Genomic DNA, 72,089 nt, shown 5'->3' with positions numbered 1-72,089 from the left:
CACATGCTGTCTCCGTTGTTTTAAAATTCAACGAACAGAAATGGAAAATTAACTTTAGGTTACTCCAAAACTTCTAAGAAGACTATATTGTTTGCCAAATTATTTTCATAATCAAGCAGCACTTTGACATTCCTTTAGTAATCTAATAAACAGAGTTGATTTTTTTACATGTAAACAAGGACATCTATAGCAATAGATAAATGTTTTTGCTATAGGTAAATCATCGTAATACAATAATCCAATCTGGTTGGTTATGGCATGCCATCCTCATGACAGAACAAACTATGGCAGGCCTGCATACGGCTCTGAGCGTTGCATCATGCAGAGTCAGTCACATCCATGAATAACTCAGGTTTTCCATACTAAATCAAAAACCTTAAAGAAAATTTAATGTATCTAATTCGTGCATACATTCACAACCCACTCAGTCAACTACATTCAGAAGAGAGTCGGGCAGGACGGACCTTGGTCTTAGAGACTTCCCTCTTTAAAGGAGAAACAGAAAGATCAGCATGAACTGAACACGCAAGTAGCAAGCAGTGACTTCATTCTCCGAAGGATGCAGGGATCAAACCCCCAGTTGGCCCAGAAGATGCCTTTGCTTTCCTTCATTGACATCTAACAATTAACTTCTCTGTGGGGAAGAGTGTGAAAATTCAGTACATATAAATGATACATAATGATGAAACCAAGATAATTAGTATTTCCACCTCCTGAAATATACATCACTTCTTCGTGTTAGGAACACTCAATCTCTTTTCTAATTTTTCATGAATTAATAGCTAATACATTTTTATAAATTGGAGTCACTTTAACCTGCTATGAACATGAGAATTTACTTCCTATCTTTCATTAAATTATCATCTATTCAATCTGCCAAATTCCTTCATCCCCATCAAAGCCTCTTAAAAACTGTTATTATTTATTTATTGAAAATACAGAGGGACTAAGAGGGAAATGAGAAATGTCTTGTCCACTGGTTCACTGCTCAAATAACTACAATAGCCATTATAAGGCCGAGTCAAAGCCAGCAGGAAGGGACCCACCCTGATCTCCCACGCCAGGGACAAAGACCCCCAAACTTGGGCTATTATTTGCAGCCCTCCAAAACAGCAGTCAACATTTGAGACAGTATTGATAGGGGATCCTGGAACCCATCGCAAGTGGTTGCTTCACATGTTTCACTACAGTGTACCAGCGCCATCCCATTCTTTCAATTCCGGGAGATTTACTTTTTATGAGTATATACATATAGTTTAAACTCTTAAAGACCATGTAATGATTTTGACAGAAAATTTTGAACACATTTAGCTCTTGCATACACATGGTTTATCCAAAGTTCATTGCTCATTTTGTCTACATTTGATTACTAGTAGCTGGCCACATAGGGAGACTGTTTTTAAGAATGTGACTTATCAAGTGCATAAGAAACACCTGCAGACATGGGTAAGTTAAATTTTAAGAGATCAGCAAAAACAGAAGCCAACTTCTTCCCAAATTGTCTACATATAATTTAAGATAAACAATTTATCTAGTTATTTACTACAACTATAAATTTTAGTTAAGAAATCAAAGCAGTGAAATATTTCAGAGTGTTTGTCCCTGACCGTGTTGGTTTCAGGGAGCTAGGCTGACTCTCTGAGACGGGTTTTCAAATTTCTTGCTTATGGTTACCCCGTGATTTAAAACTATTTCCGTTTAAATAAAGCTGAAGGTTCCAGGGAGATATTCCTGAGTGGGGTGCTTCAGTTTTAGGAACAGGTAACATTTTCTGCTGCTTTTGCTATTCAAGGTCAGCATGCCCTGATTTTAGAAGGAAAGACTTAGTTAATGAAAGATTACCAATGCAGATGAAGTAGCGGGTTTTCGCAACGTGTTAAACATAAGGCAAAGGATCTAGGTGAGCTTCCTTCTGACTACGTATACCTTAGAAAATTGTTTTAGCAATTTTGCAAAGAGGTGTTGGTGGCTTTTCAATGGGTGCTAAAGACAGAAGTGGGAGTGCACTCATTCCAGCAATGGACACCCTCCGTTAGGAAGACCTGGGCGGAAGGGATGCTGAAACCCGTAATGACAAACTGTCTCCTTGACCAGTGCTGCGCAGACACGTTCTGCTCTTCCTATATTTCTTTACTGAAATGCAGAGAGGCAAGACCTAGATATGCAAATTGGAATCGCAGTATAAACAAGGATCAATCTCAGGGCACAGTCTTCAGAGGGATGAAATCGCCAGGAAGAAAAAGAAGTTTATGAACTGCATGTTGGGCGGAAGCAAGCTACAAAAGAATTTAGCTGTCCTTCTAGAAAACAAAAATTAATTTGCTTTGGCCAAATTAAAATTAATTAAAATTATGCAATGTTGCCCTTGTGTTAATTTTAACGGTGAGGTTGTTGTGATTTAAGGCTACAATTAGTTCTAGTGTTTGAAAGAGAAGCTCTGTAATCGAGACAGGACATTTTAATAATCCTGGTTATAAACATTTAATACATCATCTTTAGGGACTCACAAACACATTGTAATTAACTTTTACAACTGAAATAAATCAGATTGCATTAGCATATTGCAAAGGAAAAATCATTTGCATGATTGAAAACAGCTTCAGAAAATTATGTATAACAGGATTCATGCAAACACCAGAATGATTTTTGCCAGGTCTCATCTATAGGAACTATTTTTAACGAGTGCAGATTAGAATCCTGCTAATAATTAGAACTTTCTTTTTCCCCCTAAAAGGAAATGTTGTGGTTCTGAAGGAGTAACACCAGTCCTTCTGTGGTCAGTGGCGCTGTGTTCAACGCCACTGTCAGCTGAGTGGGGAATATTCAAATACAAGTGTGATGTACTTGCTCTATCTCCAGGACCTTGCTATGCACAAGTCATTTGTCTATGTAGAAACGACTTTTACTTAGGAGTTGTGTATGTTTCTAGCACTAGCATCTAGCAAAAGGAGTGATGCGGAGATGGGGGTCATAAGAGGCCCTGTGGCCAGTGTCTGGTCTGCTTCAGACCAGAATGAGGACTCCTAGCCTCTTGTCTAGCATGAGGTTGTCGTTGAGAAAATGGCCATCTATATGTTCACTTCAAACTGAGCAAGAAGAGGATCTTACTGCTTCTGGTCTTATCAAAGCAATTTCAGGATGCATTGACCAGTTGGACACATTTTTAGTAGTCTGGTCAATCACAGAATCAATGAAGTCACTATCAGGGTTTGACAGATTCTAGCTTCACACCAGGAGAGTCTGGGTGCTTACCCCGTCCCCTGATGACTCTGCTGCATGATGCTCCCTACTCAGTTTCTCCATGTGTGGAATGCAAATTATTCAAGGTGTTTTTGAGAGGAACAAAGAAAAATGTATGCCATTTATTGTCGAATGGTATCTGGGATATAGCACCAAATAAATATTATTGACTGTCATGGCAGTTAATGTCTGAAAGAAGAAAAGAATAATAGTCTGGGAGATGGTGACTTTTCTTTACAGAATTTAACCAGAACTTTTCTTAAATGCACAATTTTATTCCCACCTTCCATGCATTACACATCTGCTATGTGAAAAAAAAAAGTACTTCAAGAAACGATGCTTGTGAGAAGTTGAAGTTGAAACTAGAAAATGTGCAACAAATTGAGTAAGTTTCTCACCGTTGCTAATGAGAGATACAGCCACGTTCAGATTCAAAAAAATCAACCTACAGCTGAGCTCTGTCCTTGTCCCTTCTTGTCTTCCTCCATCTTCTTCCTTGTGTCAAAAAAAGGAAACACACACAAGAAAAAATACTGCAGACAAAGCAAAGGCCTGTATTTCCGGATCCAGTTTTGGCCAGGAGCAGGCAGGCTGGTGGAGGGTTTCGAGGATGCTCTGACTTGATTTTTGGCTCAGTAGCCAGCACAGTCCTGGAAACAACCCCCTCTCCTCAGGAGGTAAAGCTAACACTTCCAACATTAAAGAAGATGATATCCTTGTGGAAGAAGTTGCATCCTGAGCTCAGACTGCTGAAAGAGCCCAAGTGCATCATTGTGAAGCCAAGGGAGAGCAGGGCAATTGGGTGATCCTTAGGCAGACTTGCGAATACTGACAGTATTTTCCTCAAAGAAGTATTGGCACACAGATTGCTGTTTATTCTAAATTCCAGAAATGCACAAGCTGGAGAGACAGTTCCCGCTCAGAGTTCTCCCATGGGAATCTTCATTCGGAAGAAGGGATTCACAGTACGCGCTTGGCTTGGTGGACACGCTGCGATTTCTTCCTTGGGAATCTTCTGTTTTCCCCTGAGTCTATAGCTTATTGACTAAAAGAGAAGTAGCTTAATTAACAGAAGGAATAAAACCTATTGTATAATTAACCAGACGTTTACCTAAAATCAATAATCTAATTGCCACACCTACATAGGGGGTAATGGTTATCCTATTGAAAACAATTCATTTATATCTGTGTGTTAACAAGGTGATTGGTAGTTTGTTTAAGAGACTAACTCGATTTGTAAAGTGATAATTTATTGATCAATCAATTAATCTTTTCAGTGATGCAAATATAAAGAAGCAATGAGGAACCACAAGGGGGTGTCTATTCATGAAGGGTCAAATTAGGCAGGATTTCATCATGAGTTCAAGATGTATAGACAATGAACAATAATTTACTTTGAAACTATCCATTTGGACGTGTTTCCTCCATGGGGGAATCGGCAGCATTCAATACCATTAGAAGCGCTCATTAGAGAGAATCCTGTCTGTACAATGGATTTCTAATCTAAACTCTTTCCCTATTTGTAGACACACATGTGCCTATCTGAGACAGTTTTGATACACCCAGTCATGGATAAATGCTCTGGTCATTTAATGCGACAATGTGGAGAACAATGTGAATTGTTTCATATCTGGATGAGTGAATTATTTTGGTTATCAGAGAATTTGACACACAGCTTTAAAGTGATGTTGAGTTAAGCATTTCACAGTTTGCCTTCTTGACTGAAGTTTATTTTAATCTTTTCACTATGCACAATTAGAAATGAGGTTTCCCAAGATGAAAGGCACTTCATGCATATGGTTTCTTTCAAAACATTTAGTATGTTAGAATATTGTCATGGCTTAACATGAATTATTTGTGTCCACCTTCAAATTTCCGTATCATTTAAGTGTAAATTTAAGTGTATTTTTTTTTTACGAAGATACTCCAATTCTGTGAGCTGGTGATTTCACTCTGTAATAAAGCAGAAACCAGCTCAGAGATTGGCACAGCCATCTTCAAAAATCTCTAGTCTTCTGAAATACCCCAACAAACAAATCTGTTGAAAGTACAAGGTCACATTATCTTCTGGACCTCTGCTGTACACAAAGTTGCCAGCCAGTCAATGTTCTGGTCTGGGGCACTTGGCTTTCGTATTCTGGGCGGATCTGTGCATTGCTATCCGGTGCTGTATCGCTGCCGCTCTGACTGGGCATGAAGCAAGTGGGAAAGCAGGACATCTGTCCACTTGTGTCCTTCCTGCCCAAAGACCACACAGGCATGTGTGGAGTCCCTCGCTTCAGACAAAGATTCTGTGCCACTTTACTAAAGGGTCAGAGAGGCCAACTTCTCAAAATACAAGTTTGTTGTCTTTGGCAAGACTGTAGTTGCTAGTTCTGCTACAAATCTTATGTAATATATAAAAAAACATTATAGTATCATGGGATTCTATTTTTATAATTTCAGTGTTAATGTTTTAACCTGTATTTTACATTATTCACTTAGAAGGGATGTTTTTCCCTGAAGCATACTCACAGACTTCATCAGACTACAAAGCAGTGGGAAGATGCTTCCAGGAGGGGTGGGGACAATTAGACACGGGTAGGCACAACTCCCAATCACTGCTCTCCGTTCAGTTCAAAAGCCGCATTGCCCATGGGTCAGGTCATTTTCCTGAGTGGGATTCTCATCCTGAATCTTTCTAAACCCAAAACCATCACAGTAAGGTGTCATTGACAACCTGTCGCCGTTCAACCTGGCCCATTTGTGACCAGCACACAATCTTGTACAGCTCATGATCTTAACAGTAGCGATTGACAAGAGCACCCAGTCCTTTGCATTTGCTCTCACAGGTTCACCACAAGCATCGCAGGCTGTCTCACTTTTCAAATGTGTGCAACAGCCAGTGCTGAAGCAAGCTGAAACCAGGACCAGTAACTCAGATGCCAGTCTCCACCTGGGTAATATGCACCCACGTACTTAAGAAATCATCTGTTGCCTTCCCAGGTGCATCCACAGGAAGCTTGGCTGCCAGCAGGTCAACTAGATCTCAAACAAGCACTGACACACGGGAAGTCAGCATCGTCATAGTGCCGTCTCTCAAGGGGCCTTTTACACTTTGCATAAATTTTACGATGTCCATGACTGTTTTTCTCTGAAACATGACTATGGTGCTGAAAGGAATTTTCTTTTTGAATAAGGAGAATATCACCCAGGAGCAAAAATCTCACTAAGTTCTAACTAAATTTACAAGAAAGTTGATGTTTGTCAGCACCCTCCCACACTCGTGCATGGCTTAACCAGGGGACATGTTCTGAGAAGTGTATCCTTAGGCGATTCTGTCATCATGTAAAGACCATGGGATGTATTTCCAAAAGCCAACATGGCTATAACATCACAGGGTTCTAATTGTTGGTGATGAAAACCTTATGTAGTACATGACTTCACATAAATTTTTAAGTATTAAAAAAATGCTTTAACATTCATTTAGAGGAGGGAATTGCATTGTTTATTTATTGTTTATACCTTTCAGATTTCTTACACAGTTTTTTGTGGTAAGAGAATGCTTCGATCTTTCTTTTTAAGGTTTATTTATTTTTATTGGAAAGGCAGATATACAGAGAGTAGGAGAGACAGAGAGGAAGATCTTCTGTCCGATGGTTCACTCCCCAAGCAGCTGCAATGGCTGGAGCTGAGCCGATCCGAAGCCAGGAGCCTCTTTCAGATCTCCCACACAGGTTCAGGGTCCCAAGGCTTTGGGCCATCCTCAACTGCTTTCCCAGGTCACAGACAGGGAGCTGGATGGGAAGCAGGGCTGGCAGGATTAGAACCAGCATCCATATGGGATCCCAGTCATGAAAGGCGAGGACTTTAACCACTGCACCATTGTGCTGGGCCCTGATGTTCATATTTCAGAGAATAATCCTGCCATGGGTTTTGGTATGTTGTGTTAAGCTACTCTTTGGAATCCCCATAACCTACACTGGAACTCATGTAGTAGCTGCTGTGCTTCTGATCCTGTTTCCTGCAAACGCGTATTGAGGCAGCAGGTGGTGGCTCAAGTGCATGGCCCTGGTACCCAGGTGGGAGCCTGCACTGAGCTGCACATTCCTGCTTCCACTCAGGCATAGCTGCAGGTCTTGCACATGTTTGGGAGTAGGAACCAGTAGGTGGTAGATTCTTTCTCTCCCTCTCTCTCTCTCTTGCTCTCTGCCTGTCTGTCTTAGTCTGTCTTTCAAGTAGATGAAACTTAAAGAAATGTTTAAAAAGAGGAAATGAGAATTTTTTTATGATTGAACATTTTGATGGGGGCAGGCGTTGTGGTGTATCATGTTAAGCTACCATCTGCATGGCCATCCTAACACATGGGCATCAGTTAGCATTCCAGCAGTTCTACCAATCCACGCCCTTGGTATTGCCTGGGAAAGCACTCCAATGTGGCCCAAGTGCTCAGGTTCCTTCCAGGCAGTTGGGTGATACAGATGGAGGTCAGACTTGGCCAGTGCTAATGCAGCCATTTGGAAGTGAGCTAGGAAATATCAGATCTCTCTCTCTTTCTCTCTTTCTCCCCTCTCGCTATTCCTTGCTCTCTCCCTCCTTGCTCTCTATTGCACACTCTCCCTTTCAAATAAAACATAAATCTTTAGACAAATTTGATTTAAAAAAAAGACAGACAGAACACTCAACATCATGCTCGACCAATGATAAAAGGCTAATTCCTACCTGCAATTTGGATGGTTGCTCAAATGGGCCACATCACAAAGTTGTAATTGCTTAGGATCTGTGTCAGGCTTAGAAGCATCACAGTAAATACCAAGTGTTGGGAGAAAATAGTGTTTCTTGGTGACTAGAGACCCAGGTCAGTTTCAGTGTGAAAGGCTGACAGGGAGATTCCAGCTTTCACAGTTACATTGAGTTACAAAGTCAGGTGCAGTCCAGACACTGGCAGGACAAGTCAAGACAGAAAAGAAGATCAGCAGCATATCTGAAACTCGACTTTGCAAAGACTGGGAATTTGAAAGGAGACAAAGCAAGCTATGATTTGTTTACCGAACCCCAGGACAAGTCGCCTAGACTGAATTCAATGAATGAAACCCCTTTCAAAGTGCATAGAGCAGCCCATGATATTCCCCCTCCCTTCTGACAGGTACTACAACATCTGTGCTCAAAACTACTCCCAGGCCAACTCTTCTTTTACATCAAATTCTGTTTACCATTCTCTGGGCCAGAAATAGATCCTGTAACATCCTTGAAGTCCAGGAAAACTAGACAAAACGTAGGCTCCTGCGAGGAGGCTGGCTGCCACCTAGGCCAAGCAACACTGCTTGCTGCTGCTGTGGAGTTCAGGATTAGAGACAGAATAGTCATGCCCATGTTGCCTTCCCCAGCTGTCCTTGGTTGTCTCTTTCCCTGCAGTGTGCCCAGGATCAGTTGTGCCCTGCCTCACCATTGGCAGGAGGGGGTCCTTCTGCATTTAACCCTTGCTGGGTCCTGCTTCCCCTTCCCACACATCTCACTTGTGTTTCACTGGACTTTGACCACCACACACAAACACCCCAGCTAATCTTTCCAAATTACCATAGCTCCAGCTCTGGAGGGTCTCATTAGATGTGCAGCTGAGATTGATCAGATCTCATTTGCCTAATATGGAGCCTACCTTTGGGCACCTGGCCCTTGCAGTAGGGGGTAAGGGAGAACAGGAACGGGTCTTTTGTCACTGCTATGCAGACTCACTAATTTGCTCTGCCTAATAAAATTACAAATGGATACAGCTTTATTCACATTGCCTTCATAGGTTATAATAACCTTGGTACCCCATAACCTCCTGCTAGCTGAATTAATCAGATCATATTAATATCTCTTCTTACTTTCTTTTAACTGGTTCTTCTCTTAATTAAAGGGGCCAAAGACGTAAACAGGGTAGGTGACTGGAAACATGGCGTCGGGTTATAAACAAGGCTCATTAAAAAGATGGATGTGCGGGCCGACTGCAAAAATTGCTTACCTCGCGAGTGTACATTTTGTAATTTCCTGACGACTAAAAGAACTAATACCGGCCCCCTCCCTCTTTCACATGCATAAAAGATGATAATTTTTGAATGCTGAGGTGGGAATGGCAAAACTGAGCAACCTATTCATCCACTAGACCACAGACTTTGGCATGAGGAGGCCGCCTTGCTCTCCCACAAGCCGTCTGACTTGAAAAGCATCTGAAAGTGGAGCAAAAGGAATGAGCAAACCAGGAAAGGAGCTCTAAAGGGAAAAAAAGGGTGAGAAACTTTTAAGAGACAACATTAAAAAAACTACAGTCAAATTTGAAAGAGAACATGACGAGCTTCTGAAGTGACCAACACATCCGGAGAATGCGGACATGTGTTCAACTCCCAGAGGGCGAAGGGGAACGGGACGCACACACAGGTCTCCTGGCCCCCAGAGGGCACGCTGCATTTGTAAGAATAGGAACAATCCGTCTTAAAGCGGACAGGCTACAGAACCTTACGTATGTTCAGTATCACAGTAGCAGGACAGACTGGAAAAGATGTTGATTTAGGAAACTCAGTTCAGGTATATCTTACAGTGTTACAGCATTTGCTATTTGTTTCTGTGTTGAATGGCTGGTGCTCTCACACAATATGAATAACTCGCTCAGGAAAATGGAACATGTGTTTGTGTGATACATCAATGCAGCTATCTATCTATTATCTATCTATTTATCTTCCATAAAACCTTATAGGTAATCTATCCATAATGATTATATATTTGTAATACACATTTTTATGCATACACTTGAAACCACATGTAAACGCTAATTTAGTTCTTACCCTCCTTTTTGAAACTTTGGCTCACATTCACTTAGCCACACAAGAAGGTGCTGGCATTTTTACTCTCACTGCAATTACTGGAGTGCCAGAGCTCACAGGGTCCTGTCTTTCCGTCTCCCTTCTCAAGGCGAGAGAAAGCCATGCTGACAGCATGATGCACTGCCCAGCCAGGCAAGCCCTGGCTCCTTCATGAATAAATTAGAGATGAAAGTTTCACTGATCCCCTTGCATTTGATGGAGGGACCTCCTCATTTACCTAAATGCCTTGAGTAGAAGCAAAGAAAATGCAAGAGGCTAAGGTGAAAAGGTTAAAATCCGTGTTTCAACGGAGTTTTTTTTTTCCCCAACATTCCACAAAACATGGGTGCCTACAGTGGAATTGCTTATTTCTTATTTTAGCATTGAAGAAGGCAGTCAGCAACAGGAAGGTCTATTCTTTCTCTGCTTCTGTTTCTTTTTATACGAATCTCTGCAACTGTGGCTAGTAATTCCGAATCTAAGAAATTCATGCTGATACAGAGAGAGGATACAGGAATGGAGAATGTGAGCAATCTCTGTCTACAAAATTATTTTTCTCAATGGGACTCAAATTTTGTTCCAATGACATTTTTCTTAAAGCTTCCGGGACGTGCTTCAGCGAGCGACCCATTGCATGTTCCTCTCCAGTGCATTTTTATCGCCAGGCAAGCGTGCCGTAAGATGTGCTGTGTGCTCACAGCGTTAGGCCTTTCCAGAGCAGTGGATGGTTTTGGCACCCTGCCTCTGTCTGTGGCCATCACCTGATGCCTCAGAAGTCAGGAATAAATCTGCATGACTCCAACCCTTCAGATTTCCCTCCTCCCTCCGCACCGCGGAGAAACAGAACATTGGCAAGTAGGATCATTTCAGCGCTGTTGAGGCTGCCAGCCCTAGAGACTGGTAGCTTCCGTTCTATGCCTGAAAGCTCACCTCTAAGAACGCCTGTGCTTCACCACCCTGGCCCTGTCTCAGTCTTCCTTGCTTTGGCTCTGGAATGCTGCGAAACACCACATTTGGATAATAGTGGGTTTGAATGTGCAAACTCCTGAGGCATGATGGCAGTGCTGGGTGTAGCCAATGCACCCGCAGAGGGAACTCACTCATTCCAGTCCAGCATTTATTTTGCTACATTTTATTTTTTTTTCAAGATAATTTGCTCCTGTCAACCCACAGAGGAGAAAACTATGGGAAACGCAGAAACAAGTTTGCTCAATTTGTGATTTCACTTTCTTTAAAACTCCAGCAAAGCATCCTGGCTGGGGCAACTGTGTCTTCCAGCCTGAACTCACGCTGACATCTTAGCCTACTTAGATCTAGCTAACCAGGCTCACTCACAAGTCTCAGCCAGAGCCCACCGCATCAATGTTCTCACAGGAAGCCTTCGAATTGCATGAAACTTTTTTGCTTTCTCTTATTATTTTTTGTTTGTTTTGTTTTCCATAAGAGACATGGTCCTATCAAACACAAGTCAGTTTAAGGATGACATATACTTTTCATCCTGGACAATCTCGATTTTAATAATCATTCTAACCGGACATTAACTGGAGGATCCCGTGTGACAGATTACTTTTGATTAACATTGTGCTTTGTACATTTTTGGCAAAATTAAAATTTCTGAGATACCACATTCCCCCACTTAAAAATGTTGGTGTCTTAGTTAGCAATTGAGTGTGTCCTGGTGATTTTTTTCTAAGAAGAAGCACACATTTTTCCAGGGCTATAAACTAGCTATTTCTATTTTTTGAATGTTAAAATTCTTCTTCCTCTGTGTTCATTTGTTTTTCCTGAAATGGATGATCTCTCCCTCCCACCGGTTGTCACTGGAGGAGTGTCATTTCATGACCCTTTTCTTCTGCTTGCAACTTCCTCTAAACAAAAGGACACCATAAATAAACGCTGTAGATAAGCCTGTCTCTCCTGTCCACCGCCTTCCTCGGGCTGTCTGAAGCCGCCAGAGCCACTTGCCGTCGTCAAAGCTTGCCGGGAATGAGTGTCCACACGGACACACCAGGGCTACCAGGCATGGTCATAATAAATACCAAAAGGGCCCAACTGAATCACCTCGATTGATATGTGTGTGTGTGTGAGAATTTGTACTTTTGGCAAACCTATCTTGCTGACTACATTAATGAAGGTTGCAAGTAATTGTGTCCGTGTTTCTGTGAAAGATAAATGACTTTCCTTCCCGAGGACACTTGGCCAGGCCTTACTCGCGCGCGTGTGTGTGTGTGTGTGTGTGTGTGTGTGTGTGGGTAATGGTTTTCTGAAGGCCTGACAAGGCACCTTGATCATTTCCCCCTTTGGAGGCCTACCCTCAGCCTTGCACACGGCCCCCCTCTGCCGTTATTATTCTGTCGTGAGGCCTCCTTCGGCCAGGATGTTACTTCATTTCCACCTTTTGTCTCAGCCTGAATGTGAATGATGCTCTTTCAGCAATATACAGCCGCCAAATCTCCCTGCTGCTGCCTTACATAAATACACAACACCCGTCTCGCCCTGTAACTCACTTCAGGCCTGGAAAAATAGTGACTTCCTTTATTGGTCCAGTTCTCTGGCAATTCCCAACAGCTGCATGTTCTCACCTGAGAGGGTCCTTATCTTCAAGTTTCCATTTGTCTCAGCACTATTCAGGGGATTGCCAATAAAAATGATTCCCGTTTTTATAACCCCTGAGAACACAGGAGCTAGCTTTCCAGAGAGAAGGCTGTGTTCCTTCCCACAAGTAAACAAACAAACAAAACCTCTGGACAACTTAACAAAAAGGAGTATTTTGTCATCAGGACAGGGCACCTCTGAGTGCAGTGCACAGGGGATGCTTTAAGCCACAAGTGTGGTTTCTAAACACATTAATTACATTCAAGAAAACCTATGTTTACTTTCTTCCGTAAGAAAATCAATTGGGAGATACAGCGTACACTCTGTGGACAGCCACATGCTGGTACATCTAGTTAATTGGAAAGAGATGCCACATGCTCACTGCTCTAACAGCCTCCGTTAATACATTTGTCCAGGTTTCACTTAATGATGGAACTGGTAAAGCAGTAGCCTACAGCACTGGGACTCTGTAGGGCTGCTGCTTCAAGCCAATGGACTGGGAAAAGCAAAGGAAGATGGCCTAAGTGTCTGGGCCCCTGACACCCAAGGAAGAGAGTCGGAAGAAGCTCCTTGTTCTCTGCTTTTGCCTGCCCAATCCTGGGCATTGTAGCCATCTGGGGAGTGAACCAGTCAATGAGACCTCTCTCCCTCTCTCTCTCTTTCTCGTGCGCACACTCTCTCTCACTATGTATGTGTTTCCCTCTCTTTACAACTCTGATTTCCAAACAAACACTTCCTTAAAAATAAATTTAATCATTTAACCATGCCTTTGAATTCAGAGTGAAGTAGAGGGCTTGTTTGGCTGCACATACACTACAATTGGTGTGATACAGAGAGTAAAGTAGAAATTTGGGGGATGCTACTAAATGCAGTTCCTAAGGGAAAGCATATAGGAAAGAAAGAAAAATGCTTTTGATAGTTGAAGTGCCATGTCAGGCACTTCATAAATAAATATAAATCAGTACAATGCATATTTTGCCTCAGATGACCAACTCTGTGGTCTTTGGGTCACACTGCACCACAGTGGCAATGGAAAGCTGTGTCTTGGTATCCCAACCTGCCAAACAGGATAATATCCTTTCCTTTCTCAATCTTTTGAAGATGGAGAAAGAAAATCTTCAGTAAGCTCAGGCATACTCTGTGTGGGATGTCTCATAGTAGAGTCTCTCTTCCACAGTAAAGTTATAGGTGCTCAACGCAACATTTAAAGAAGGTTTCAGGAGACAATGAATATGGCAGGCATTTGGGTAGACAAGAGCAGCCCGATGAAAACAAAGGAGGCTGATGTTGGGGCTGTTGAAAGCCATACTTTCAAGAAGATGCAGACTTGAAGAAGAAGGGACACCCAAGGCCAGTGTGCTTTATATCCTGTGACTCTCCAGTGAGGAGGAAGGATTGCTGCTGCAGAGACACGCGGTTAGCAGAAGGGCTGGCTTGGGGAGCTGGTTTGCCAGTGGAAACTGACTCCTGCATGCTTCCTTGGCAACACCTCCTTTCCAAGTGGTTCCCCCTTCTGCTCCCTCTGCCCAGCGCCCCCACCCATAACAGATCACTGGGCTGTGCCCAGCACATTGCTCCTGCCCCAAACACTCCAGCTTTTCTTGCAGCCCAAGTTGGACAAGTCCTTGAGAACATGTGACCTCCTCATTTCTTGTCTTCTTTCTGATGTCTATATGCACCCCACCCTCAAGTGTGAGCAGAAACCCCAAACTGAACATCTGAACTCTACAATCACAATGAGGCTCACAGACTAGACTCTCTTACTGCCCATTTCCTCCAACAGCAATGGGTAGGACTTAGCATGTTCTGAGGGTCAAGTGATGCCTGGTCGGTGAGGAAATTTTTCAGCTCTGAATGAAACATTACAATGTACGTTTTCCCCCTATCAAGCTCTGGACTCAGAGCTGTTTTATTTATCGCCTGCTCTGAGTATTGTAAAACAGGCTGTTTCACATGGTAACATTCGGTCTTTTTTAAAGTGTGCCCTGAGTATTTGCAATTGTTATCAGACCCAGATGTATCTGAGTGTCAGCACGGTGCTCTGAGAGTTGGCTCAGACACACAGAATGTAATTAGCTCAAAGGCTTCCCGGCAAAACCTGCGGTAGAAGCCTTGGCTGACAACAACCATTTGCTCTTCTTCCTCCTTTCTCCGCAACCTACCCATCTAAACAATTGGTTGTAATGGTAGAAAATGCAATCCTCCACGCTGCTGATGCTGTTGCCGAATGGAGCAGGAGCATGTTTTGGTTGAAGTTTTTGAATAAGTGGCAGCCGGTGGCAAGTTAGCCAAGAATGGGAGACAAGATTAGTAAGCATGGAAACCAGAGGTGGAGAGCTTCACAAGAACTTGGACAACGTGCTCTCCAATGAAGTTAAAAATGGCATCCGTGAATGTCAAACGTATGCCATTTAGCTCTCTTCTCCCTTCTAGATAAATTTTAGAAGTGAATCCAAGAAGAAACATGTGCAGAAAGGTCACTCTTCCCACTCCTCCTGCAGTGGGCTAGAGAAGGAAGTTCTTGGATGTAAAGAAGAAAACAAACCAGGTACCATGCAGCCAGGAGGGGGCAGGGACCAAATCCATCTGCATTCTTCACATTCAGTACTTTGGGTTCAGGAAAGAGGGCAAAGCCGAACAAAAACAGAAATAGGTGGGTCTTTGCCCAGTGCAGGGCACATTGGAGAAAGCAGTGTAATTCCTTCCTGACCCTTGCAGGAAATCAGTTTATGCCCTGAAGCATGAAATTTGATTGTAATTATTTTAGCTTGCTCGGCTACATGTGTTATTGATGATCTTTCCTAAAAATCACCAGCCTTTTAGAAATCCTGCCACAGTACTTGACTCAACGACCTGTAAGGTATATATAATAGAAAATAAGCCATGCAGGCTTTCTCTATCGATTGTTCTCTAGAAATCCACTCTTCCTAAACAGCGCAACACCAATGTTACACATCAGCAGCACGGAAAACAAAACTGTAGTCACGAGTGTCTAAACAGCTGCAAACAGGGTCGAGTCCCTGTGAGTTCACACGCACTCGGGGACATTAAAAACTCCAAGCTCAAGCAGACATCTTGCTCCCCGTTGATCAACTCCTGCAAGCTGAGGAGTGGCATGCTGGGACCCTGCTCCAGGTCATCCTGGTTCCTAAGGACATTATCGAGAATACAATTCGTGGGCAGGTGAAGACTCCAAGTGGGCATTTGCAAAAATGAAAGTTTTTCAGAAATCTTTCCAATCTCTGACTTTGCCTTCCTGATGGGTATGTGACAGTAACGTTGCTGGATAGGCACACAGATCAGTTAAACAGATGGAATAATACAAGGTAAAAAAGGGGGCGGTGTTTGTAGTATGTTACCTTAAGAAAATCAGACATTCACCTCACAGGCAGAGAGTGCTCTTATCACAGCGCAGGGAGCACACAGCACCCATTTCTCCGGCGTCGCCTTGCTCTGTGAAGATCTTCCCTTCCACCGTAAAGCAAATGCAACTGAAATGTAACTCACTCTGAACTATACCTTTGATCTCCGCCAAAACATCTTGCTGGAGCAAGATTTACTTGGAAGTTCACACGACTTTGGGTGTATTTTGCATTTACTCTGTCTGCAGATCCTTAATGCAAACCCGCCTCCAGTCGTGTTCACGTACAGGAACACCTTTCTTGCAGAACTCTCGTCTCTCTGAAGTTCACCAATGCTTTACGCACTTCTGACAAAGCTAGTCCTGACCACCCTTGGAACAGGTGTTGGAAGTGAGCAATGAACACTATGTCTTCAGGAAACCCCACACAGGCCAGGCCCCAGGGGCCAGACCGAGAGGAGACTTCTCTAAGGGAGAATCTTTCAAAGAGCACCCGCAGCTTCCGTCAGATCCCAGCAGTCAAGTGTAGGTGGGGGCAAGGGGAGGGGTCAGTCTCCGTTTACCCAGAGGACTCCCTCAGCAAGATGTCAGTGTCCGGAGGCCCACAGTCATCATGAAGAAAATAGAAACCAAAACAATGTTACCAGTCAGAATGGATACACTGGGGGGAAAGAGCGTGCAAGAATTCTCTTCCGCGTGTTGCATCCCTGTGGCCCTCCGCTGCGCCTTGTCTCTAGAGTGTGCTGCACGGCTCTGGAGCAGGTTCCAGTGAGGCATCGGGAAGCTCCCTTGACGTGAGCGATGGCCCTCCCAGGCTACAACTCAAGCCAGGCTAATTTCGGGGGAAGAGGTCAGGCTGTAAAAGAGGTAGAAGAAAGACAGCACACACTCCTCTAAGAGCAAGAATAGGCAGGGGCAGATAAAAGAGGAAGACAGTAGTCTCTTCTCTTTTTGAAGATGCTTCCTATGTTGCTGATAAAAGAGACATCCAAGGTTGAAAAGAATTGCATTCAGCAGCCAAATAAAGGAGAGACAGCCAGAGAACACACACGTGTGTTTAAACCAAGGCGACTGTTTGGTTCCCCAACTTTCTGTTACACACACACACACACACACCTGGGGATGCAGAGCAAGCTCTCCCCACCCCCTTGGGGGATGGTTCTCCCCACCCACCCCCAAGTCTTTGTTCTGCAAAGTCAACCTGGCTTATGAAAATCAAGTTGTGGCCCATATATTTAATACATCATCTCTAAGTATAATCATCCTGGAATCTGAACTTGTTTCTGTTATCTAGCTCTGTTGACAATGATTTATGAACCAGAAAACAAGACAGCTTCATTTTCATAAAGCAAACGGAACCTTCTGGACCAGGAGGAGCTGTGGAACTTGTTGTGACTAGTAAACTGAAGCAAACATGACATAAAAGTCAATACAATTGCACCACTGGGCACTTGTTTTACAAAATCACTTTTTCCCCACCTGAGAAAGATGACAGCTGAAGTGTTGCATTAACCAATAGTAATTTTTATCTTCACTAATTACCAGCCTTGTGCAATGAGGAAGGACTCTGGAAAATGGAAACAGCACATGACAATCATCTCCTGCAAATGTCAGTCTCATCCTGAAATCAGGAGCTTAAAAAAGGATTTAAAGGAAATGGTTTATAGTTTCTTTTAAAATCCCTTTGGCGTTTTCACTTAAAGAGACAGTGATACTATTTGCTGGGTGTCAGTATGATTTATCTCTAAGAAATGCTATTCATACAGAGCAATTGCACAACAAAGCAATAGTGTACATGAACCACACTAAACTGCATGTGAACATCTTCTGTCCATGAGCATGCATGCAACACGCATGTTTGTGAGAATCAGCCCTCCGCCCACCCCATGGCAAAAGCATGGGTGTACTCTCACTCAAGGAGCCAAGCAGAAAAGTTGTCCACGCTTGTGCCTAGCTTCCTCACTTATTTGGGGAGAACCTCTTTATTTTTTCTTTCTGTCAATTCTCTCTACAAAAAGGAAGATGTAATGGTTAAGTGAGTCTTCCAGGGCTGTTGAGAGAGGATTCGAGATGGTGTGGTCCTTTGGATTGCTTTTGTGTTCTCATAGGCTTATTGAGTACAGGGAAGAAAAGGCCATGGAATACTGAGTGTCTCCTTCCACTTCCTTCTGTCAATTCAAAAATAAGGTTTATATAAATGTCCTAAGATCATACAAGTACGATGACCTTGCAGTTATCACTTGATCTCATCTGGAGAAATGGAAGGATGGTGCTCCAAGTGTCTGAATGTTCTCTCGTAGCAAGACAGGGACATCAAGTAGCGAATGTCTTCACGGGCTGCATGTAGCCAACTCATGTCTGAGTAATTGATTGGAAATCAGAATCACATACTACTAACTATCAAGCATATTGGAAATCATAGAGAATGCGTAAACTTAATTCTTTACATTTATTAAGTGATCTCTACCATAGCATTAATGACATGCTCAAGAAATACATATTTACTTGTGAAATGACCAATTTAGAGGGCTGTTTGTTTTGGCTGAAAGCAACGAATATTAGATGGTCATTGAGAAAGTTTCAGAAGTTTTTAAGTGAAAACATGAAAAAGTGAGTTGCAGCTTCTGAGTGGCCTTCATCCCCTGAGTATCTACCTACCAAATGTTAATTTTTGGAAACTTTTGAAATTCTCCTTAAAAAGATGTGTATATGACCCATGTATACTTTAAATAATTCATTTTTAAGCAGCCTCATACTAACACCTCAAGATTAAGAAACATTTCATTGTTGGGGGATGAAGCTGTGGCCTACAGGTTAAGCCTCTGTCTGTGATGCTGCCATCCCATGTCGACAAACATCCAAATCCCACGTGCTCCACTTTCTGGTAACTGCCTCTGTGATATTCTTAGGAAAGCAGTGAATGATAATCTGGGTCCCTGGGCCCTTCTCCCCACACAGGAGAGAAAGAAGGATCGCCAGTCTCTTGGCTGCAGACTGGCCCAGCTGCTGCCATTGGACACATTTGCTGAGTGACCCAAGGAATGGTAGACCCCTTATCTCTCTTTGTCTGTGCCTCTTCTTGTCACTCTGTAAATCTGACTTTTAAATAAACAGAAAAAAAATTCTTAAAACACCACACACGCAAATATTTTATTGTCAATATCTTAAGGAATCTATTAAATTATCATCTATTACATTGCCATTCCTCACACAGCCCACTCAAGGAACTGCCATTCTGTACTTTGTGCTAACATATCCTTCCTTCTGTTATTTTTTTCTTTAATGTGTATCTTTTATCAGTTTGAGATTTAGACTTGCTATCTTGTAAATTTCATATAAGTTTATCATGAATGTATATCTTCCTGCTTTTAACAGTATTTTTAAAGATATTTATTTATTTATTTGTTTTTGTTGGAAAGGCAGATCAGATTTACAGTGAGAAGAAGAGAAAGAAAGATCTTCTATCTGATAGTTCATTCCCCAAATGGGCACAGTGACCAGAACAGAGTCCATCAGAAGCCAGGAGCCAGGAGCTTTCTGCGTATCTCCCAAGCAGGTGCAGGATCCCAAGTCTGAGACATCCTCTACTGTTTTCCCAGGCTGCAAGCCAGGTGCTGCATGTCCCAAAGTGAAGCATCAGGGAAGCAAATCAGAGCCCACATGGGACGCTAGCATTTACAAGGTAAGGATTTAGCTACTGAGCCATAAAGCCAGGCAAGCTTAAGAGTAAATTTTGGAGACTCATTGATATCCTTTATGTAGATACTAATCCCCTTTTTCTAACATACAGTATCTATTGAAAAATATGAACTTTTTTTTTCCTTCCTACTGTTGCTGAAAATGTGGGTTTGTCCAATTGTAAGTGATTTTGAACAGTTCTGGAGTCTTGTGTAAGAGTCTCTTCAGGTATACATTTTACATGTGGAAGTTAAATGATCATGTTGAAAAGCACACATATTTTCAAGTGATAACATCTTAACTGTCAAACAAGATGGCCATATCAACACAGTCTCCATTTGGCAGAATACTGAACTCCCATCATACTGTTTCTTCATCAGGTAACAATGATGAGAATGTTTGCTGAATAAACAACACAAGCTAGGGTGCCAAATCATCAGGGTGACATTTTGACTACAAAATCAGTTGTCTCAGAACCCTAAAAATACAGTTAACCAGAATGCCTTTAGTTAAGTAACTTTAGAGCTTTTGGTAGACTATTGTTAACAAAGCCATGCTAGTTGGCCAGGAATTCTCTCAGAATAATCACAACCATTGAGAATAGCCTGCCAATGCAGAAACTTTAGAGGTGAGGGAGGGAAGATGAATTAGAACATGAGACACACAGAAGACCCACCCCTGCTGTGAACCTCATCTTCTGTCATGGAATGGGATCCTGATAGCTCTGCTCCAGAAGGTATGACAAGGGGATAGCTGCCTGCAGGGAAGCTCTAACTTGCTCTTTGCAGTTGTGATGGTTCAGTAAGACCAGTGAGGGGATGTTGGAATTTTCTTCTATCTCTAAATAACATCTCTAAGAGCATTGCATTATTTTATATGCTATTCAGAGTCAGGTGTGGTCACAAGAGAAATCTGAGGGGAAGCTTAAGAAAACAGATTACTATACACTCCTGACATAGTGACAGGGAATTGAACACCTGCCATATGGGGTCACCTGGGAAAGGAGCAAGGTAAAGACAGACCAAAGCCTTCATCAGGAGTCCTGTGGAGAGGGCGTGGTCAAACAATATGAGTCATTGGAGTCCTCTATGGGAGCCATTTGACAAGCTGGGTTTAGAGCCGATTCCACGTGTCTGGGGGCTGGCCCTGGGATGGTTATTTCATAGAATCACGTCTCTCAGGGTGTGAGCGTAGGCCAGAGAGAGGAGCCATGGCTGTGGATCATTGAGCTGTCTCAAAGGAGTGCTGCCGACTGAGTCCTTTGTGATCTCCAAGAATTGTTCAGTTAAGGTGTTGATCAGCACCAGCCAGTGACAGCCTGGGATTCTCCAATGCAGGTTTTCTCAGTGTTGGCATAACTGACCTAAAAATGGAAGTTTTAGTTAAGTTTCCATGTTCATGCGGCACTGTGCAGGCTTTTGATCCATCTTGCACTTATTTGTGTTGGGGATGTTTTAACCTTTTTACCCATTGATCTGCTGAGGGACATGTTGATTGATCCTGCATCCTGGCTCTTGTGAATATCGCTGCTGCTCACATAAGAGTACAGGTTTCTTGTTACTATGCTGTTTTATTTCATGTGGATACTCAGTGTGAGCAGGCTGTGTCAGAGTACAGGTTATTTTTAGTTTTTTAAGGAACCTCTTTCCTGGATTCCATCCTGGCTGTACCAATTTACATTGTCACAAAGCACCGTATGAGTTATCCTTTCCATCTTCACAAACATTTGTTGGTACTTTCCTTCTTTCATAGTTTTGATGGTAGCTGTTTTGAGGTGAGATGATAGCTCATTATGGTTTTGATATCTATCCTCCTACTTTTTAGCAATCATGAGTAGTTGTGCATGTGCATACTAATCATCTGTGTTCTTTTCAAAGGGAAAATGAAAATGCAAACGCACAGGGAAATCCTAGTTTCTAGGACACCTGATTTCTAGAAATCTTCAAAGACGTTGAGGTGTTACTATAGCCTAATGTGTTTTCCATGTAGACTCAAATGTTAAATAATTAGTAAACTTACAGATTTAAATGAGTGTATTGCATAATGATTTCCACAGATAAATTAAGTTAAATAATTTTATGAGTAGCTATGTGACTGATGGGAAACAGTCAAGTATCAACACATATTAAAAACCTGTTTATGTTTACCAGGCTGTGTGAATAGGAGCACTTTCACAGGACAACTTCTCAGCCATCAAATGAATGGTTTTCCTTCAGATCAAGAGACATAAAACAGTTCAAAAAGGGTTAGGTTAGATCCTTACGGAGAGATCAGACTCAACTGAAAATTGCATGATTTAATAATTCCCATTGTATGAAAAGTCAGCTTAGTTACTATATAATTAATCCATCATTGGCAATTTTTGTACTGACTACAAAAATAGATACAACTATGGGTTGGACCCCTCCCTGTCTGGTTGTTCAGGTGTGTGGACAAATGAGCCCAAATCCGGATCAACTTTCTCCGACCTAATTTAGGCACATAAATCAGGAATTTAAAATATTTGGAGAATATTTCCACACTGAAATACTGAAAAACACTGAAATTGAGTTGAAAACTCTAACCTAATAATGCCGCTTTTTGAAACAAACCTTTGAGTATTTGAATAATCTCAGAAATTTCAAAATTACGTACATGGAGACAAATTACCATTCTTTTCATGTTGTTTTTGACTTCCTAACCCCCAAAATGCTAACTTGAAGTTTCTAATAACAACAAGGATAGGTTCCATAATATAGTTTAGTGACACTCATTATGGATTTCTTTGTGCTAACCTCTGGCCTGTCTGTAGCCTCTCTAGGATGTCTTGTTATACATGTGTATGCACAGGTGAGCGTTAAGGAGGAAAATCACGGACTGGATTAATGTGAGATGAAGACACCATCGCTCCCTACCACTGGGTGCGGCTTGGTTTCTCAGAGAGCGAACACCATTTTTGACGCTCATGTAGCAATAGGAGCAAAAGTCCACAAGTAAGATGGGCAAAGAGATAGAATCATTTACTCTACTTTCTAAATTTTGTATTGGATTCTATATTTCAAGTTATTAAAGTGCTCGAATCAGGCATTTTCATAATAATAATATCCTCATTGTGTATATGGGTTCCTTTGTCCATTTTATTTCTGATTTAGATGTGTGTAATTATAGATAGTGACTGAATAGTTACCATCAAAATCAGATTTTGGAATGTCTACAATGTTGCAATATGTGTGCTCTGTTTAATGATGACATAAAAGTCAAGCTCATGATTTTATTGCATCTACAAAGCAACAAATGTGGTTTGTTTTTGAAGTTTAAAATACTTACACATAAGTCTTGTATTGTTGAGTGAACTTGAAAAACTTTTGGTCTCTGAACTTACATTAATGGTGCAAAGAGTCATTTTTAAGTCAATATATTCATCACTGAGTGCAGGAAGGAGTCCCGCAGGATTTAGCTAGATGTGAGGCCGTTAGAAATGCATCCTGAACTGTAGAATAGGCTATCAATATGCTAGTTTACAAAGCAGGAGACACGGATATGCAGAAATTTTAAAGTCATCTGACTTAGCACCTATCGGCCTGAAACACTCTTACTTTAGTTGTAGCTGGTTCTTCTTCGCCCTGCAAGTGGAATCCCCAGGTCTTTATGGCAAGAAGGGTCCACTGGAAAACCTTCTAGCATAGAACAGACAGCCTGAAATGAGCAGGCCACAAAATGACTCCAGAAAGCCATTCATTACGTGTTTTCAATATCCTCTAAAAGGTCTGCCCGCCCTTAACTACGTATTTATACATATTTATTTGATAATCAATAATGGAAAATGGCTGCATTATTTTGATTAAAATATCAACCTTACACATTACCATAAGATTACATTTAAGAAGCCAGAAAAAAGGAGATAGCGGCTTATGCTCCCCTCTGGCCTATGATATATGATATTTTCAGGCTGAGAAGAGAGCAGACACATTAAGAAAATAGTGCTAATGATATTAGAGTACTTTACAAGGCTTGTTACTAAGAGCTGACAAACCTGTCAAGTGTATAATGTAGGAGGCTATAGTAGCGTTCTCAGAAAACCATACCTCTACCCCATTTCACTGCAATCTCCTAATAATGGAGATGCTATAAATTCTAGCCAGCAATGGGACAGAGCCATGGCTTCTCACCCCAATGTGAGGACATGATAAATATAAAAGAAAATGGCTGTCAGTTTTGGCGCCCGAACCTTATTACAAAGTCTTAATCTTACTGGCCTCAGCACCTTTTATCACCGCCTTGTTATGAGCTGATGGCTTTTTTATTTGCTGGGAGATGGAGGATGTGTCATTTGATGTCCTTTTATGTAGCCACTGCTCTGTCCTCTCATGAAAAAAAAAAACATTTTATATGTTTATTACAGTAACCGATTAAAGGCAAGACTCATGCTGTTGGCCGAGGTACTGCAAGCTTGGGATTTAACTGAGCCTGGGCTTAAACACATCATTACGAGTATTTATGAGTTGGGCCTCAAATAGGAAATTAATTTTTCTCAGAGCTGGGGATAGTGCATTTGCAATACTCCTGCTTGTTTATTCTTACTGTTACTGTTGTTGGAATTGACCATACATGGTTCCAAGGTCAGCCGGAAATCCGAACTGCTAGGCTTGTTTTTGGAAGCCCAGCTCTGAGGAAAGACTCTCATCAACACAGTATAGTTCCAACTCGGCTTAGGGTCAATCAACTTGATCCTTCAGATGAGGCAATATGTAATTATTGGACTATTAGCAGGATATTTTCACGGCTCACTTCTTGTCTTCTTCCTTGATGGCAAATGAGGGTCTGAACTCCCCTTGAAAAGCTGACCCTGCTAGAACTCTCATCCACCAGAAATAGCCTGGTGGCATCAGGAACTTAACAGAACCTGACATTGATGGTCAGGCTTCAAGCTGTGACTGGAGACTCCGTCACAAGATCTTATCTTCAACATGTGTCCATAAAACACTAGGGCCTTGAGTATTGGTGCATGGTGTTGTGGCTGCCAGCTAAGAAGTCAGGGAGTCACTGGCTGCGCTCAGAGTGGAACTTGCTTAGCTGTTTGCTTTGCACACGCAGCTTCTACATCTCAAAGCTGAAGGTCAAGGGGGCCCAGCGATTTATTTCTCTGAATGCTACAGGAAATTGCTAGGTCCGTCGCTCCAGCTATTGGTCCTGCAAATTGCCCATCTCGCAGACAGTGTGCGTGTGACGCAGTTTAGAAAGGAAAATTCAGTTACATGGCTGAAACATCCTACCAAATAACTGATTTGCCTGTATTTCTTATGCAATGTGGTTTTTTTTTTTTTTTTTTTTTTTTTTTTTTTTTTTTGCTAATGGGTAACTAGTAAGTTGTGGAGGCACACGTCACATTTTCTGCTGGGTTATTCCATGGACGGTGAGTACCTGGGTTACACAGGAGCCCACTTCGTTGTGAAATCTGATGGTTGCAGAGAAGATACAGGAATATCTCATGCATTCTTCACTGAAAGCGACAGGACTGGGCTGTCTTCTTTCTTTAATGTTCTTGACCTGTGACAGCATAGATCTCATTGTGGTTGGCACTTGGGCTAACAGTTAAGGCACCATGTTCTACAAAGGGGTGTCCTGTTCCTGACTCCCAGCTCCAGCCAGGGCAGACCCTGGAAAGAAGGCATGATGAATCCAGCAATAAGCTTCCTGGCCCTTATGTGGGTTGAGTTCCTGACTGCTGAAACTGGCCTTGGCCCAATTGGAGATGGCATTTGAGGGGTCAACCAGTGGGTGAGAATCCTTTTAGTTTGTCTCTCTCTCTTTTTCTGTTAGACTCTTAAATAAACAATTAGAGAGAGGGAGAGAGAGAGGAAGAGAGAGAGAGGGAGATAGAGAAAAGGAAAACAAGTAATCTCAAAAATGTTCCTTGAGTCTTAGCAGCAACTCAACTTTTTACTTGTAGTTCCCTGTTGAAGGAGAATTTGTACTTAAAATGGAGCTTTGGCTAAGTGGGCACCAAAAGGACTCCTGGGATTGTTCCTGAAATAAGCTATTTGTGATTTGCCACTATATGAGGAAAAAGCTGATGAAAATCCTCATATATCAGAAAAGGCAAATTGCATGTCCAGCAATTTAATTAAAGGGAAATGACCCTGGCTGACAAGCCCCCCACCCTCCTCCTCTTTCTAGGTACAAAAAGGGCCACCCAGAGGGACCCACAGCTGCTTGCTAATGAGAACAGATGGGCAGTTATGGATAACCCAGATATGGCTGTTCTTCCAAAAAGGGAGACAGTGTCACTGCTCTGCAACCTGTAGTATCTTCTCTCTCCAAGTTTGGTTGTACATTCTTCAGCTTAGCTCTGGGTTGGTGATGGCTTTGACGTCCATGCTAATGTGAGGGCATTTCCTAAGGTCGGACTACAGATTTCCCTTTACCAAACTCTGGCATGTGCCTTTGTCAATGTCTTCATCAACACCCTAAAGTAGCTGGAATTATTCATCATTCAAGATCACCATATACAACATAGGATGCCCAGTTAAATTTGAATCTCAAATGAAGAAAGAACATATTTGCTGTGTGAGTACATAACAAGTACGATATAGACATTTGCCACACCAAAAACCAATTGTCTCACTGACCTACAAGCATATTCAGAGATTCTAGGTTTTTATCCAGAAATCCAGAAACATTAAGTAGTTTAAGTAATAAATGCAATAGTTCCTACTGGGCATTATAAATATTTCCACTGCAAGATTAGATCTATACATGTGTGCATATGTGTGTATAAAGTCTTGCAATGTAAACATTTTTACAACTTACATGTATGTATATGTCTGTATATATTTATGCATATATACATATATCACATGTCATTTAATTTAATTCTAACACTGTAAGGTTATTCCTTCTACTTTCTGGATTAGAAAATCAAGGTGTCCAGTGAGTAACTTGTTTGAGGTCATGGAGCTGGCACATGGCAGGCTACTAAGTGCATGGTTAACAACCCCTAGCATGTTCTCTACTCTATTTAGGTCCTGATATTTTTGGTTTGCTCTGCAACACCCCCATTCGATTGCTTATTCAAGGGCCTCGCTTCTCAGCTGTCAGACTGTACTGCAGCATTCATAGTCACAAATGCCCTGGGCACACTGGGGCATCAACATCTCTTAGCAGAATTAGTCATATGAGGTATTTCTGTTAAGTAAATCATCATAAAACTAGCATTAGCCTTTTCCAACAAAGCCTCCACTACATGGAGAAGTAGTCTGACTTTCCCTGGATGAGAACTCAGGTGTGAACTAAGGGCTTCCTGTCAAGTGGAGTCAGGGAGACAGAAAGTAAGAGCCTCTGAAAGAGATTCACTTTCAGGGGAATTCTAAAAGCTAAAAAGTCTACAATAAAGTGCTTTCCGATGAAGACAAAGAAAACAAACCAGTGCCATACCCTCAGAATTCAACACCATTGAAATGTCAGGAATAAAACTGCTGCTATATATATTATCCCAACTGCACAGAAGAAAATGAGAAGAACATTGAACTTGAAAGACAAAATCGTGTTACAATTTTAGAACTATTGAACATCTGCATTCAGAGCATTCAGAGGCAACTATTAATATTTGTGTTTTTTTTTTGTTTTTTTTTATGTTTTGTTTTTTTGCCTTCTAAGTCACAGAACCTATATCCTGCAAGTTGTCCATGGCACAGGTACAGGCTGTCTAGACACCCATGTGACCCCGTCTATTAGTTTATATGTCACTGTGCTGTTGAGCCCTTGACGTATCTGCCTCTGATATCCAGTTTTATAGGCCCTGGAAACACCTCCAATTCCCTGTTGAAACCACCAGTGCTGGCTCCCACATTCTGTCCTTTGTAGCCTCCTTCTAGCAATCTCACCATTCCTGATAAGTTGTCAATTCCCCTTCATGTTCCTATGCCAGCTGGGAAGCACTTCACCTGAGTCAACTTACATTCCTGAGCACTTCCTGACACAGTAAGTCCAGGTGGAGATTCATATCTCCCTTAGCATCGCCACACTACTACAGTACAGCATGATTTAATGACCCTGCTGTCACCACCTTGTAATCGCATGACTTGCACCATGACCATGCATGAGCCCATTGAGCACTTGGACGACCATACTAAGTACTGTGCAGCAAGGTTATTCCTAAAGAAAGATTCCAGTCTCCCCCAGCCTTGTGTTAAGTGTAACTGAATAGCTTTCCTCCACAGGTGTCAACAGAGGTCCACCATGAACATGCATTTTAAAGCTGATGAAATATTAAGAGATTTTTAAATATTTATTTGAAAAAGAGAGAGTTTGAGAAAGAGAGCACATACTTCCATCCACTGGTTCATTTCTCCAAATGTCTGGAACCAAAAGCCCAGAACATCTTCCGGATCTCCCACATGGGTGTCAGGGGCCAATACGCTGGGGACATCTTTTGTTGCTTTACTCATTCTATTTCCAAGCAGCTGGATCAGAAATGCAACAGCCATATGGCACCTCTACAGGATGTTAGTATTGAAAAAGGTGGATTGCCCCCTAGCAACAACACTCATCCCCAGTAAAAACATTTTAAACAATCTATCGGCTTTCAGGAGTCAGCAGAGATGACACACATCCCTGACACCAGTATACCAGTGTCAAGGAGCAAGAGGAAGTGGCAGGAAGAGGAAGTGGCAGGAAGCAACGGAGGGAAGTTCTGGTTCTCTCTTGCGAGAGGGAAAAGACATGTGCAAGATCAGAGGGAATGGCGATCACAAGAACTCTAATCTCCCCTTTTCCAAGTTAGCCAGATGAGAAAAGTATTTGATACAACTGAAGTGAATGCCAAGCAGACAGTGACTCTGATCTGATTCAGTATTTGGGAGTGTCAGCTGAACACCTTACATTCCACACAGGCACCAACACAGGGTCTTGGGGATTTTTTGTTCTGTTTTAGTTTTTTAATTTTTTGGACAGTGATTTCAGAGTTTATTAAGACATTAAAAAAGTAATTTCACTGGTGAGTTAATATTCCCCCTTAAATAGAAAAGTTCCTATTCTTTGTTCTTTCTAATTTTCCTTTCCTCTCTCACACCCGTCATTGATCCTTCCTTCTTCCCCTGCCCCCTTCTCTCCCTCCCTCTGCTCTTCCTTTCCTTCCCCCATTCCTTTATTCCCTTCTTGTTTCCTAGTCCCTTCCCATTCTCATTGGCTGTTTTCTTACATGCATATCTCTTTACTAAAGTTGACATATTCATCAAAATATAGGTTAGTAGAAGGTTGAGATTTTTCTCTCTCTTTTGGGGAAAATTTCAGATTTACTGTTAGTGGACATGCAATTAATGTTTATATTTTTTCATTGTTTCTAGATTTATTTATTTTTATTGGAAACTCAGATTTACAGAAAAAAAAAAGGTCCTCTATCTGCCTATTCACTCCACAGTGGCCACAAAAGCCAGAGCTGAGCCTATCGAAAGCCAGGAGCCAGGAGCTTCTTCTGGGTCTTCCATGAGAATGCAATGTCCCAAGGCTTTGAATGGTCCTCCACTGCCTTCCCAGGCCATCAGCAGTTGTCTAGATGGGAAGTGCAGCAGCTGGGATACGAACTGGCCCCCATATAGGATCCGAACTTTTGCAAGATATCGAGTCATCCTGTGGGGTCCCTAATTAATGCTTACTTATCATTGGTCCTTCACTCAGAGGTGAGTCAGAGAAATGATGAAATACGAGGAACATCATTGCATCCCTTTCAGAGTGTTAACTTCACCTTGCTAGAACGGGAGAAAGAAACAACACATCTTCCATTTGCTGGTTCACTCCCCCAAACTCCCCCAGTGACTCTGGCTAGCCATGCTGAAGCCGGGAGCCAGACCCTGTGCTGGTCTCCTGTGTGAATGACAGGGATTCAGTTCCCTGAGCTGCCACCTGCTGCCTTCCAGAAGGCTCGCTGGGACTGAACATTCATAATATAAGCAACTTTAAATACACAATATCTAAATAGCCCATGCATCACTACAGCACAATAATCTCAGTTCCACTTTTGAACTGAATGATGATCAATAATGATAGAAGCACACATTTGGTGGGCTTTTAAAGTGAAGCATGTAGCATATACTTTCTGTTCAGAAGAGACAATGAAAATAAACAAATACGTTGCATGCTCAAGCAAGAGATAATAGAAAAGAAATTCAGGGCTTGGTGCGATTGCAAGACTCTTAAATCGAAATTCAAAATACATTCTCTGAATCAGTTCATTATATTACCTATCTAGAAATATCTCCAATGGTTTAAATGGAAAACAACAAAACAACACAAACAAAAAGAAAACAAAAGTGCTTCTATCCAAAATTCTCAAGTTTTATAATGCTTAACTATGCAATGTTAGAATAATTTCAATTAAGACACTAAATAAAGAAATAAATACAAGCTAACTATACTTGTTGCTACTTGTCCTGGTGTTACAGATTTAATTTTGTGCAATGCATGAGAAAAACATGAAGGAAAACAATACTAAAATGGAAAAGCAAATGACTATTATGTAGAAAGGGTCTTATTATTGATCAAGAATTTTTAAGAAAAAAATTAAATCAGCTAAGACAATAACATATTTTACAAGCTGATGACCAGCCACAACATAGAAGCAGTGTACCTTTTGAAGACAAGAATGATCAACTAGAAAATAGAATGAACCTACAAAGACCATTCACAACAGGAATAAAATCATAATAGGCCTAAAAATATGCCTAAGAGTAACAATAACTGAAAAAAAAAGACTGTATAAGGAAAACAACGAAAGAACAGTTTTACCAGATAACTAGAAGGATCTCAGTAATGGAAAAGGATGTCCAGCTGATTAGTTCATCATAAGGGTAGCAATTTTTAAGGATACATCTATAAGTGCAATTAAAATTAAGCTGCAATAAAGTATTTAATAGCGAATTAACTCTGTAAAATTTGTACAGCCCAGAAAGCTTGGAAAACCAGGACAATATGACACCTTATTTTATTCAGTTGTGCATGTGGGATTTTCAACAAGACCACAGAAGATGTGCATTATCTTTTAATTCCATTTTCCCCCAAAATATCTAAAATGCACCCATTCTTCAAACTGATCATTAAAATACTGTAATACTCACAAAGTAACAGAAGATGATATAATATTGAGGGATAAAATACAGAAATGGATGTATGTGTACATGACAAATTCTTTGTGGACAAAAATACATTTCATATAATAGGAAAAGGAAAAACAAGCAATAGTTTAAAAGATTTATCTATTTTTATTGGAAAGGTGGATTTACAGAGAGAAGGAGAGACAGAAAAAGACCTTCTGTCCCCTGGCTCACTCCCCAGGTAGTCACAAAGACTGTGGCTGAGCCAATCTGAAGCCAGAAGTCAAGAGCTTCTTCTTGGTCTACCACGTGGGTGCGGGATCCCAACGCTTTGGGCCATCCTCTACTGTTTCTGCTGGCCACAAGCAAGGAGTTGGATAGGCAGTGGAACAGCCAGGACATGAACCGGTGCCCGTATGGGGTGCTGGCACATGGAAAATGAGGATTTAGCTGCTAAGCCACTGTGCTGCCCTGACACAATTCTGAATTGAAAGATTGATTAACCCCTTTGGGGAAAAATTGTTAAACTTCAGTTTCACAGAAAACTGTGTTTCTTTCTATATCTATAGAAAGAAACCTTAAGAATAGTAGAATAACTGTTAAACAACTTTTTTTATACTTTAAAGGTTTTACAGACACATGAACTGTGCATAATTCGAGATAATAGAAGACATAAAACAGAAAATAAGAACTTTGGAAGAATATAACATATTGACCAAGTATCACCACATGCCTGAAAATATGAGGAAACACTAGGAAATCTCAAAGAAAACATGAAATCTATGCATCATTATGAATCAGATTTATGATACAACCACAGATCTGACAAGACTGAATTCAGAGCTTTGTTTTGATGCAAAACAATTTTGCGATTCATGCATGGATTCTTCTTGTACTGTGCATATAGAGGGAGTGTTTGAGGATATCACCTCTAGCATCTGTTAAGAAGGAAAAACTCTTCAAAAAAACAGCATCACGTATGCATTTTGGAGATAACAGTACATTTTACTTCAACAATTCATAAAGAAGCATGAAATTTAACAAAATGTAACCCAAATTTCCCTCCCCTTGAAATCTTAGAAAAACAGGCCTAGCCTGAATATGTGTGGCTAAAACAGGCAGTTCCAAGGCTTAGAATCAGCCCACGCATCTCCTCTGACACGCCAGGACATGGCACATAAGGAGACCCCTGACAGTGCCAGGGGCTGCCAGAGGAAGCCATGAGTGCCAGAGGGGATGCTGCACCGAATTCAGCCTCTGCTCAGTGAGTGATGCTGCAGAGGGCAAAACACAAGAGCTCAACTCCAGATCAGCTGCATTCTCAGAAAGCTCAGAGAAGATGGATGTGCCTGTTTTGGAAGTCCCCATTAGTCAATGAGGCGCCACCGAATCATGCTTCAAGAACTAATCTGATGCTCACAAAATATGTCATTTGGGATCTGTATCTCCAATGCCTTTAATATATAAAACCCACAGCACCAAAATTAAAGGAGGGCACTTAAAAATACTTTCAGGGAAATGGAAATAAAAGATAATGTTGTTTTTGTTGCAAAAATACTTTGAAATATATGCAAACTTTTTTCATGATTTATGTTTTCCATGAGCCTTATTATTATTATTTTTTAATTATATCTACTTGAAAGGCAAAAAGACAGTGAGAGAGAGAGAGGGAGAAAGATCCGTCATCTACTAGTTTATTCCCCAAATGTTCACAGCACAGAGTCTGAGACAAGCATGACTCTGTCTGACTCCATTAGTTGATGACAGAGACGCGAGCACTTGAGCTATAACCCGCTGGCTCCCAGGCTGTACGTTAGCAGAAGGCTGGAGTCAACAAACGGCCCAAGAACTCAAACCCAGGTGCTCTGCTGTGGCATGTGGGGTCTTCACTGCTTTGCCACATGTCACTTGCCAGAAAAGTTAACAGGCTGGTGATGGCGCCATCCACGGTGCAGGCTCTCCCTGTGCTCAGGACAGTGTCATGTGTCTCGATGTGCCAGAGTCCTTCTCTGAAAGCAAGTGCCTGACGGTTCTGACGGGCTGACCAGTGGCCGAAAGCAGCACGCACGCGAGTTGAACACAGCTGTATCTATCGCAGATTTCAGATTGCTAAACACCAGGGCACACCCCTTAAACTACCACCTCTGGACCGAGTTTCAAACTATGAGAAGAAATCCTTGGCATTTAATTCCCAACGATAAGAAAAAATCATTTCTTCAAATAATAGGGCTAGCATATAATCAGTATTTACTGCGTGCCACCTGGCTCATGCTCTTGATGGTAATATCTGCTTGACAACCAGGGATAGAAGTGGCATTCCTTTGAAAACGAGGCCACAATCCAGCTTTAAAAAAATGTCTGATGCAAGGTAGACTTTAATTTAATTTACGTCTTGGGAAACAGCTTGCCCAAAAATGACTTTTGCAAGTCACGTGCAGTATTTCAATCTGTCATTTTGTATTGACCTTCACAGGCTTAAAATATATTGCACTGGACTTGCGAAGCTTGTGAGAATGATATTAAAGTTGGTAATATTTTCAAAATCTTATTTTATATCCACTTCAATTTTTACTCCACTGTGCACAATTCTTGAAAGCAATGATATTAGGGAAAATTCTTAGATATCTATCAGTTTTCTTATTAATTAGAATTTAGTGAGGTTACTTCAATAAATCATCCTGAAGTTAGAAGGTCTACTCACATGGAATGTAAAAGATCATATGGAGAAGAACAATTGCTTCAATATTTTGATGCTCTTTTGTGACTTTATTTTAATGGTTTTGCAAGCTATTCAAGGTCTAGCTTTTAGTTTATTAGCATTTGTATATGCAAGTTGAATTTTGAATAATTCCCTTAATTAAGTCTTACATCATTGAATATAACTCTTCTACATTCTATTTTTCGGGTTTTAATTTTTACCCTTCAATAATCTCATAATAGAAATTAATCTTCTTTAATGTATAATATTTTTGCTTTGTTGGCCAGGGCAGAACTGAATTCTGAGTTACTCATGCTGGCTATTTTCCTTTATTTTCAATTATACTCTGCCCCTGTTAGGGATAATCAGTTGCTGAAATAATTCGTCACATGTTGCTTCAAAAATAAGCTCTTAAAATATAAATATTAAGATAATTTTGGAAGAACACCAGGGCATGTAATATGCAAATTCAGACTCCCTGAAAAAAGGTAGAAAGTTATAAATCACAGAACTGTAGTGTTATTATTTGAAAAATGCAAAGTTTATCATTTCAAGCAATCATTATGTTTTGGAAAAATATCTTTCTTTCCATTTGAAATGATTAAGCTAACTCTGTTACCACCTGTTTGTCAGAAGAAGAGATAGAACTGGCCCAAGAATGAAGCTGGCCTGACTTAGACACACATATCTAAAATAGTTGCCGTTTACAATCTTCTAAAATTCCATCTAAAGATTTTGCTGTTTTGTTCTGTTTTGATCTGGGCATTCCTAGAGAGCATAGAAAGCAGAGAAAAGACAGTAACACTCCCAAACAAAAAGCTTAGGCCACTGTTGAAGGCCTAGAAGAAGCTGAGGACACCGCACCCAGGTCAGAACCACAGCAAGGGGAGCTGCTGGCCCCAGAACCCCGGACACAAGGCAGGGGCGGGTGTTGCAAGGCAGAGGCGCGATCTGAAGCCTGGAAGGAACAGTGAGCCCTCCAGACCCTCTGACTCAGACGGTACAGAAACCCAGCTGTGCTGAAAACTCTTCGCTAGAGAGGACGAGTCAGAGGGCATCTGCTAATCTGAGCTGGACCAAGCTGAATGAAGGGGAGGAGTCACATGACCACCGCCAGGATGGAGGGGAGGAGTCACATGACCACCACTAGGATGGCGGGGAGGTGTCACATGACCACCACCAGGATGGCTGTGAAACACGTGAGCGCCTTCCTCCATTGGACAGTAGGGCCCTGGGGACTTGGCTTTTATTCTCCAGAATCTTTTCTCTGGAAGACCAATACCCAGAGGAGTAATAGTAGGCTCATCAATGAAATGTTGTAGTTCTATCCGGGCCTGAGTTTAGGCATAAACTCTACACAAATACCTAGAGCCCTTAGTCACTTTTTCTTTCTTTTTTATTAATTGTTTTTTGATACAATGTAGTCAGCGCTGGGCTCTCCCTTCCTCCTCCGCTCCACTCAGGTCTCCCCTCCAGGTTCACAATGTATGTCTTTCATGAATTGTCCCAACTCCATCACGCTGCCATTTCAGTGTCTCCCTACCATGCAGGAACTCACACACTTTGTTAATGCTCTTCTTTTGTACATGAACAAATGGCCGATAATCACCTGACACGTCACATGAGACTAAAACAAACTCAAGAGAGCAGAACAAACACAGGCAAAAATATGGATATAGAAAGAAAGCAGAAGAAATGTGTCATATCAGCCAATAGCAGCTTTGGGGACACACAAGAAGATGTTGTTGCATCTTCTTCAATGGTAATGTTAGTGTCATGGATATTTTTTTATGAGCCAAACCCGAAGAAAGGATTTTGAATGTTTTTTTCACAAACAATGTAATAAATTTGAGGACATAAGTATGTTTACCCCAGCAGGACATTATACAAGATAAATAAGCATAGAAATATCTCATGAAACTCCTGAAATATATGCAGCTTTTATGCACCAGTTAAAGATTAAATATATTCTTTTAAAAGGGAGAAGGGGAAAAAAGAATTTTTTAGAAGCTTACAAATTATGAGATAATTATTTCAAGTTAACATACATGAGCATGTGAAAGAGGCCTCCTACTCCCTAGAAAAAGTGGATAAAACTGATTCTGACCAGAGTACATCTTCCTACTCAGTATGGATTTCAACTTTACGGTAGCAAAACTAAAATGAGAAAAAAAAAAAAAAACCCTTCAAGAGGTAAAGGGAAAGTAGGCTGTAGCCTAGAAGTTCTAACCCAGGCTGACTCACCAGCCAGCTGTGTGCACAAGACAATAACATCTTAGAGTGCAGCCTTCAGTCTGCATATAGATGGCCACTGGAGGATGGCTTCCCAGACAGGAGAAACGAAGACAAAAAAGGGAAAGAGAGGGGCTACAGGATGCAGTGACCCCATGCAAGGAGACATCCAAGGCCCTCCCTCCCAACCACAGAGCTTGAAAGCAAAGACCAGCAAAATAGCTAAATACATGGACCAACTGCAGATGAGCAAAAGTTAGGTAGACCAGCAGGCTCTGGGAGGAGTTTGCAAGGCAATTCTTTATAATTATGAACAAGAACATCTCGAGGAGAGATTCAAAAATTGGCAGGTTGTTCCTTGATCTGTGGCAGCTACCTAGAACGTTCAGTGAAATGGAGATGAGAGATCCCCAAAAGCAAACCAAGAACATCGGGGAAGACTGAGACAAAGCATACAATAGTGATGACTGTAACAGCAACAGCCACTGTCCTAACACGGCCTGCAGTAGTATTTATCAATACTAATAGAGGCAACATGCTAACCTTAACTGTTCAATAAGAAACAGGGGCACAGGTGCAGGTGAGGGGCAAGTTAGCAAAGAGAAGAAACCTTCAGCTTCTTTCATGGAAAATCGGTTTTTAAAAATTCCTAAAACCAAAATAGCACAATTTACAGTAAGGAGGGGAAGAGAAGGATGATATTACTTTTAAACAAAGGATGAGGATGATGCGAATCAGGGATTCACAATTTTGTTGTATTTTGAAACAAAGTTTGGCAATTGTTGATACAATTACAGCACAATCTGCAATGCATATGAATGGATTTTACTTATTTTATAAAATAAAACATGCAAGGTTTAATATGTGGTGAGGCATGAGAGTTTCAAGGCATTCAGAATTTTTAATAAGATAGGTTCTCATTCCAACACATAGTAAGCACACATTCTGTGGCAAATAGTGCAACACCCTTCCCAATTTTAGAAAATATGTATCTCACAGTACCCAAATATGTTACAGTTCATACATGAAAGTTTAACAGTTACTGAGCAGTGGCAGTGGAGAACACACCTTTCAGATCATAAGCATGAGCTCCCCTAGCATGATGGAGCCACACCTTTGTGAGTGCGATGTGGGAAAGGAAGCATTCTGAGGTTTGAGGAATAAGGTGCAGAAGTACAAGATCGACTTTAATTGAAACCACCTTGTATCAGAAAGCCCATATGTTATTAGCCTTCCAACCAAATGACATAGGATAAGAGTCATTCAACTGGATCCATTTGTGCATTCCTTAAACTAAAAAAAAAAAAAAAAAAAAAAAAGCATTTGAGAGGCAGCGAATCATAGTAAGTTTGTCTAAACAGAACTCCAATCAACCTGCCAATGTCCCCAAAACTCACTAGGTTGGGCTGGAGCCAGGAGGTCGATCTGCACATCTAAAAAAGCGAGAGGAACCCAACCACTGGCACCACCGTCACTGTCTGCGCAGGTTCCATGTTAGCAGGGAGCCGGAATTGGGGTCCTCTCACCCTCTAGTGCAGCATCAATTCAGCAAGTTGGAAATATTCATCGAGTGCCCATCACAGGAATTCTCAGATGGACAGTGCAGTGACAATGTCTGCTCATCTAGTAAGTGCCAGTTTTTAAAATTAGAACCAACAAGTTCCTTCATCTGTATTTTTACCTTGCATATCCAGTAAGCAAGACAGCTCCATATTCATGAAAAAGAGTGTTCTCCAAAATAACCTTAATGAATTATGTTTGGAACCTGGAATTTGTCTTCCTCCAGAAATGATACTCTGTTTGGAACAGCTAACCTTTCTAACTGGGCTCTGAATTCCCGGGAGCTGCGGCTTCCTTGTTCTATCAGCAATATCTTTATGCACGTATCTGCACATGCAAATGTACACAGGTCATGTTGTATGTGATTAAACACTTGTGTTGTCACTTGGAGTATTTCTATCCTTTACTGCTTCCTCCTAAAGGCACACAAAGTACTGAAAATATAGCTATGTGCCCAAAGGTTTCATGGTAGCTTTCATTCCAGCATGAAATTCAGTATTTGATGGTATATTATTTTCTCACTCCCATCCACATTTTTGCAGGAACTGCATCATGTTCAGGCTAGGAGTTACAGAAGGCGGTAGAAACATTAAATCTCATTATTATGAATGATTTAGGATAAATTTTGTTTTAAAAAAAGAGAACCAATTTTGATGTAATCATTTTAATGTGACTTCATTATACTACAGCTCTTGGGGAAAATAAACTTTAAAAAAGAGAGAGAGATTATTTTAAAGCAAATGCAAAATTTTGGCAATAGCCTAACATACACAAGCCCTTTACTGGATGTATTGTTCCAGATGTCTGACTTTCTCGTTTCATGAGAAAAGAACTGCTTTGCCAATGTCCCTTTAGCAAAGAATAGAAGAAAGATTTCTGCTACAAACAAATTTGTGTAGAGCCCCTGTGCTGTCAACTGAACTGTGAATTGGTGAAACAGTACGTTCCTTTCACAAATAGTCGTATTGCTTTTGCAAAATTCTATGCATAATTAATTAGTCATTTCTTTTTACCTTAAAAATGTAAAAGAAATTAAACCTGGCCATTACACAATTGTTTTTCACAAGACATTCTACATGGCTTAAACCATCTACAACAAAAATTGATTTGTTTCATATAGTACAAAAAAATTTTGTTGACAGTTCAGTTGTATGAGTAATTTACATTTTCTAGTGGAACGAAGTTTCCTCCCTGAAACCTACCACAAATACAGTTTTAAGGAGTGTCATCAGGACACCTGCCTTAAACGCTTTGGTGACTTTCAGTACATTTCTCGAGAGAAGGGTTCTGCTTCTCTTCCAATCAAAACGACTTTGCTAAATTGCATTCCAAGCAGAACTCAGGAAATTTGCGAAGTCTGTTATTGGCATTGTCCCCATTTGAATATTAACAGTCATAGTTGTACAACCAGTCCTCTTTGAGTAATGCAGTGCAACTCCCACAATGCAGCAGTCCTTTTTTTGCTTCCTCAGCTGGGCCTGGGCCTGGCACTCAGCATGTGTAGGTGGTGTCACCGTGAATGTGCTCCGAGCAGAGTTATATGGCACCATTTGGAGAAACATTGCGTTAATAACCAGAGTTCAAGGGCAAAAGATATAAACGGAGCGAATTACAAGTCTGAGCAGATATATAGCTTTTGCTAAAAGGGACATGGGCTGCTACTTTATTTACTGAGCGCTGGTGCACTTGTGGAAGGTGCCAGAATGCGGGCAAGCATTTTAAACGATCGCATCACAGCTTAAGAAAACAGCACACATTTTCAGAACAGCAGCTTTCACACATGATAACATCATTTTAGATGCCGCCATGAGAGGAAAGCAAAGATTCCTGGAAATGTAAATCCAGTGGCTCACTTCAAACTGCAACTTGGCCTATCTTTTTTTTTTATTATTATTAAGGATCTCTTGCCTCACATATTTTAAACTGTTTTAACCAGGTTTACCACTTTAGTTCAAAATAAAAACAGACTTTTGAAAATGCCACATTTTATTTTTGCTCATTAACTTCAGAGTTACTTTAATAGAGTAAAAAAATAGCTAAACATTCAAAACAGCTAAAAAAATAATCTGTTAAAAAGGAGTACTGAGGGGCAACACCACTGAACCAAAGAAAACAAATGACAAAGACATAATTTCCAACTGCTTCATTACCCAGTATTTTTACTAATCCTCACAAAGATTGAGACTATTAATTTACTAAGCGATGTGTGACTCATTCCAGAATGCAGACAACACATCAAAACATCACCTTATTCAATTTCACCCTGTACAATAAACTTTACCTTGCAAAGTGGATTTGAAGCAGTTGTCTCACCCACTTGCCCCATTCCTCGACCCTCCCCACCCTAATGATGGTCCACGTGGGTCTGTACCCTTCTTAACTATGGAAACATCATCAAAAACAAAAGACATTTATTATAAAAATAAGAATAAAAACAAACATTAAAAATGAGATAATACATTATCAGCAGAATAGAATGATACAACTTTGCGAAAAACTGGCTGGAAACTATAACAGAAACCATCAAAGATCGTAAAGAATGGTTCACTTATTCTAGGTAAAACATTCATGGAGGCCAATCATTCAAAACATGGAGATTTTGTGGTAAGTCATCCGTACCCACATTATTTACTGAAACCTAGAACAATCCAGAAAGCCAGCAGTCTATACACATACGCTGAATGTCAGCCAAGGCTTTGAAAACACGAATAGTATGGCTGCTATCTGCTAATATTAAACCATCTTTGACACAGTGTTGTATGACGAACTCCTAGGAGTCAGTTGTATTCTCACACGTATTGAAGCGTGCACGAGTTTTATTCCTATTTGCACTTTTGGTAGACGCTATGTTATACTCTTGAGGCTATTGTGTTCCTTTGCAATCTTTCCCCCTCGGTTTAATGCGGAGCTAAAAGGAGACGTGCAAGCACTCAGGCTTCCATGTCTGCACCACAGGCAGGTGGAGTACCCGGGGGGGCATGTCCCCTTCTCCCCTTTGTGGCTGGAAACACGGCTTTCTTTTCTTCAGCACCATGAGCGGTGAGGGCAGCAAAGGGTGGTGGGTATTCTAGAACACACTTAGAGAAGGTCTTCCTCATCTGAAAACATATACCTGAGTCCTCCGTGATGCTCTCCTGGGCAACCGGGCTGGCACAGCTGGAGGCAGGACCCCTGGACTCCTGGCAGGCAATGCCTGGCGCAGGAAACTTAGGTCCTTCACCTGCTGATTTAGATCCAGAATGATGCCACATCCCTTGTATCGGCTCTCATACACGGAGTGCAATCTTTCTGCTTCGATCCCTGCTCTCTCAGATCCCATGGAGTGGGTTCTTAAAAGGACAACCTCTTCAAGCAAATTGCTTAAATCCCTGTGTTGTGTGTGATCTTTTTGCAAGGACAACACAAACGTATTGCAATAGTTCATGACTTTGAAACATTTAAAAAACACATGAAGCAAGGTATGTTATACATTCTAATATGCAAACTATCAGAACATAACATTTGTATTTTAAGAAATTAAAAATTCTTCTGGCATTTTGTAGCCAACGGTCTTATATTCCCATACAGCACAGAACTTCCAGGACTAATGCTCCAGCTCTCGTCCCTGCCGCGTCCCCCCGCCCAGCCCTTTCTTCTAACCTATTTTCCGTGCTTTCACTGCTGCCGAGAAAAGGAAATGCAACTGTTGAGATTTATCTTGTTTCTCAGACACGGACAGGGCATCATTCACGTAGACGACAAGACTTAAAGCGTTTGAGATTTGGGAACCGGGGGCCTTGTGGATTGCTCTGAAAGCGCGATGATTTGTCAAACAGCCGTCCGGAATTACGCGGGGATCTTCCACCCACTTTCCGCGCAGTGTGACCGCGTCTCCCACAGGGGTAGAATGCAAAAATGCTAAACCTGCACTTTCGAAACCTTTCGGGTCCCGCTTCTTGCCGGCACGCAGGGCGCGGACGTACTGGCTTGGATGCAGGCTGCCCCCGGGCCATGCGAGGGGCCAGGCACCAGCGCCCTGCCGGGACATTGCCGGCCAATCGCAGGTCAGGTGAGGATGCACCTGCCCCCGCCCTGCTGCTTCCCTCTGCTGGCTGTACTGCTCCTGGCGCGCTGGTGGCGCCTTTGGAGCCACCGCAGTCCTCCAAGGCCAGAGCGCGACAGGTATGCTCCGGTGACCGGTCGGCCGCAGCGCGGGAGGACAAGGTCTCCCTTGGGGGTCCTCATCTGTTGTGGACAGTTTTTTGTGTGCGAACACACAGGCCCCCTTGGCGGGTTGGGCTTCCGGAAAGTTGAACTCCCCATCCACGGGACCAAGATCGCCTATGGTTCAGGTTGATACAGTAGTTAAGGCATGGAGGACTGGAGGAAGGGAGCTGCTTGGCTCCCAAACCTGGCAGGACAAGGAGCCGTGGAGGCTGGCTGGGTCCTGGGTTTGTTTTTCTGCTGTCATTGTACTGACCGCTGCTTGCTGTTAAAACGGGCAGGCACTACAGGAGTCAAGCACTTGGAATGAAAAAAGTGTAAGAATTACAGAGCTTGCTTTGGGAGGGAGGAATCCCTGAGTCCAACAGTTGCCTTACCTCAGGTCTGTGCCTTGTAGGAACGAACCACTGGCTGAGTTGGAAGCCCAGGCCCCTGTGCTCTGCAGGCAGCACCCTCACCTCTGCCACAATCCCTCAAAGCCAAAGTATTAACAGGAGGCTAAAGATTAGACAGCCTCCTCAATCTGTGGTCACTATCCCAAATGCAAATCTAGGGAGCGGCCCAATGACCAGATAGACACGTTGTGAGCACTGAAACATGGAAGGGGACCCCCAAGTGCAAGGGACCCTTATTTTCCGAATAGGCACCTCTGTGGTGCAGCCCTTGCCTTCTGGGCCTCCTGGTTGCAGCAGCTGCTCTGTGGGGTCAGTGAGAGTAAGCCTGGACAAGGTGTTACAGGTTTTCGAGCTGGGCCCTGTAACTCCCTCTGGGTTAAAGGATGCAAAACCTCTCCTTTGTAATGTCACTAGAGAACAACTGAGGGCAAGGGGAGTCCCCCGGGCTGCTGCCTCAGTGTCCGTGTCCATCCTGCAGGAAACAGACACGTGGAAAGCTGACCCGAGTGTGGCTTCAGGCTTTCTCCGACAAGCCGATTTCTTACGATAAATAAATAAATAATCCCTGCAAACCCCGCAGCGTGCTGCATCCTCAGCCCTCAACCCCCCACTTGCTTCTGAGTCATAAATCCTGAAAAAGCGGCAGGAGGAATGACTCCGTTTTTCCTGCCTTTAACAACTGGAACTGATAAAGCCTTCAGTGAAGAGAAATAAGCAAGTGAGCTGTGTCTGCAGCCGGGGGAGGCATGCCTTGGGGAGTTCAAGGTTCTTGCTGGGCAAAGACCTCCTCCAGCTGGAAAGGTGGTCCTCTAAGTCGGTGGTTCCAGGACCCAGTTTTCTCACAGACTCACCTGCTCTTCTTACAGGCATTACTAACAGCTAGATTCCTTTTCCCACAACACTGATCTGGAATATGGGGCTCAGAATTGTGGAAAATTTTTCCAGTTTGTGAAATACACACCCCACCAGTGGCACATCAGGGTTCTTCTCCTTTTCAAGGGACATGTGAATGGGATTCAAGGAGCATACATGGTGTGTAATATAATTATTATCCCTCACATGTCCTCTGTCCTACCCCTCACTCCTGTAGGAACATTGGGAAGCCACACTGGTAAACAAATTCTCTCTCACCCTCACTCCTGACTCTCTTTCTAAACTCTGTTTTTGACTTGTAAAAATGTGTCATTCCTCTTTTAAGCACCTTGGTAAAATTACCACCACCTTCAGGGGGAAATGGAGCAAAAGCTATAGACGTACTAGTTTTTGTTTTTCTGAGAATGGAGGAGCCCACCTCGCCGCTCAGCTTGGAGCCTTGTCTCCCTGACTTTGGACTCCCCTGATCTGCCGTGGGCTGCATGCAGAAAAGCCTTCCCCATTTCCTGGGAGCAGAGTACATTCTCTCTGTCCACCAAAGTGGAACTGGGGCTGCCATCTCCCTGGGTTCTCGCTGCCTCCCTGGCTTGTGTTGTACACTCTCGCCTGAGAGATGGATGGTGTGTCCTTTGATCAGACACCCTGGCTTTTATACAGGTGTTAATCATTGATCTCTATCCCAGCCGGATGGGAAGCTCTCCGCTCTGGAAAGTTCCTCTGCTGCTGACACTGTGGGGAAATGCAATTTCTGTGCCGCTGCAGCCGTTGCTGCTGGACTCGCCCTCAGTCAGGGCTTCACTCGGTGATGATTTTACTTTTATTAAGCAAGCTCCAGCCTCTGCTTTCCAGCCCTAGCTTTTGGTTACAGTAATCAATTGTTTCAGTTTTACTGGCTGTGATTGGTGGCTTCCGTGGGGCACGGGCATAGCGTGTGGCTGTAAGATGCCTGCATCGCTGGCAGCCAGATGGGTAATAATACCATACATTAATATCTCCACATTGGTTTATGTGTATTTGACCACAGTGCAAGCATAATTATTTTTGCCCAGTAAAAGCTATTAGAGATCTATTTGGTAGGTTTACGATCAATAGCTCCTGTGATATTTGTGTAGCAGCCACAGAATAATCAATTGAAGGTCATATAAAGTAAATTACCATCCTCCTATAATGATTCTTTTTTTTCTGGATGAGAATTGGGTTTTATTATTTCATCAGGAGTCTCTCACGGCGCATGCTCTGGGTTTAGAGAAAGGGTGATGTAGAAGTTGTGAGCATGTTTTGAGCATAGTATTAATATCTGTTACTTGGATATTGAATCAGTGAATTCACTCTGGAATTCCTTCAAAACCCTTTTCTTATGTACTCAGTGACAGTAACAGTCGGCAGCAAACACACACCTTTGCCACACGCTGCAATGAGTCACTTTGCAAAAGCCCATCTTTGTAGCCTCCGCTTTAAAGTGAATTTAGAGCGAGTTAAATGTGCTATATTGACATTGTGACCAAACTTCTCTCTGCAAAGCTTGTGGAGAGTGACTGGTGAGCTAAGCACGAGTTGGAGTAGGGAGTGCTGAATGGTGCTGCATCCTGCACCACTAGCTCCAGGTGAAACCAGGGGGTGAGGATGCCAGGGTGCAGCCTCTGCACCTGCTTTGCTGCCACTCTTCTTCGCTGAGTAACCTAACCTCGATTCAGACATGCAGTGCAAGCCAGAGGAAGTGCCTCCATGAAAGATTGTAATTTGCCAACCAGAGGCAGGCAGTCCCCCAGCTGTCTTCAAGGGACCCATTTTCCAAGTGGAGCCCTTCGTTTTGTGGGTACAATCAGTTGTGCCCTGAAAAGCTGCAGCCACAGTTGGAGAACTGCAGGCACAACAGGCCACAAGAGGCCTCTTTGCTCCGAATCTTGTACCTGCAGCTAATTGCACTTACAGAAAATGGGAGTGTGCTAGGAGCTTTTGTAAAATTTGGGCCAGTAAATTCACCATGGAAGAAATAGGCAAAGGAGGAGATGGTTGCTCACATTCTTTAGAACAGACGTAATAGCAGATGCCCTTTTCTTTAAACACTCGCCCTGGTGCATAGGGTGTGGTCTAGAACCTGCGTGCCAGGCATTGTGCCGGGACCTGGCTGGAGATGCTGTGATACTTTCAAGTGAAAAGCAAGTCCTCTAACGAAAAGCACGCCAAAGAAGATGGCACTGAATTGGAAACCACCACTCTGGTGATAAATTAACGAGCTGCTTTACAATGAATGGTATCGAGATCTTACTTTCCTTTTAAGGAACCATTGCTCTCATCATTTATTTGCTCTGCAAATAGACACCAGAGCGATTCAGACACCAGTGCTTTTCGTTGTTTTAATCAAAAGGTAAATGAGAAAACACCTCAAATTTATAATACATATACCCAAAAGCTTTTTAAAACATGCATGGAAAATGTGTATGATGGAAAAATTGCATGAATTTTAATTCTTTCCCTCAAATGAAGTCGTTCTTTAATTTCATGTTTCTATGAAATTTTTGAAGTTGTCCAATGTAAACATGCATAATACATTTATGTATTCATATATATGGACACAAACATGTTTGTACCAATGTTAATTGTTTATGTATATTAATATACAAATATATGTCTTTCATACATACACACATTTTATTTAAAAAATAAAGCTGCATCAATGAATCTTGCTCTTAGATCTGCTTCCCTTCATGGATGAGTTTTGTGGCTGTCTTCCCCTTTCTCCTTTGTGCAATGTGCTTCCAAGCCGTTTGGGGTGCAGCTGTGAGCATAGTCCCACCGTTTTCAGATACCTGTACATAAGCTCAACTCCTGGAAAAACAGCAATGAAAGTACCATAAACAATATGAGAAATGTTCTTCCAGAGAGTTTGAAATGTGATCGTAGTCCAGTGAAACATTTAATCCCCCAGTAAGACAAGAAGAGATCTTAGTCATAAAAACAATTTCCAGACAACTGACAATGATTAGTGCAGTATTAGTAAAACATGAACAAGTTCAAATAGACGCAGAGCACAATGGGCAGGAAGGGATGGAAACAGAGCCGTATGGGGGCAGTCAAGTAGTAAGTGTGGCAATAGTTCCCACTGAGGACAAGGACAGTGCCCTCAACAGATGCAGGTCGAAAAACTTGATAGCTGCATGCAAAAGGACGATTTTGGACCTCTATGTTATGCCATGTACTAAACTCAGCTTAGAGTGGGTTAAAACTTTGAAGACCAGAAACTCTAAAATCCCTAGAAGGCAATGTAAGAAAAATGTCACGACATTGGTTTTGGCAAGATCTACTTGGGATAAGACTCCAAAAACACTTGCAACAAAAGTAAAAATTAAAAACCTGGGACTGCATCCAACTCAAAGGTTTGATTATGTTAAAAAAAAAAAAAAGGCCAATGGAACGAAAAGGAAGCCTATGTAATAGAAAAAAACATACATTAACTATGTATCAAATAAGGGATTAATTTTCAAATTGAATAAGGAACTTCTATAAAACAACAGCAAATAATAGTAGTAAAAATAATAATAACAATAATGATAACCAAGTTTCAGAAATGATTGTGTTAGTCCATTTTTGTTTTCTCTACAAAATACTTGGTTTAAATAGAAAGTAAATGAATTTATTGATTTCACAGTTTGGAAAGTTCAAGATTGAAAGGCTGTGTCTGGCAGTTTGGTTTCTTGCTGGCTGAATTCTTGGGTACTACAGTGCATCCCTTTGTCTCCCCACTCTCTTTCCCTCTCTTTCTCTCAGTCTCACTCACTCTCACACTACTACTGGAATTTAATCATGAAGAATGGCCTTGATAACTTCATCTAATCCTAATCTCCTTCCAAGGGTTCCTCTGTGCCAGACTTACTTTTCATCCTTTGAATGCCTCACAATGGAGATGAAATTTTATCGTAACTACCCTTGGATGTTAAAGCTAAATCCCCAACAGTGGGCTAAGAACATGCATAGACGTTTTCTGAAGGCACACAATTGGCCAACGGATACATGAAAAGACAGTGTCGTGAGTAATTAGAGGAAAGCAAGTTACAACTACAGTATTCCACCTACTCCACATCTGCTCCAGGTTCCTGTTATTTTACATCCTGCAAGGCAGCGAGGGGTCATCTCTGCAGGCAGCTGTACTGTGTCTCAGGCTTGTAGCTGCAGCCTGGCTAATTTCTGGTTGTTGTAAGCACTTGGTGAGGGAACCAACTGATGAAATATCTTTGTCCATCTCTTTCTATCTTTCAAAAAAATTTACAAAATTTAAGAATAAAAAATGAGATATCAGTTCACTGGTGGATATAAGTTCATGCTTATTAGAATGGTTATTGTAACGCAATGCAGAGAGTGTTAGCAAGTATGTGGAGAAGGCAAGAACCCTTATACACTACTGATAGAAAGAGAACTTTATGACACATGACGTGAGTTGGTCAGAGAAGGATAAAATGTCATGATGTAACAATACAGGGCAACTGACGTGGACAGACTCATAGAAGAAGTGAATGGTATTTGCCTGAGACAAAGAGAAGAAGAAGCAAGTTACTAATTGTTGAGTGGGAGGTTCCATTTAAGCAAGAGAAACCATTGTTTGTAGAACTGATATTTAGTATTTTCTCTATAGTTAGCAACACTATATTGTACATGTAAAAACTGGCTGGCTGGAAGGGTCAATTTCATAGTATTTTTACAATAAAGTGAAATTATAGAGTAAAAAACAATGGGAAGAAGGAATAGTGAATGCAGACACACTATAACAGAACAGAGTGTGCAAGGATGATCATCACATTTGGAAACTCAGGTTCCTTTTCCTATCAAGTGATATTGAAAGGATTTGTTCAGTTATCTTAAATATCTATTTAATAGCTAGATGTTACTGTAAATACACATTTAGCAACACACAGAGTGCATTTGGAACATGCAGTGGAATTAATTTTCACCGAGGAAAACTGGCCTGGGAATTAAGTTTCCCTGGCTAACTCCTTCCAGAGAGTGAAGCGCAGGTGGAAGTGCAGACCAACGCCCAGACAGCTTATTAAGAAATCAACAGCCATAGTGTATGTGAACAGTCCCAAGATGGAAAAAGATCTAACCAGCAAGATACCATTCAAAATAACAGAGAAAAGTATGAAGTATCTGGGAATAAATCTAACCAAAAGTGTAGGAGACCTATTTGAAGAAAACGACAAATTACTTTAAAAAGAAATTGAACAAGACCTCAAAAGATGGAGTAACATCCCATGCTACTGGATAGGTAAAATCAATATCATTAAAATGTCTATACTACCAAAAGCAACATATATATTCAACGCAATCCCAGTCAAATTGCCCAAAACATTCTTCATGGAACTGGACACAATGATACAAAAGCTCATCTGGAAACACAAAAAAGCACGAATAGCTATAGAACCATCCAGAAGTACAGGAAGTTAGCAGGGGGAATCACAGTTCCGGACCTCTGAACATACTATAGGGCACTGGTTATCAAAACAGCCTGGTACTGGCACAAAGATAGAGAGGAAGATCAATAGAGCAGAATAGAAACACCAGAAGGGAACCCACACAGATACAGCCAAATAATCTTTGACAAAAAGACAAACGACAACCCAGGCAAATGGGAAGGTCTCTTCAATAAATGCTGTTGGGACAACCAGCTGATAGCATGCAGAAACAAAAAGATAGACCCACATCTCTCACCATACACTAAGATCAAATCTACATGGATAAAAGACCTAAAAATAATTAAAGAAAAAGTATTTAGATGGGTAGTATTGGGGTGGTTTAAAATGAATGATATAGAGTAGGGAATGTATTAAGATTTAAATAAAAATTTGATTTGATTAATTGTAATGTGGTATATTGGGAATGATTATTAGTATGTAGAGTAGTATATAATGGGGTATAATTAAGAATTGATTTTTATTAAATTTGGGGGTGTTTGAGGGGATAGTAGTGTGTGTGGGGGGAGTTGGAAGGTTTTTATTTGTTAGGTAATTTTTAATTTATTAATTGAATATATTTTTGGGATAGGGTTTGGGATTTATGGGATATTTGTTATTGGAATAGGATTTATATTTATTTGGTTTTTTGGGAATGAAAAAGGATTTTGGATTGAATTTGGTGGATGAGTTGTGGGTAATAGTTATAATGGTTTGAGGAAAAATTTTTATAGTTTATAATTGTAGGGGGGGAGTGGTGAGGGTTGGGGTTAAAGTAGTAAATGAGGGGGGGGATTGGGAGTATGAAGGGGGATTGATTAGGTGTTATAGATTTTATTAGATTTGAGATGTAATTTGGTAAATGATTGATAGAAGTTGTTGAATTTTATAAGGGGGGTAGGTATTTAATTATATTAAAGTGGAATGTGATGATATTGATTTGAATTTTATGGTTGATTAGTTTGGAAATATGATGTTGGGTGTTTATGAGGGGGAGAGTAGAATGGTTATACAAGATGAGTTTATTTATTTTATTTGGATGAGGGGGGGATTTGGGAAATTAGGTTTAATTAATTTGTGTTTTGGTGGGAATTTAAAAATTTTGGGTTGGTATAGGGGGAAGGTTGTGTGTGGTATGGTGGGATGGTAGGTTTTTTTAGTATATTTAATGTAAATTTTTTAACATATTGGTTACTCAATACTATGTCCACTAATTCCATGACGTTGTGGATTGTTGTGGATGTTATGTTGGGGCTTTTGATTGGTCGGGATGACGCTCTGCCGGCTCTACCTTCAGACCAGAGATGAGAGGCATTCCACCTTCACTATCTGCTTTCTTCTTTGAGAACTTGAATCCCAAAATGCAGAAATTGCACATACTTCTTTTTTCTTTTTTTTATTTTTATTTTTATTGGAAAGGCAGATATACAGAGAGGAGAGACAGAGAGGAAGATCTTCCGTCCGATGATTCACTCCCCAAGTGAGCACAACGGCCGATGCTATGCCGGTCTGAAGCCTGGAGCCTCTTCCGGGTCTCCCACGCAGGTGCAGGGTCCCAAAGCCTTGGGCCGTCCTCGACTGCTTTCCCAGGCAGGGAGCTGGAAGGGAAGCGGGGCCACCGGGATTAGAACCGGCGCCCATATGGGATCCCGGGAGTGCAAGGCAAGGACCTTAACCACTGCGCCACTGCACCACTGCGCCGGGCCCAATTGCACATATTTCTATCCATATTTACTTCTGGGAGTACTTCTCCGTACTCCCAGACACCAATAGTTGTCTTCTGGGCCCCAGAGCTGCATGTTGTCTGACATTCCTATTGCTACTCTTTCCCTGGTCAAGCTTAAATTCACATAAATGAAAAATATCAGACTGCACAGCAGGTTGCAGGAGATTTTCATGACTCTGAGAACAGAGTCTAAACTCTTTAGTATGGATTATATGCCTTAAAGAACATCCTTGTCCTGTGCTCGGATTTCCTTTCCATTCCTTGGGCAGCTGAAAGTATTTCCCACTGCTCGGCATTTGTGCAAGCTCATCTGTGTCTCTGGTAGCTTATGGCTGCCTCTTGCTCATCGTGGAAGACCTTGGCAGAATCTTAAGTGACACCTCATTTAAGGAGACACATGCACTGTGTACTAATTCTTTGGGATTCCTTGGCCTTTCTTTCCTCTAGAGCAAAAATTATTTTTCTAGTAATAATTCCTGGAATTTATTGACCTAATCATTCTTAAGAGTTTTAAGAGACGCATTGAGGCCTTGATTGTTTACCATAAATGTCACCAGTTTTAAGCACATATTCAAAGTTTCACATTTTAAGTAAATTTCTTGAGTTGTTGCAACCATCACTCCAATTTCAATTTGGGGACATTTCCTTCATGTCCATGTGGGATGACTCCCCATACCTATCCTAGACCCCCAAACTAATTTAACTACTTTCTGCCTACATAAACGTCCTTTTTCTAAAATTTTCACGAAAACGAATCTTATCAAATGTAGTTTATTTTTACTGGCTGGTTTCATTTATTGGGATATTAAACACATTGTAAAATTATTTAAACCACAATGTCATAACCTATATCCACACTTCATTCCCTTCGATTGACTTGATTTTCCAACGTATGTGCAGACCATACTTTGTACCCCCATTAACCAGTTGGCAATTCTTTTCCAGGTGGGACTATCTGAATTATGGTTTATGACATGTATCGCTTTAATTAAACTTTTAAAGGAGTGTTTATTTTATGTCTGCTTCGTTAACCTGTGAGGCTGAGGGCAGTGCTTTTGCTAGCTTTGTCACTGATGCTGAGGCACAGGACACATATGTCAAGTACATGAGTGATCATTAACTTCGTGTTGACTTCGAAATGTCTCTCCCTAATGACCAGAGGCCAGTTCGGGTGATTGTGGGGGCTGGCACGAGGGCAGCTTTCTAATTGTGGGTTATCCTCAGTCCTGAGTGACATACTCTTCCAAATGTGCTCTTAGTTCACCTTGTGGTCCAACACAGATTTCAGTACTAGAAAGGTTCTTTACAGCTAAGAAGTAGGCAAATGATGGTGCTAGCCATTATGAACATGTTGTGTGTCTCTTTCACAAAAGCAAGAACCTTTTAAACATATTTCAAACATGCTCTGGATGTCAACTTTTGCAAAATGCTATAATTGCCATTGCTTCTTTGTTAACTCACTAAAGTTTAAGAATTTGTGAATTTCTTATTGGAAGCTACAGATCTACAAGAACTCTGGTAATTTTATCAGGCTCACTGGGAAAGAGAAAGGCCAAGAAAAACAGAAGCTAAGGAAAGCAGGCTAAATAACTGTGGCCTGGGAGAACCTGAAATCAGGCACAAGAGGCCAATCTAGCAAGGCCTGGGAAGGGTCCAGGTTGTCAACAGCCAAGAGCGAGAAGGGAGGGTTGGGTAATTTTCTTCTCACGTAGGTAGGGCCAACTCAGCTCTACTCAATAATTTCAGTGAAACTCTAAGAAGAATGTGACAAATAAGTCGTCCTCCCACCAACATTCTATATCTACTGGAGGAAAACAAAACAACTCTTGAAATTATAAAGGAGCCTCTTTTTCGACGGGCATTTGGGAGAGCTGTTGGATGTGTGGAGCCTGTGACAAGGGCTGATGAGAACCTACATACTGGAAAGTTTCAGGGCAACTGAGACGACAGCTCAGAAATGTCCAGAAATACAACAGCTGGAAGTAACTTTGAAAGTAAGGAGTTAGCCCCTTAGACCTTGCACGAAAATGGACTGGGCAAGAAGTAGAGAAGAAAAGGGGGAGAGAATTATCGAAAATAAGTCAAGTTTGCTGTGGATAAGATTTTGACCTGGTTCCAGACTGTGGACCTGAGAGAATAAGCAGCAACAGCTGGCTGTAATGTACCGAACGTGACACATCGGACATGCACAATGTGACACTTTGGACATACTCACAGCGTGTGGCCGTAGCACCTTTTCAGGCGTGCATATCTGGTCTATGTGGTAAAACTCATTACTTCCAATCCATTCTCTTAGACATGATGGAGAAATAGACAAACTTATTAACCAATACAACTGCGAAATAATTCTTTTTGTGACATCCAGAATCAGGTTGAAAGATCCAAAATACCAATTTGAGGGTTTTGACTTTTACTTTTAACTGAGAAAAGAATATGATAACCCCAGGGAATAGATAGCATCTCTCATGAAATCTCATTGCTTCTCCATTTTAACAGCTGAAAGTACCACCTAGAGTATTAATCTTATAATATACATTTCTTGGTATCTGTAGCCACATATAGAAAGAAAGCAATGCAGAACAAGCTTCCTTTGGGGTTGCAGCATTCTTTTATTTTTCTTAGTTTGTAAACTTATTTCCCACTCTTCTCACATTACATACATGAGCCTGGTTATCCAAAGGGAGATAAAGGAATCACCCAGTATCAATGCTTCCAAAGAACTTCAGACACGTGCAGTGTTATACAGGTATAACATGATGAGCTCACAAGGTGCATACAGGGAGTGTGTGCATGTGTGTGCATGTGTGTGTGTGTGTGTGTGTGTGTGTGTGTGTGTGTGTGTGTGTGTGTGTAGTGTGTGTTTAGATGAATGTGAACACTTGTTTTTGCAACCTAGACTGTACACTACAAAAGCATTTTCCTAGTCAAAGTATTTCTTCTGAGTTGATTGATGTCACTGTTAATTTGTTATTTTCATGCCTGCATAATATTTGACAACATTGATGCCCCATGCTCAATTAGTCTTTACAATATGTGCTACCACTAAGAAGAGATCAATAGCAAATATTTCTATGGTGTTTTGCAGTTATGATCTGCTAGGAGAAGGCATTTGTTTCTTCATGTGGACTTTAAGAATGTGAACTATTCAAAAGAGGGATATATACTTAAAATATGATATCAGAACACTTCTCCTGAAAATGGAAAAAAAAAACCTACATTTGTTATAAGCTATTTGCGTGAGTAGCCTTTTCTGCACATTTCTGCTAGGTAATGCAATTTGCACGTTCATATTTAAGTTTGCCAGCTTGATGGATGTAGAGTGATATCTTCCTCTGCTGTGATTTCATTTTCCAGCTGTCAAGTGCGTCTGACATCTTGTTTCTCCCTAGGCTGACTCACGGCCTGCTCACGGTGCTTGTCATGTCTGGCTGTGCTACATGACCGTTTGCAAGAACCATGTCTATCCTTGAGCCATTAACACTTCAACCACATTAGTTCTGTAGAATTTTTTTTTTAATTTCATATTTGCAAAGGCAGAAAATTAGAGAATCTGAAATTCAACCAATGTTGAAAATGCTGAAAATATTTCCTCTATACAGATTTTCTTTTCAATAGATATCACGTTGGAAAAAGTGAAGAATTTGGACAATTCCAAACGTGGAGCAAAGGGAGCAAGCCTAAATTTCCCCTGGCCTGACATGCCGCATGGGTGGGGGCGCTCAGAGCCTGTGCTGTTTATGACACTGGCACTTACAGCGGAGTGTATCTGTGGTTCACAGACTCACACTGGGAGGTGGAGGGACGTGTTGCTGAAGGCCTGAATTTCCAGGCTACAGGTAACATCACCTCCAATTTTTTCTTCATAGCTTTTTTGTTATGACAAAGTACACATAATATAAAGCTCACTGCCTTTATCATATTTGATTTTAATTTCATATCGTAGATATTGAAACTGATCCCTGGAATTTCACATAAGTGCAATCGTAACTTTTTGTTTGTGACCAGCTAATTTCATTTAGCGTAATGTCCTCTAGGTTTATTTGTTTTGCAGCCCATGTCAGGGTTTCCTTCCCTTTCCATCCTGATTAGCACATTAGGGAATGTTATGATGGATTGGATGCTGTATCTGTCCACGGTCTGAATGTGGAAATCCACACTTCCTTGTCCTTGTTTGGAGGTGCTTCCTTTGGGAACTGAAAAGGGCGGAGCTCTCACTAATAGGGTAGTGTTCTCACAAGAAGAGGGCAGATGGCTGGTGCACTCTTGTGCCCAGAAGCAAAATAGCAAATGTCAGCATTCAGTAACCTTACAGAGGGCCCTTGCCAGAATCCAACTATATCTGCCCTGATCTGACCTTGAACTTGCAGCTTCCAAGATGTGGAATCAACTTACATGGTTTAAGAGCTGCCCCGTCCACTGAGTCGTTTTACAGCTACCCCAAAGACCACCATTTACACCTGTCTTCCCTTTGCCTTCCCTGGCCGTGCATCTGTGGCTTCCACATTTCAGCTATTATAAACAGTGGAACTGTGCGGATGGGTGTTCACATCTCTTTATGACCAGATGTAGTGTATCTGCATCCTACAGAAATTCTTCTGGGCCTGGGTGCGGTAGCCTAGCAGCTAAAGTCCTTGCCTTACACATGTTGGGATCCCATAGGGGCAGTGGTTCTAATCCCAGCAATCCTGCTTCCCATCCAGCTCCAGCTGCTTATATCCTGGGAAAGCAATTGAGGATGGCCCAAAGCCTTGGGACCCTAGTTCCACAAGAAAGACTCAGAAGAGGCCCTGGGCTCCTGCTTTCAGATCCGCACAGCTCCTGCCACTGCGGCTGCTTGGGGGTGAAATTAACAGATGGATGGTAAATCTTCCTCTCTGTCTCTCCTTATCTCTGTAGATCTGACTTTACAATAAAAATAAATAAATCTTTAAAAAAACTTTGCTGTGGAGTCACGTCTCCAGAGTTACTGTGCAGGAGGATTTTAGCTTCAATTTCTCTCCATTCTCACCAAGACTTGTGTTTATTTTTCTTTTTTCTTTTCTCTTCCTTTCTGTCTGATAGTAACCACCCTCATGGATGTGAGGTAGTACCTTATCATGTATTTCTTGGCCACTTGTGTGTCTTCTTTGGAAGGATCTTCCGTTTCTAAGTTGCCAAAGGATTGTTCCTCAGGAGGAACAGACACTCTGTCCTCCTACACCCAGAGAAAACACATCCCCCAGCACCTGTGGAACATCCTAGGGGGAGTGGAGAAAGACAGTCAGTATTGACTTTCTGACAGCACTGTCCGACTAAGAAGCCCTTGGAGCCGAGATGTGGGGCAACACCTGCCACCACCCACGCAGTGGGAAAGATAAGAGAAATAGCACAGAACCCCAGGCAAATACTCATTTTTCAAGTCTGTCTCCCATGGCCTTCTGTAGCCAGTGTGAATAACAGGGTGACTTTTGCAACTGTCAACTTGCATGAACTTGGTCAACTTTCAGGCATACTCCCCTTGCAGGATGGCTCTTGATTTGACTTTCTCTAAGATTAGAAGAATACATCCAGGGCTTTTAGCAGGACAGAGTGTTAATCACGCACATGGCTCTATCAAATGTATTCAGATCAGAGATGTTACTGCTGTTTGCACTGCCTATCGAGGCCTGACTTCATTCTGCGAACTAAATGCGAATCCTTAAACCCTTTATTTTTGAAGGAGAATAAGATGGTGATAGAGTTCAATTTCCTAATTATGTTTGTATACTATGAAGTCTCAGAATTAGTAAAGAAAAGAGATATATCCGTGGGAGCATGCCCATTGAAAAGATAAGATTCAGACGGAAACACAGCTGAGCTACCAACCAGCAGGCCCAGGACCAGCTGTGTGCACACCAGCATCCCCTGGCTCTATATGGAGGCTCTGGTGCCAGCAGTCAGGTCCAGGCCAAGACTGCTGCATAGGACACACTTGTGGAGGCCAAGCACCTCTGTACCCAGAAACATTATTCTGCCATTTTCACCACATTAAAACTTTTCAAATAAAAAAAGTAGATTTGCATCTGATAAAAGGAAATATGTGTTAATGAATCGTGTCCCCTGTATGAAGAATTAGAGCCGAGACAATATTTCGGTTTAAGCAAGTAACATAATCCTGGCCAAAGGGGCTTGAAGCTTTGAACTTCCAAAGATGACAACTCATCACCTCTCTTGGCTGACAGAGGAATGACAACTGTGGTTCCTGCGAGGAAGTTTCTAGGAAAGGTTAAAAGCAGCCAGCACATTTTTAACTCTGGAACTCATGAGAGGGAAAGAGACAAGATAGGGATCATTACAAAATTATAATATGGTAGTCATCCAAAAACATTCTAAAAAAGCATTTTTGGTAGTCTCTAATTTCTATTCCAGCTGCACAAACTGCAATAGAATGGGTGTCAGACCTCAACAAAAAGTTAAATAGACACAGAAATGGACTGGGGACCATTCAAACAGCAAAGTGGCCATAAAGCCAAGTGTTGGAATTTCATCAATATGACATCATTTCCAATGTGACATGGGAGAGGCCGCCCTCCGTTGCCCTCCCACTTTCCCTCTCACATGCCCCCTTTCCTTCTAAAGAGATGATGAAGCTGACTGCATAGCACAGGAAGATCATAAAATCCTGTATCCCTTTAGCTGAATTCAGTCCAATGAACTGCACAAACAGCAATAACCAAAACAAAGCTAGCAGGAAACGTTTGCACAGAGCATCTGCTATGATCGCATAACCACGAGACAGCTGTTTAATCCCAACTGTTAACATAAGATCATTTGTGTGTTTGAAGAGCAAGCCCATTTGGGTTTCCCTCTTATTTATTTATTTTCTAGCTTTTTCCAAGAGAGGCTTTCTCAGCTGTAGGATGCAATTGCATTTCTGGCTTTTTCCACTTCCGTCCTTAGTTTCTCAATGAGAAGGGTGTGTGGCTTGTGAACTGGAAATACTCTGAGGGTAAAAAAGGCTGTGTGGTCTCCCAGCCAAGCAGGGCATGGCCTTTCTCAGCCTCTGTGGCCTGCCTTCTGCTCCCCAGGACACTCATAAACTGTTCCATCAGATTACGGGCAGAAGTCTTCACATGGAACGTGTCTGGTGGTCCTGGCCAAGGCCTGGTATGACTGTTTTGTTTCCATCACCCAGGACTGGAGCTGATCCCTGAAAACTATTGTTCCAAACCTTCAAACAGTCAGGCTCACTGTTACCTTGGAAGGGCTGGAGAAGGAAGTCTGAAGCTTGACAGGCCTGTCAGGGTGCCCTGGCTGGAAGCCCAAGAGTCCATCCACCCCAACAGCTCAAGATGGGGAGTGGGTTGGTTAAGCTTCTTGCTTGCCGCTGAGGCTGAAGCCCTCCGCCTGTAACCATCACGAGTGCTTGGGGCAGATATGCCTGCCTGGCTAATGAATTGCATCCAACATGTCATGCAAGTGGCTGATGACGGTGATGAACAAGACAGAACTGACCACGTGGTCCCTGGGTGAAGAATCTTAGCCATGGCGATTGGACAAGCATTAACCTCGAGACTGCCTGAAATCAGCATTACATAAATCTTTCTTCACATCCTCTGTTTTACAGTATTTTAGTCCAGTGAGTCCTCCACATTGGTCTTGATACGATGACACATATAGTAGCAAGTTTATCTCACCAGGAACTTTGCAAGCCTGGGGTCCTTCTGAAAAGCAGCTGAGAAGTGAGTCTTGACCATGACTCTTGGGGCAAGTTCATTCCACACCACCTTGGGCATGTAATGACTTTGCATGCTTCTCTCCAGTTCAGCTGCGATGGTTTAAAACTGAGTTGTTCAAGCGCAAATTTGCATTCATTTCGCATGAAAAATATTGCAGGGAGACTTGCAAAAACCTCTGGATTTCTGCTGAATTCAACATTCTTTTCTTCTTTGTGGATCCATCACCTCACAATTACTGCTCTTGCTTGCCTGTCTTGAATTCTCAAAGAATTTAGAGACTCCTCATTGTTAATTTTCTGAGATGGACTACAAATGACAACAAGAAGCTATTACTTGTCAATGTTACAGACGTGTAGGTCAACCTCCGGTGAGATATCTTAACACACTTAGATAAAGCACTTTTACCTCTCACTGGATATTTTTAGCACACAGACAACTTTCTGTGTCGTGGCAAGAAGGGTGAGGAACTGTGGTCTCTAGGGATTGTGAATGTCCATCTTAATGTTCAACTTCCCTTGACGGGACAAAATCACCAACATCTTTAGCAGGAGAAAATCTTTTATCAACTGATTCATTTCCATGTTTTGTTCCTGCAGCCAGACGGGATTTCCTGCAAGGTTTTAGGTAAAGGGGGGGAAATTTAGTTTTATCCATTTCAGGTCTGCCATGATGATGATGATGATGATGATGATTGTTACTGTTGCTCTCAGCTTTGTGTTATGTATATTTACTGATTTTCATGGGTACTATCCGTTTTAGGTGATTTTCCACTTTCTTCTCACATTCCTTCTTCTAGCTTACTTGCAAGCATGCTCCTAGCAGGATGTAGAGGGCTTGTCTTTGCTAAATAAAGAAGTCATATTTACCATTGCTCCTTGCCTTAAAACTAAACAGTAAGATGGTCATTATGGATCCTGAGCTACTGAGTAAGAGCCTTGCTTAGATTTATCTGTTTTATTAAGTCTGACACTAGTTGGGAAAAGAGTTTCAAGTGATTTGGGAAAAAGAACGAATTGCCTGAAAAGGAGACAGAAAGTGTACCGTGAGAGCGGATGCAGACGCCCTCCAGCTCCAGCTGCCGCTTGGGAGCTCCAGTGTCTGCTCCCTTCCTCATTTTTCTCCTTGTATCCTTATTGTCTCCCACTCACCTATGAATCCGGGTTTTTTTTGTAGTTGATATGCTAGAACTTGAATGACTGTTTTACTCAGGGTCACAGCTTCTAGTTTTCTAATCTGCTTTCTTTCAAGACTTGGCCACCATTAGTCCAGGGGCATTTTTTCTCCTCCTCTCCTTCCTTCCAGCTCTCTGCATTCTCCTGGCTCTCTTTGGTGCATTCTTAATGAGACCCTAACTCAGCATCATTGTACTAAGACAAAGTGGACACCTTGGGGTAGCACATCCTTTCAAGGCTCAGAAAACCTTGTGCCTTCTCTACTAAGGTTCTAGACTGTTCTCCCTCCCACCCAACAGGACACAAGCACCACAGAGGCAAACAAATCCATGGCCAAGCTCTGATCACTCCACTGACGGAGCAATACCTGGTATTAAGGGAAAGATATTTCATTTCTTTCATGTTCAGAGAAGGTTTTACACATTGGAGTGTCTGTTTTGAATTTGCTAACTGATGCGGTGGCTGCTCATTCTGTTTTTCTAAACCAAATTGGTAGAATGGGTTGGTTATGTGGATATTGAAAACAGGAGTATTCTTTTAATAATTGAATCATGATGTTTACTTTTTTAGGACTATCTGGTGGTATAAACCACTTTGAGAGAAGTCATCTAAGAATTTTATATGAAAAGAAAACTTATACCAGCCAATTCCTGATACTTCATTCTCTTCAAATAACTGAGAGGTAAATTGAGGCAATTATCCCAAACACCTCTCCTTAATTATGGGGGTTGTGTAGGTAAGCAAGTTCTGGACCAACAGTTTTGCAATAATTATTTTAATGCGCACGTTCCTTTGCATGTGAAGACAGAGCCTGAGTATCGTGGTCAGTTATAATTTTGAGTCTGGGGTTGGGAGCTGAACACATGGGAAAGCAAAAATGAATCCATCGGATACCTGAACATCACTACAAACTTGACTTCTTTCACCTTCTCCCCTCTTTTTTGTTAATATATTTTCCGAACTTTCTATACTGGGCGTACATTACATTTATAATTTGAAACTAGTAATAATTTCAGAAATCACAGGAGAATAAGAGACTTTAACCAAATCAACACAGTTGTCGGTGGGTGGTCTGGCTTGCTAGTAAATATGATGCCACGCAGCCCCTCAGCTAACTCACGGTGCGTGAGCCCTTCCCCTCCCTGAGAAACGGGATCTTGGGAGACACCTCAAGTTCAAACATCTTTTCTGAAGGAGCAGAGATTGTGTCTGTTATGGAGAGCTGACCTAGCCTCAGTGCTGCCCGGTGGGCCTGCCCGCTCCTGTTACTGGCTGCTGACTCTCCCTTTGTTCACAGCACTTCTCCGTAGTGGAGCGAGAAGAGAAGCCAGGGAACGCCCCCTCCAGACCACAGGGGCAGAGCCTTCACTTCATCCGGCTTTGTCCGCAGTGCTTCTCTCTTTACGGATTTTGGTCTAGCAATAAGTGTCCATTTTACTGATGGGCAGAACTAAGGCTCCAAGAGATGGTTTTTGCCCAAGGTTACATAGTCAAGAATACAGGCATAAGAGTTGAATCAGCATGTGTTTAATGTGGAAAACAAAATGTGTCAAATTTATGTTTTTTTCAACCTCACCTGGAGGAGATGCCTTTTGTTGCATTTTCTTGTCGGGGGAAAAAGATTAAATAATTGGGCCCGGCGCGGTGGCGAAAGTGGTTAAAGGTCCTCGCCTTGCACGCCCGGGATCCCCCGCTTCCCTTCCAGCTCCCTGCCTGTGGCCCGGGAAAGCAGTTGAGGACAGCCCAAAGCTTTGGGAACCTGCACCTGCGTGGGAGACCCGGAAGAGGCTCCTGGCTTCGGATCGGCATAGTATCGGCCCGTTGCGCTCACTTGGGGAGTGAATCATCGGACGGAAGACCTTCCTCTCTGTCTCTCCTCTCTGTATATCCGCCTTTCCAATGAAAAAATAATAATTAAAAAAAAAATCTTTAAAAAGATTAAATAATTAATCATTACTAATAATTAATTGCTGAACTCTTGCTTGGATAGTTTTTTTTTTAAATTTAAGTGATACAGAGGGAGAGAAGAAACAGCGACAGAGAGACAACAAGCAAGAGACGAAACGATATCCCCCACCTGCTGTTTCACTCCCCGCAATGCAATAAATGGCCCAGGAGCCCAAAGCTGGGAACTGGCAGCTGGGAACTCAGCCCGTGTCGTGTGGAGGTGGCAATGAACCTCTTGGGCCATCTGCAGTGCTTGCCCGGGTCTGCACTGATAGAGATCTGGGATGTGGAGTGGAGTCCGGACTTGAGAACCAAACCCTGGCACTCATTATAATAAGGGATGCAGGTACCCCAACTGGCATCTGAATTATAGAGAGAAACTTCACTCCATATGGCCACATCTTATGTCTCCCACATACCTTACACACTTGTCATGCATGCTCTTCGGCCAGTTCCACACAAGGGCCAAGACCCTAACCTAACTTACTCTGCATCTGCTTCCTGAAATCACAGAATGCGGACCCCCAATTCCAGTCTTTCCCAGCCTATGATCCAGTTTGCCCACATTCCACTCTAGCCCAGAGCGCCTCAAGCATGTCACCCCGGACACTGGGCCGGAGAACTGAGCAGTGCAGAGGGGATGCCGGGCTTTGGACAGCATGTTTTCTGTCTCCCTGGTGCCACCATCAAACGTACTGCTATATTGTGGCAGCTAAACTTTAGCTCAAAGTCCTCCGGAGTTTAGATGGTGTCCCTGGAGAAGACGAGAGCAGGGGTGGAGGTCAGCTTATATTTATATATGACCAATTAATCTAGGACAATAAATTGTGCCTTAGGATAATTTTTGTTATTCATTTATTTTTATTACTCATATTCTGCTAATGAGTTGTAGATTTTGATTGATAAAATCTAAATTTTAAGGAACTCCTCAATTAACAGTTTTACCTATACATCTCCTCAAATGTGGAAAAATATAATAGAAGATTTCTGATTCATTGCATTCAACAGGACAGGAAGTCATGAAGACTCAAGCACTCTTTTTCTAGTTATGTGTCTAACCCCAATAGAAGAAGACTTTCTTTTAATCATCCAAATTGATCCTACAATATTGAAGTCTGGCAGTGTTTGAAGCCATTTGTAAAGGTGTCTTGCACTTTGCTGGAGCTGGGACTCGAGAGCAGACACTCACGTGGGAAGATAGCAACAGCCAAACCCGTAAAGATGTCACAGCTGCTGGACCTCGCACGGTAGGGCCAGCTCTCACACAGCAGTCAGTGGCTGCTTTCTATGACAAACAAGTTGGGTGATTCCAAAGTAAAAAAAAAAAAAGTTCATAGCAGAGGTTAAGAAAAAACAAAAACAGAAATCAGTGGAACATCTCCTGGATAATTTGTTGCAACTAATTGGTGAGGGTTTCAAAGTGAATGCTCTGCCATGTTGCCTAGCCATGGTTCACTTCTTGTGCTCTGCCCTGATCGGTGTCAGGAAGGCCCTGACAATCTAGAGCCATTGGAGTTTCCATCTGTGACCTGTCCCTACAATGACGACACTGGAAAAATACTCTAGTTACTGGATCTCGACAGTCATCATTTGACTTGTCTCAAGTCCTGGGAGTAGCCTAGCCAGGCTGGGACAGGTGCAAAAGCCCCACCCAGCATCAAGGCACCTCAGGGTCTCTGCAACCCTTGCATCAAGTCGCATAAGCGATGTAGATTCCAACATCCCAACAGCCTTCTTGCAGGAAACCCAAGAAGAAGGCAAAGCAGAAACAACTGCGCTTAGCGCAGTGTCCTTGAGACGCAGCGTTGCAAGCCCTGAACCTGCTGATCCCGAGAAGGGCAGCTCATGCCCTCCCTGGAACTGTCCCGGCCCGTCCCCCCACCTCCCTGGGGAGCGCCGAGGCTCTCCTTCTGTAAACTTGCTGGCTGAAGAAAAGTTAAGTTGGCACCCATTTTAAGTATTGACTATCTGTCTTGAGGGTGAGGGCTGTAAATTCTCTCTCCTAAGATCCAAGTCGATTTGTTATCAAATCAGGCATTGAGAAGCTGATTCATTGCTATTCAGCGCTATGCTGATTTATATGCAGAATGTAAAACAGATGCCTTCCGTGATACATATTTATGGTGAGTGCTGTTCGAGGAAGATTTATTACAGATTCCTTTGTCGAGGTTTGCATGAGCAGAGCCATGATGACTTGTATTTCCTCTCAGCTGCCAATGCCAAACTCATTAAAAAGAGGTGTGACTATTAATATACATTGTAATACTGACAGGCTCTAATTTATAACACCCTGGCTGCTTGCAGTATTCTCCTCACTTGAGAGGGGCTTTCTGCATTTCTTTCTCTACAACTAAATGATACAAACAGATATTTCCTCCTCTCTCTCTCTCTTTCTCTTCTTTGTCTTTGCTAGTTGTTCAAGTCAGTTGTCTCATCATTTAGATCAAGGCACAATCTGCTGAGAAAAGCCAAGCACTGTGCAATATTTTGGTTTCTTCCCGGTCAAATTCAGCAGATTGCAAAGTAGAGTCCCCCCAAAACACATTCAAGGAGCTATTCTCCACACTGTCATGCTGTCTCTCCGGACTGCATTAGCAAGGAAGAAGTTTACAGCAAGTCACACAAGCACTTTGGGCTGAGGTGCAAGTGACACACAATTCCAGTGCTGAAGAACATACGTAGCCCTGTTCCTGGGAAACCAAAGGGCAACACTGAGAGACGCACACAAGTATGAAGCAGAAGGGCAGTTAATCAGGGAGAGGGTGAAGCAGAGTGGAGGACTACCGGGAAGAACCAGTCAGAGAGCATGACCCTGGTTAAAACTCAGCACCTGGGAAGCAATTTGATTGTGGGCTGGGGGCTGCCAAAGTCACACTGACACAATCTACAGGTGCAAACAGACGCGAAAGCACAAAGTGTCCGTGAAGGTGTCCAGAGCGCTCCACAGCACCTTGGAGAGCAGAACCTGAGAGCTTCCAAAGACACATCGCGTTTTAGGTTGCTTTTTCATTTATTTGAAAAACGGAGTAACAATAAGGGCAAGAACCAGAGCTCTCATGGACAGGTTCACTCCCAAAATGCACACAGCAGCCAGGACTGAGCCAGATGGGAACTCCAGGCCTCCCATGTTAGAATACAACCAATCAGGTCATCATCTGCCTCCTGGGGTAATTAGCAAGCAGCTGGCACTGGAAGTGGAGTTGGTACTCAAGCCAGTACTCCAACAAAGGATGCCAGCATGCAAGGTGGCATCTTAGCATTCCAACAAAAGCGCAACACTAAATCTTTTCGATGAGTTCATGAAAGGACATTTTTGCTAAAATTGATTTCTCCTGAATCTTACAACGCTAAAGGGACTGAAACAATTTAAATGCCACCATCTCTCTATGCTGTGTAAGCAGGGATGGGAGATGGAGCACTCGCCTTGGGAACAGCAAAACATCTAGTAGTCAAGATAAATGGTATTTGAAGGAAATCAACTAAAAATAAAAATGCATGCAAAGGATTTGTGATGAAACAGAAATGGGAATTTTAAATAGATGGGATCCCCAATGCCATGTTTTTCCTTCACATCAGGTTGGCATAGGGCGACCGTTGGTCACTCACATGGTCCCTGGATTATTAAAGATGTTGGTCCCGGACAAGGTGAGGATTACATCCTTTATTCCAACTCTGTGCGCCTTTACCTGGGCTGCTAAGCAAGGACCCATTCCTTTGCGGATGAAGACAGTGATATCATTGATGGATTCAGACAAGAAGACATTGAAATTATCATGGGGTAAAGAAATTTTTCCTTGCCACCATTCCCTAAAACAGACAGTACAGAAACTCTACATGCAGCCTGGATGTTGCTGGAAATCTCGTAAATAATGTGGAAATCTCTCGGTGCAGGGGGAAATTCCAGGTTCTTTCCATGGACAGTGCCACTTTACCCAAAGGGAGTTGAGCCGCTGAGGTTCTTCTGGACACCAAAGGAAGTGAAACCAGTTCTCCAAAGATGTTAAAGGATGAGATAATTGTGCAGCTAAATGTCATCAGAGCATTTCTAAGTTGATGTTGATTTTCTTTATTTGCAAACCAATGCAGTATCAGGGAGATTCTGATTTGCTTGAGAAGGGAAACATCTTGCATTCCACCATTGTGATGTCACTGGGTCACAGCTTTCTGGAGACTGCACCTGTGGAAGTCACAGAAACTCACATACAATGCGCACACATGTAACATTTAAAAAATAAAAAGTTCCCCAAGTCACATTGAACTTGGCCAGTTGCATGACACCCAGCAAACAACGATAAAGTGAGACTTCCTGTTTCAAAGTCGAAGCATTTGTGAGTTGCTTCCAGATAATCAAAGAATGCAGTGAAGAGAAAGAAAGGCTGTGGTCCTGCCACACATCACACAATGTTCTATGTTTCCTGTTATATATAAACCTGGCATGTGAAATCTTTGAGATATGAATAATGTTCGCCTGTGTAAATGAGGACGAAATTTTCTTTCTTTAATTAAACTCCCATGAGACTCAAGCTGCTTTGGAGTGGGTGTTGGGGAAAGCATCCCTCCTCCTTCTCTTCCTCCCCCAGTTCATCTAGAGCTTCCCAGAACCCACGCCGGATCCCAGAAATGCCAACAGTGTCTCTCAGACCACACGGAGAGTGTGGGCAGTTGGACAGCATGACAGCAAGAGAGGAAGTGAGTGCCTCTCTGGCCCTTTGTGAATGTCGTGGCTCTCGGGAGCAGCTTTTTAGAGTGACCCATGGAAGTGACGGGGTTGTAACCAAGTTGACATGCTTCACAATAAGTAAAACCATCTAGCATATTCATTTTTGTTATTAGACTGTTTTTCCAGAGCAAATGCTTGCCTTTTGTTGTGAAACTATCATAGTGAGTGTTCCCCTTTAAAAAATACTTTCACTTCTTAGTTAGCACTACTTTCCCAGCATTCTTCACAGACAGGTAGGAAGCCCCCAGGGCCAGTGTGAGAACCTTGTGCAAAGGCTGCCCAGATGCAGCCTGTGGCAAATGGGGTCCAGGGAAATGTGTGTAGCTATGACTCGAAGTCAAGTGTGGACACGGAGAAAGGCTCCCTGTTTGTCCAGAGGAGTGGTCACACACAGACAGCTGGAATTTATGCCGTCCCTTATTTGATCAAGGGCGGTTTGCCTGCATTCTGTAGCAGCCACACAATAGTGACACGACAGAGGACTGGCAAAGCGTACTAGTCCAGCCGACTCTCCATGCCGTGCGGATCCCTCTTCCTGGGTGTTCTTCCCCTTCCTCCAGCATGAGCTTGTGTCACCGCACACGCCATCACCCAGGTGCTGCAGACATGTTGCATTACACATGCCATCGCAGGCCTGCATGGATGCGAGGCTGGGGATTCCACCGTGAAGTTGAAAAAGAAACAGGCCGAATCCTAGGACAGGACACGACCTCCAACGAATCCCATCCACTTTGTTGTCTGCAGATAAAAGCTGTATGTGATCAACGCCCCCCACATCAAAATCTTGTTGACATCACCGAGCCTTTCTTGACCTCAGGAATACGTGGCTTTATGAATCCAAACACAAAGGAACTGTGACCTGAGTAGTGACACCACCAGGGCTGCAATCAGTACAAAAATGGCTTTTATTGCCTCCTGAACAACAAAAATGTCACCCAAGAATAGATGTAAAGTTTCACAATGTCTGACAGCAAGAATGTTTTTGAATATACATGTTGTGCATACGTACTTGTGTAACGGTTCTGAAAACACCGTGTTGTTGCTGGTGACTAACCTCTCTTGAGACATGGCAGGATTTCCTGTGAGGAGAGCTATGAAGAAGATACCGTCTGGAGTGGCAGCGTGCAGGGTTCAGCTACATACGCTTAAGAAGACAAAACATTTATGAGCAGACTCTGTGACATGTAGCACGGTCTAGCCAGCGTAGGAATTGTTGTGTCTAAAAATATGTTTTATGCACTGTGAAGAAATTCATTAGTGATTCCACACTGTACTATGTCTTTAAAGCATAGCGAAGTGAGGGGGAAAGAAGGCATTATGTATTATGAAGTACTCATTAAACTTTAATATCCACCACTAGGGGGCAGAACGACGTGCTTCTCTAAACTGACTGCTAGGCAATCAACCATCACATCATTGTAACATCCAAAGCACTTCAAAAAGACTCAGATGTTTAACTATGGTGCTAGTGATCATCCATTCAAGTTGGGCTGCAGGCCAAAGAGAAGAAGAAAAAAAAAGCCAGAGACTCGCATCTGAAAAGCTATAAAGTGGTGCATTTTACCTTAGAGCAAAACCATCTTCAGTGACAAAATTCAAAGGCCATATGTACGCGATGTTCATAAAAAGCAGACGGCCCTCAATTTCTTTGTTTAACTGGAAGCGATCTTGCTTGCACAATAAGCAGGTTCCTTTCTCCAGTTCCGCTTGCTCATTGCGCTGGTACAAACTTCGTTTTCCTTTCTAGTGCTGTCGCTGAGTTTCTAGAAAGGCAGCCTTCTGCCGATGGGTACTCCGTTAACACTAGCACTGCCAGTCTCTGCAAGAATCTCATCGCAATCACAGTGCTGCTGATGGAACATAGTCAAAGTTTTCTGATAAAACAAGGTGGAGTGGCTTTTTTTTTCCTGATAATTAAGTCCTCTAACACTGGCTTTATTCTATGCCCACAGATTATGAAAGTTTCCACACAAAAATGTCCCAGACAGCACATTACCAATATTTACCAAGCTGCAAAAATACTTAAGAGTGATGGGTCTGAAGGAATATGAACACGGTGTCTCCCAAAGAGAGAATTAAGCTGCAGGACCTGTTCCATGCACTTGCTGTTTCAAGCTTAAGGGCTGCATGTCTGGTTGCTTTAACGCTCCAGAATAAGATATTTTCAGTGAAAGTTCAGAAAACATAGAAACATAAAGGCATAACTGATGGCTAAACCAAGATACTGAAGTTCAGGGTTCGCTTATCAGCTGCATGTTCAGAGATTTTTAAGTCTAAATTCCAACACCTTTTGTTGTTATAAAAAGAAGTGGTTTCAGCTGAATTTCTATTGTCACAAAACTGCGATCCTCGCAAAGTCAGACAGGTCAGCAGAGAAGCGCCAGTGCGAGCGTTTCCCTGCCCCTGTGTGTTGAGATCACAGCCAGTTTTGAAAATACAGACTGTGCTGAACGCATCTACCCTTTGCATCGGGAGTGTCACTTGATACGTATCAATATTTCCTGTCAGCAGCAACAAAGCAAAATCTTGGGCCTTCTGCTTTCCTTAGAGGGCTAAATATTGTTTGCTTAAGTCAGCGCGTTCCAGCCCTTTTATGTGGCCTGACAGTCGATTCGGAGAAGTCCCACTAACTTTCTTAAAGTGTGCAGTCATCCGTTTGGCGGCCGGCTCCGGGGTTCCACATGAAATCCTCTTTAGATAAATTCATACTTGCACAGAGCGATTAGCCTTCCAGCTTGGTTGCCTCACTTATCTTTCAAAGCTGGACTTTTCTGATCTATGGGAGCTCGAGGTTGTCTTCTGTTAACTACCTCTGCTGCAGTCCCCAAAGCTCAAAGCTGGAGAGGAGGATGCAGCCAAGGGCGGGGGAGAAAGAGAAGAGGCAAAGGAAGCAGCCCTGCAAGCCCTCTCCCCCCATCCTCTCCAAAGATGACAGGCTGGAGTTGACAAGCTAATCCTTCAGGCTTGTCTTACTTACTGAAAGGCTCAAGCAATGTCAAAGGAACCATCTGATAACAGTCTTCATGCCAGACCTAACAGCTTTATTGCAACAAGAAACTTTCACATTACATTTCCATGTGTTTTCTCTCCACACTCCTTCTTCACTTTACTGCCGCCTCCTCCACCCCCTTTTATTTCCCAAAGCCACAAAAGTCTTCTCTGCTGCAAAAACCAAACAGAGACGGTGGAGCGGGCCAGCTGGGAAGCAGTCAAAGGAGAGGATTAGCATTACCTTGGGGAGGGTAGAAATCAAGTTTGCTATTGGCAGTGCAGGTTTCTGTGCAAGCTGGCGAGAGTGAGCACTTAACGGTGCTGATCCAACATCACAATGTCCGTTGCCTAGGCGGGTCACTACAGAGTATCTTCTTTACCTTACCGATGTCCCCACCTGGCAGGAATGAACCTGGAAACCTCATTCCACTCACAGGAAGAAGGCAAGCCAGCCAGACTGCACAGAGAAAGAAGTTTTCTTGCGACCTGCACTTGTGACCCCGAAGAGGAAGCAGGCAGCTTAGGGGGTCTCAACGAGATTGGGAAACTTTTCAAAAGCCAGCATCAACTTCTCAAACCCACACGAAAATACAGTAAGTGGAGGCGTTGCATGATGAACAAGGGGCCTCCACACCCTCTGCACATGTTGCATAGAACATGCTCTGACTAAACCACAGATGCATCCACATCTCTGCCTCATGACAGCCTTCCTCTCACGTGTTGAAGTTAAATAATCCGTCGAAGAATTTTAAATCCCGTCCGTTTTTGTGTTTTGGTTTGGTTTGGGTTGAGGATGGTCTTGCAGTCTTTGTGTTCTGAGACCAATTTAAGCAAAAACTAAAAACAGAAAAGAGCCTCGTGAGGCCAGAACTCAGTAAATAAACAGTCTCGTTCCTAGGAGGGAAATACTTCCCCGAGGTGCGGTGCTTTTCCAAGGGAAGCGCCTCAGATCTCAGCTGCGAGCGGTGGGCGTTTGCTGCTGTTCTGATTAACGCTTAGGGGGAAAACGATTCTTGAAAATTAGCCTATTGTATAATCATGTGTCTGATTGCAACAGCAAATTGTCCTAGTTAAACATCTTTAAAAAAAAAAAAGATTTTGCTATGTTCTTCCAAACATTTACTAATTTAATTGTGTTAACCTGGGATCCACACTGTTGGTCAGGTGGTCTGCAGTGATGAAGGACAGACAGGGAGACTGATTTCCTTCTGAGAAACTTCACCCAGGGGTTCATCGGCCAGAAATCCGACGTAGGAAACGTCCGTGGGGGGACAAGGGATGGCGCCTCTTGAAGACCCCTCCCAGTGTTTCCTTCAGCTGTTTTTGAACAGGATACACAAGTTCTCACACATCTGTATTAAATGCTGCACTTTCCAGAGCATTCAGTTGAGCTTTCTGTATCTTCCGCAATTCTATATTTAAACCAAATTCCCCACCCACCCGCTCCCTGAGTTCAGGGAGACACAAATAACTCACACGCTTTGCACTGGAATCAGTTTGTTTTGCTTGCATGCCTAGTACTGCTTTTGAAATCGCTCAGCAGTGAAGAACAGAAAAAGCTGCTGGTGTTAGCTTTAAACAAGTCCTACAAACATATTGAATTCCTATTTATCCCTGGTTTTATTTCAGTCAAACCATGTTTGCAGCCTTATCCTAGGGCAACTGGATGACATACAAAAGCAATGCTAGAATCTGCGCTAAGTATTTGTGAAGAGCTATCTGTCTCCCCACGTGCGAGTCCATGTTTCTGTGCGATGTGTTGGACACTGATACACAGTAGCCTGCTAAAGAAAAACTTCAGGTTGTGGAGAGTAAGAATCATGACACTGATGTTATGTAATGTCCATTTTGCAGATGGAGAAAGTAAGAACAGAGCTTGTTTGCTGATATCAAAACCAGAAGACGGGGCGCTTTTAACATCTGAAGACTTCAGTCATCACAAAGATTCCCCCCATAGAGGCACCCAAGCTGTGTGGTCAAAGGTGTGCCTGGGAGGCAAGAGCTGAAAGGAAGGGCAGTGCAAACTGGATGTGGGGAATACTTGTACTGGAGGAGCAGGGCTGCGGTCCTCAGATGGTCTCGGACTGCCCGTGTGTTAGCAGGAAGCCCTCCCTAAGTGCGGACCAAGAAGCAGCAGGATTATTTTGGCATGGAGTGTGTTTGCAAGAGCATCCTTCTGCCTGCAGAAATCAACAGCTCCAGCTGCAGGCACTCCACTGCCCCAGCCTGGCAGAGCAGTGGGAGTCCCTTTCGGCAGCCGTCCTGGAGTCTCCTAGAAGAGGCGCAGGACAAGCTGGCCCTGCAGAGTCCTCCCAGCCCCATGCAGCTCCAGGAACACGCGCCCTCCCCCAGCTGCCTCCCACTTTTGTTTTATTTACGAATATGTTGCCAGAATTCCAATGAGTTATCTATTCTGTGGCCCCGTCATTTTCCCACCAAGGCCTTGTCGCCGGCTGACTCAGGGTCCAGTCGCAACAGTGAGAAGAAAAGAAGAGAGTAAAAGAATTCTTTTCAACTTTTTTTTTTATGTTTCACTCATTTCTCTGTCTCTGTCTCCCCCAGGCCCCCTCCCCCTCCCCCTGTCCCCCCAGCCCCCTCCCAGCCTCCCAGGCTCTCCCTCACCCTCTTTATGATACACGATCGCTCAAATTGAAGCTCAGGAGGGTCCTATAGGGAATGCATAGGATCCCTGGGAGAAAAAAGCCCCAACAAGCTATACACCAGATGTATAACGTTATATGGTCAAACTGGCAAACACAAAAGCTGAAAAACAAAAGGCGTGAATTAGGGAGAGGCATTCAAAGGCTTGTTTTCAAAACAGCCCAGCCAAGAGCCCAGATCCCCCTCTCCTGAGACTAAATGCTTGAAAGAAAAGGTGCTAAAGAAAGAAAGAAAGGAAAAAAAAAAAAAAAAGCCCATTTTTCCCAATTAGCTGAGGCCTAACAGGCACTGAATTTCGCAACTAGTTTTTATCCAGAGAGCTGTGGCTTGGAAACTGAACGTGATGCGTTGGAAACGGGAGGCTATGGGCGCCTTCCTGGGACTCAGACTAGACTGGGGCCTCCAGCACTTTTTCTCCAACCCCGTGGGGATTTTAAAGGGACGAAGCAGGAGACCTGCATGGCCCTTTCTTGGCAGCTCTATATCCTTTCCAGTGCCAGGCACAGCCCAGATACGGGCAGTGTCCAGAGAGAGGGACAGAGAGAGAGAGAGGGTCGGCAGGTGCTCAGGCTCAGATACCCACCGCCCCTCTCTGGAGTGAGGTCTTTGGGGAGGCTCCTCACTGGGGGCTTTTGGTCCCCTAAATCCAGGCAGTGTCTTGCACGGCGAGCCGATGGCTGCTGCACCTTGACAAAGCACAGGCCTAGCCAACTCGATTTCCCATCTCATTGTTGAATCGTACAGGACAGTTTCCCAGCCCACGACCTCCCGGGCTTCCGGTGTGGACGAATTATGCACTGCCATCCATCTTCCCGATTCCAACAGGAGAACAAGACCCGGGCCTCTTGGGCTAGAGCCGGTGGGCAGTCTGTGTTTGGAAGGGAGGCGACTCTAATTGCCTCACTGCCTGGCTCGGAGGCCTGTGGTCCTGCGTGGTGTGTTTCAGTAACAAATGCTGGTTCTAATGAATCGGCCTTATTAGGGGCTCCTCGTGCTCTCTGGGAAAGAGCAG

This window comes from Ochotona curzoniae, unplaced genomic scaffold (assembly GCF_017591425.1).
Source record: "Ochotona curzoniae isolate NIBS_2020 unplaced genomic scaffold, NIBS_Ocur_1.0 scaffold_4701, whole genome shotgun sequence".
NCBI lineage: Eukaryota > Metazoa > Chordata > Mammalia > Lagomorpha > Ochotonidae > Ochotona > Ochotona curzoniae.
The sequence above is the reverse complement of the archived record's forward strand: the minus strand, read 5'-3'. Positions refer to the sequence as shown.